Source organism: Petromyzon marinus, chromosome 16 (assembly GCF_048934315.1).
Source record: "Petromyzon marinus isolate PM22_M1 ecotype Great Lakes invasive population chromosome 16, UKy_Petmar_22M1.pri1.0, whole genome shotgun sequence".
In the NCBI taxonomy this organism is placed as follows: domain Eukaryota; kingdom Metazoa; phylum Chordata; class Hyperoartia; order Petromyzontiformes; family Petromyzontidae; genus Petromyzon; species Petromyzon marinus.
The window spans coordinates 16,164,612-16,236,700 of NC_133682.1; the positions used below are offsets into that span (position 1 = coordinate 16,164,612).

A 72,089-nucleotide genomic window follows, 5' to 3' on the forward strand; every position below is an offset into this window, starting at 1 on the left:
TCCAACATGAAGAATTGCTCCATCGACACAAACTCAAGGGAGTATCTTTCCCAGGATCACCTCAGATGGAGACAGAGTCTATTTCAAGAAGCCAAACATTTTAAAACTTAACAGCAGAAACAGAAAAAAGTGGGAATGGCGGAAACAACAGCCTGCAGCCCGACTAATGCAGTTCCACCCACCACTATTTCTGGACACGTGCCAGAGTTGCGGCAGAATCTGTCAATCCCAGATTTGTCTCTTCAGTCATCTTTGGACCCACAGAAAATCCAAATTTTCTCTGGAAGGCAATCTTCGATTGCGAGGTAAAGCCTATGATCACACTTGGGTCCCTGGTTCCATTGAAAAGGACGCAGTTGGGTTCATATTTTCACTACCACCACACCGTTCCGGGCCCTATCCACTGCTATTTGTGACTCAGTCTATGGGCCTCTGAGTCTATGAATTTGTATGTACAACGTTAGTTTATGGGTTTCTCTCGACAGGCAAGATATTGGTAATGCGAAGTCGTAATTTTCACAACCCCGATGTGTTATATGTATTTTTTGTTGTGACTGAAATGATGTACATTATATAAGCGATATAGTTTGAAGAGTTGCGATGATTAGAAGGCTCGTGTAGGGGCTAATGTTGACCAAACTGTCGATGATTTCCCTGCACTCAAGTATACAAACGGGATAATGTGGAGCGCCATCTGCAGTTGGAAATGATGCGTCGATAGCTCAAGGAGCTGGAGAAAGCCACGGCCACGTTCTCCACCAACACCACCACTGCCTCCAACGCCATTCTGGCAGCCACATGCAGTTCCGCTGCCACCACTAGGGATGCTGTTGGGAGATGCATCGACACCCCCACCCCGACTGCTTCTGGCATATTATTCACCCCCACCGCCATGGCGCTTGATGTTGGCAGATTCAGCGCTGCCACCCCTGCTGCTGCTGGCATCTCCAACACCGCCACCACCACCCCGGCTGTTGCCGGGAGATCCAACGCTGTCATCCCAGCCCAGCTTATGCTGGCAGATGCACCACTGCCTCCCCAGCTTTTGCTGGGAGATCCACCACCAACACCACCTGTGCCAAAGCCACCAGGTTTGGCAAATTGTGTAAATTTATTCGAGAACTTCACTGGTCGGCTACTGCTGGAAGATCCATCGCCGCTACCCCTACATCTGCAGGCCGATCCACCACCGACACCCCTCGATCTGTAGGCCGATCCACCACCGACACCCCTGCGTCTGCAGGCCGATCTACCGCCGCCACCCCAGCATCTGCAGGCCAATCCACCACCACCCCTACATCTGCAGGCCGATCCACCACCGACACCCCTCGATCTGTAGGCCGATCCACCACCGACACCCCTGCGTCTGCAGGCCGATCTACCGCCGCCACCCCAGCGTCTGCAGGCCAATCCACCACCACCCCTACGTCTGCAGGCCAATCCAACGCTGCCACCTGTGGGTCTGCAGGCTGATGCACCTTCACCACTCCTTCAATACCCGTTGAGAAATACAACTGAGATTCTTGCATTACGTATAGTCATTACACTTTCAGTGTTTTGCTTTCACCGGTGTTTGTCACGCCAAAACAAAGGTCACATGTTGCTTTCGGAAGGTTATAGCTGGGAGGGAGAGGACAAGTTTGGCAGAAAAGAACCAGAGCTTTGTATGAAGTGATAGGCCATGTTACTTTTATACAGCGCTAGGCAGCTGAAAAAAAGGATATGCCACTGAACTAATTCAGAGTAAGACCTCCGCTCTGAAATCGGAGCTGGTCATAAACAACTGCCCAGATATGGGAATACCTCCACTCTTTCCACAACTACCTATCATGCGGAGTTGAGGGGGTGGAGTCCTTGAAGACATACAAAATATCAAAGCAGGTCCTGCTTTGATTTATTTGGTAAGGCGAATGGTAAGGCCCTACCTCTTATTGGCACGATCCAGGTTCACCATCAGACTCTCCCACTCCTCGAAGTGAACAGCCATTACGAGATCACCAACATCATCAGCACACAGATCATCAGTTGTTCTCTCCTTCCAGATTAAGAAAAACCGTGGGGCATGTTACACGTTAACATTATTGATACATTACGATTCGTAGATCAAAGTAGATTTTAATACAATCAGTCCTCGCTTAGAATGCCCCGTAGAACACTGATTCGTTACAGTGATAGGTGTGGGGCCAAATGTTCTGGACTGACTTCTACCACCAAGCCAGCTTCACAAGATTTGCGCATTTCTCCGGTTTCCTTCTACGTGCCGAACCCTGATGCTTGAAATTGTCCAAACATCTTAATGCAGCACGGAGCTAATAATGAGTCTCGAGACTCAATGTGGCTCTCCTGGGTACATAAAGGATATTTCTAGATTTGATTACATTTATTCATATGATTCAGCCTAGCAGCTGCACTGCGATGTGCCAGCCTTGCCACTGTATCATGGTGGTAGTCGTGGTAAAACCTATTCGGAATATGTTCAGTACGCGTCGTAATTTTTGTATTTTAAAAGTGTTAATCAAACGAGTTGCAGTGACGTCATGGCCGAGTAAGCAGCAATGACCGCTCCAACCCCTACATTAGAACATTACCTTTTTCGACCCAACATAACCACTCGCTTTCCTGTTTGATAGTTTTCTTATTTTTTCTACCTGGCCTCAGGCACTTTATAGGGGGCCTTGGAAAGCTGGTTTTCTACTTTGGAGCTTCCTAGGGCGATCCACAGCCTCCTTAGGTGTAGGGTCCTCAGTAAGCAACTCGAGCCTGACCTCATGGCTAGGCCAAAGGGACCTTCCGCCTGTATCTTTGTGCTCCATAGAAGACAGATCCCCTGGGAAAAAAGCCATAGCTTTGTCTCCCCTCCCCTCCCCCCGTTCAAGTTGACACCAGAGATCCCGGTGGGAGGAACGAGAGCTCTTACAAGCCCTTTTGTAAAAAAAACACAAAGAGAATACTGCCCTTCTTCGGGTCCTCAACGAGATGTCGAGTAAGGTTTGCAGGAGGGTGAAGATTCAGGAGGCAGCCACATATGACCCTTCAGACTATGCTAGACGAGCAGAGCGGTGCAATGAAGACCTACGAAGCCAGGCTGCTGGAACCTGAGGAGGCTTACATCAGACTGGACTCTAAGGGACGGGAGTGACAAGTAAACCATACGGCCTCCCGGAGGGGGTCGAGGGCAACGCTCCTCAAGATGCTCTCTCCTACATTCGGCTACATCTGCTCGAAGCTCCGGCATTCCTCTCTACAACTGGGCCATCACCACCTACACGAGTCGGCGCTGCGCTGTGACCACGGCGTGCCTCCACGCGTGCCTGTCGACGGTCGTCCTCAAGACTGCCCGCATCGAACGCGAGCTCATCTCATTCGTATGGGAATGCTTGCTTCCCGCAGAGCAGACTCTTGTCCACAACCTCTCTCGCATAGCTGTAGCATAATAAATGCACATCCTATACCGTCGGTATACTTACCTGCAGTTGCGGGCACAAGCCCATAGGGGGTGCCACCCTGAGCTGGGGAAGGACAGAGAGAGCCAGGCCCCAGGTGAGGGGTTGGGGGGTTCTTCCAGAGCCCCCTGGAAGGTTCTAGAGAGGGGGCGGTACCGGGGGCGGAGAGCCCCCGAGAGGTGTATTAAAGGGGCACCTCTGGGACAGCTCGGGGCAGTGCTCCGAAGACGAAGAACAGAAGACCAGCCTAGCTAGGACCCTGGGACCCGACATCCTCATAAGGGTCGGGGCCGAGCGCGGACCAGTGGTCAGGACCCGCACCTTGGCTGGGTCGGGTCAGAGTAGCCTCCCTAGCTAGGACCCTGGGACCTCGAGCCCGACGTCCTTGTAAGGGCCGGGCCGAGCACGGACCAGTGGTCAGGGCCCGTACCTTGGCTGGGTCGGGTCAGTTAGCCTCCCCTAGGGCACAGATAGCCAGAGGGTTGAGAGCCAGGTTTGATCAGTGCGAGGGCACGCTAGCCCGGAAGCTGTACCTCCCTAGATAGTGGGAGTTAAGGGGAGTTCTGTTCCTAGTTACAAATAAACCGTGTTGCCTCTAAAGACGTCTCCAGTCTCCGTGGAACCCACTACATATATATGTATTTTTACATTTTGACCACTGTGCGATAAACACGTTGCCTGCGTGCGACGACGCTGGACGCTTTTCCCTCTTCCTTTTCCTCATCCCTTCACCACAGAATGCACACGGTAACGCGGTCATGCACGTCGGGGGGGGGGGGGTCAGACATTTGTGACGATGTGTGACGAGGGGGAGGGGGGGTTTGAGAAATGTGACGTCACATCAAAATGCGCAACTTTAAGTATATAATTGTTATAACACTGTTATTACACTCCTACATCAGTGCAGCGCCACGCACTACAATGACAATAGTTGAAGCATGTTTTATCTCAAAATGGAAATATGTTTTTTGGGGGGGGGGCAGAGCTTTGTAACGTCATATTTGAGGGGGGGGGGGTCTGACTTTTTGTGACGCCGAGTGACGAGGTCAAAAATTGCGTGACGTCATTTATGGACGGCCCCTCAAGTGAATGGCAAAATTGGTTTCGATTTACGTTGTTTCACTTACCGTCGTGTTTTTCAATGTACTAAATCGAGAACTTCAGTGCTTGGGGGATTTTGGAGCTGGCTCACCGCCTGGGCTGCTGCTGCCTTCCCACTCGGCTGTAGTTGCTCGAACCTCCGAGTCGTTCATAGCTCGTGGCTTCTAATATCGGAAGGAAGCGGTGATCGTCTTTGTTCGATGGCCAAGAGCTGCTGCTGCGAGGATGACCGGAGTTTGCGTGATGATCGTTTATGCTCCTGGACACGAGATCAGCAAGGTGTGATGTTTCATTTGTGGGAGTTGCACCGCCTGTACGCGATCAACCGTCGACGCGCCCACCCGGGCCGCACGTTTGCCGTGAGGCACCATGAGGGCCTCCCCGACGGCCAGGGCCTCCGCACGGTCGGAGTGGGCAGAGGCCGGCGTTCGACTGGTGGTTTGAAAAGAACATGGACAAACATTCGAGCTCACGCTTTTGCTTTGGCAACAATTTTCGTTAATTGGGCTCCGAGCGGCTTAACAAGCCTGGAAGCCGGCGCATTTAATCACCTCCGAGATCAAAATGTGGCAAATCGCATGCTAATCAGGAGCAAGTTGGCCCAGGGATTGAGAATCAAATTTGCATGTGAAACAGCGGTGCAGGACTCGATTCGAAGGCGAGTGAATACTGCGCGGTGGTGCATTGCAAGTGGACATTATTATCATCCAACAGTGACCAGCATGGTCAAGTATGGTCAAACTAAACCTGACATCCAACATCACGTGGCGAGATGTTCATCCAGCAGTGGAAAACGTAACTTAAAGTAACCAAAATAACAGAAGATGCATGGAAAATAAATCGGTCTAATTTTGTATATAAACGCATATAACTCATGTGTACATGCTTGTAATTATACGATTCAGCTAAAAAATGTTAAACACATTTACACAAAGTCGCAAAGACATCAACTCGCTTAAATCTTTACCACTACTTCAGGAGCTTAGATTTATTGCCCAAGTACTGTATATACGTGAGCAAAGTTATAACCATTTACGAAACAATTTGAAAACGTGTCAATATTTTGTCAGAAATTATCTTTGCACGTCTAAAGGACAAGAGAAGCTGTGACGAAATGCGCATTTGTAAACGATTAAACCTTAAAATTTTCTGACGCCGACATTTTTTCCAAAAACATTCCTTGTGTGATTGCACAGAGTTCGATGAGGGGTGGGGCACCTGTGTAAAAAAAACCTGAGGTGAAATTCTCCGTTAAACCGACGATTTAAACAGCAACAGCTCGGGGAATTTTATACTCTGTTCTATGCAGCTGACCGCTGCCCCTTCATACAGTAAATGGCATCCTCACAAGAATAAGTAACCTAACATCCCTTGCAGGGAATCCTCTCGCGATAAAAAATCTTCCATTTGCCATCCATCATGAGACCCCTGCGGGTGTCACCATGCACAATCATACTTCGAAGCTCTTGCTCGGATTCCCCAGAGCTTTGCCCTCTGAGTGGCCACTCTAATGGCCCACTCCGACAGGCCAAACCGGGCACAATTGTAGGTTTTCAACTATAATACACGTTTTATGGGTTAGATCGTTTAAATATATAAATGTGTTGTTAAACCCACCACCACCCGACAGCCAATTAGTAAGGTTTGTCACGTAAACAGAACATGTCAATTCGTTACTAGTACAGTCCACCAGTGTGTTGGAGAGCAAAGCCACACCATTTACAATCTAAGTACAACATTTCGCCAGCACTAACTAGCTTCATCAGGCGACAGCCATCACTTGTGAGCACTTCTTTTGCGAATTGGGAGGGGAATCAATGAATGCATTGACTATGGGTATCCATTGCCGATTGGGTTATTTATATGTTAATCAACACACATTATGCATGCGCATTAAGGGACGAGGATTCTCCACGAATCTGGCTGTCGCCTGATGAAGCTGGTTGTAAATACTGGTGAAACATTGTACTCAGATTGTAAATGTTGTGGCTTTGCTCTCCAAGACACCGGTGTGATGTTACTAGTACCGAATTGGCACGTTCTGTTAATGTGACAAACCTTTCGAATTGGCTGTGTCGGGTGGTGGCGGGTTTACCGACACATTTAAATATTTATTACGCGATCTAACCCAAAAAAACAGTGTTATGGATATTGTTCGCGAAAGCCTACGTATTAAACTGGTTTTCAACTGTTAGATCAGTGGTAGCCGATATGTGAATCGCGATCCATGGGTGGATGATCGCAAAATATTTTGATTGTGTATCTCGGGACAAATATGAATAAACACCTCTAATATAAAGCAATTCTTAGGAATAGGTTTTACCCTTTTAACTGGCACAAAAACTGACACCTTTATTCAAGGCATCATGTTTGCAAAAACCACAACACAAGCAGTCAGAATGCAAACAAAAAAGACAACTCTGATAATATGCACTGTCCTTGAATTTGATTGGTCCACACCCGAGACAGCTTTTCTTAGAACCTAGTCTCCATTGGTGTTGGACCAGAAGACGCCAAAAGGCGTACAACTCAAAAAGCAGCGCACCATCAGAGTATTGAGGGCTCGGGGTGAGCATTTACATTATGAGACCTCCTTTGCCAGAAACAAGATATAGGAATAGGTTTTACCCTTTTAACTGGCACGGAACATGTTGAGATATACCAGAATGGATCACAGTGCTTTGTGGGTTGGACACTGCTGTGTTAGTCAATAAACACCACCGATTCAGTAACCAATATTTTTGTGAAATCACCTTCATCACAAGGGGGTCAGTGTCTCGGCTGGCAAAGAAGTGGGGCATAAGATATCCTAAACCTTTCATACATCTTGATGCGTATACACCTTAATTGGCTGATTGTACTGGTTGGCAAGGTAAAAATTCTAAATAAAAAAAAATTGCGCTACCATTTGAACTGCTGCGACAGGAGAACAAAGAACCGGTGACCTCTGGATTGATAGTTCAGAGTGCAAACCGTCTGTTACTTCAAGGTAGCATTTCTCATAACCGCCACTGCTTTTTTTTCAATTGTTCACCTCTGCTTGCGAGCACAATGTACACTTAATTAACTCTGCAGATGTAAAACCCAGAGTGTGTGCCCACTCATGCACCTCCTCCGACATCTTGTTGACACCGCATCCACGATACACTAGTGCTGTCTGGGTTTCTTAGGCCGGGGAGAAGGCGAGCCCCATGGGGTGGACTCCGCAGGGTTGTAGCCTGGAATCTGTGACAGCGGACACACAAATGGCACAAACGTACAACAAAGATAGTCACCCAAATAAGCCTTTAACAGACTGTGCTGCTGTTAGGCGGCATGGCCCACGAGGGGGTAAGTGGCCAACACCTCTCCCCAGTGCTGATGTTTACACACTGCACCAGGTACTCATTTAAGAAAGAGTTAACCTTCGGAAGGCAAAACAGCAGTTCAGATAATCCTCACTGGTGTTGGCGGTGAGTGGGAATTGGGTTGCCGGGTTCATAGCGCAGCGTGCTAACCACTACACCAATGCTCTCACACACACACATGCGAGTATTTCCAACACAAGTGATACGTTATTATTACACTTATTAACACTGAAAAACTTCGCCAAGTCTGAAGACTTTTGAGGAACATGGGGAGAGAAGATGACAACTCCACACAGTAACACACTCTAGTTGGGAATCAAACCCAGTTTTCTTGCTGCAAGACGCAAGGGTTTACCAATGTGCCACCCTGCCGCCCATGGCGATACGTAAACTACCTTAATACTAGTTTCAACGCATTCTTATTTTTAGATATGGGAGGAAACCAGAGAACCCGGAGGAAACCCATGCAGAACAGACTCATGGAGTTTTGTTAAGAAATCTGATATCTACCAAGGCTCCCACACCCTGACTTAGCTTGGTATCTGGAGAACTCGCATTCATCAACAACAGCCCCAAACGATCATTTAAATAGGTCACGTTTCAGATAATGGCCCTTCTGGTGCAATGAACTAGTGCCATAATAAAAATCTATTTTATACAGCACCTTGCATACCGAAATATCTCAAAAAAGCACTGGACATTAAAAAAAAACTACTCAAGTATAGATACAAGCCAATAGAAATAAAGTAAAAGCCGATAATAACAATAATGACAGCGATACTGACACTTTACACAGCATGCAAAATGCAATAAAAGCTAATCATAATGATTCCCCTCACAGTAATAACCAATCAGAATCCAGGAAAAGCCAATTAATAACGACGTTTTCAAGCTGGATTTAAACACACGGACAGTCACAACTGATATAGGTAGGGATAGTGTCCCATAGTCTTTGGATATACAGTCTGTTCTATAATACGGTAGTTGCGTACCTCAAGAACACCGCGTTTTGGAAAAATCGTGATATAATAAATAATATATATTATATGGGGTAAAGCGCAGTCCGCAATAACGCGTGAGATGCGTAACACAGGCTGAACAAAGACTAAGGAACGTGGGTAGCATCTAGAAGCATCCAGCAGCATCCCGCCTTGTGTGATGCTACGCCGAGGCAGCCGTTACAACCGCTTATTCCTACTCGCGCGACGTAGTTCCATTCATTCAACCGAGTTAAATCCAGTTCGGATCCGCGTTATACAAAAAATGCGTTCCTTCATACATTCATCATCACGTTACATCCAATTTGCCAGTTACAGGAGGTATAGGACAACAGACTGCAGCTCAAAATGCTAGCTATACATATATTTTTTCCATCCAAGACCGGAGTTTATATTTTATTCCTGTGTTATAAGGGTATTACGTTCAGGGGCTAAATGCCAATGTATGGGTCTGATAGCCACGGGAGAGCCTCAGGAGAGAGTTTGTGTCATCTTGCCACCCCCGCCATTGAAGGAGCGCAGACTACAGTGGTGTAAAATGTGGTCCATAGTTTGGGTTGCATGGCCACAATCGTACAGTAGCTTGTTTTAATGCACTGCTATGTATCTGTATGAGTCTCTATGAATCTCTAGGAATCATAATGGGTCTCTCTGTATCTCCTATGTATCTCTGTGTCCCTATGGGTTTACTATACGGTCCCACAGTTTGGGTTGCATGGCAACAAGCGCTATGCTGTGGCTTGTGTCATTAATTTTCGGCCCGCTGACGTTCCGATGCGGCGAGCGTTTGTTTTTTGTGCACTACTGCTGGCGCAGCAAGCAGCAACAGCAGCATAGTCACAATACAAATCGGTGGTATTCCGAGGTTGCGCGTCGCGCCGCACGCTGAGTACCTCCAGGCGGACGAGGTGCATGCGGATCTGCTGGTGCTGCAGGTTGGACGAATCCAGCGACACGCGCACGCACACGCGGTCGAACATGTTCAGCGCGATGCCCTCCACGCACAGCGTGGGGCCCTACACAAAACAAAAAGACATATCTCCAATGTAGCCTTAACAGACTGTTGGGGCAAGTGCTGTTGGCGAGGAGCACAGATGAAGGCCGGCACGGCACACAAGGGGGTGGGTCGCCAGCGCCATGCCCGGCCGCCTTTGTCTCCCCAGTGGCGATGTTTACACACCGCACCAGGCATTCAATTGAGTTCTGAGTCAACCTAGGGGAGGCCCAGGACCGGTTCAGATAATCATCACTGGTGTTGACCGTGCGAAGGAATCGAACCCAAGTCGCCAGGATCGTAGCGCAGAGCGCTAACCGCTACACTACCGCTGACTGCTCTCTGCCAAGTGCCCTGCACACAAGCACGGATTGACGTAAACCCAACGTTATTATTCATACTATTACATGGGTCACTCAGAAAAGCCTCACTGAATCTTAAAACGTTTGCATTCAAGGTCACTGCTACGTCTTTGTAAAAGGAGGCGAACGATTGATATGTGCTCCCCAAATAAGTAATTTGCATGTAATTTGCCAACCTTGGACCATGATGCTGGCACACGAATAACGTTACAGGATCTTTTAACGTACACTGTTAAAACGGATAGCCTGTAAATATTTTACGCTTAATACACACCACAGTATTAACCGGAGTGGCCACCGAGTTTGAAACGCAAACCTCCACAACACACAGCGAATGCAATACCGCTTAGGCCACCTCACCGCGAGCTGAAAACCAGGCATGAGAAGCCGATGGCTGCAATGACCAAACCAACCGAGGGATCGTGATGTGCAGGCCAGCCAAGGAATTGTAAAGCCTTATTTGGCCATCATTAAGGAGTAGATGTAACCCCCCTTAGGTTATATGGAGTGTACAATTGCAGTTAAGAACATACCTAAAATATGGCTGCAAATGTTGACCCTTTTGAGCTTCTGGTCCAAATTAGGCTGTGTGCATTATCCACGCAGAGTGACAATGTAATGCGGCATGCAAGGCATGCTGGAAAGGACTGGATCCACTGGTCACAAATGTGCTTTTTGCCATCTAGAGATCACTTTTTGCATCAACTACTATTTCCCTCATTTGTTTTTATTCTACAAGTACTTTTCTGCCCTTCGAGTTTCTCATTGTTTACAGAAAGCATTAGATTTTCTCTATAATTCTTCCGGATCTGAGGGATTTTACTGTATTTTTAATGTGATGTCCTCTCCGTGACAATACGGGCTCCGTCATGGCAGTTATTTCCAAAGCATATTTAATTGTGACCGTTTTATATTTAAAACGCATTTACATCATTTAATTCAGTTTCAGTTTATTTTGGTATAGCCCTGTGAGCCATCCGGCTCTAATGTATCCACCGGTGTAACTTCCTCTGTAATAGTCCACACTGCCAAATGGCAAAAAAAACGGAGCTTCGTATCTCACTGCTTTCTTCCACCTTAAACCAAGTGTCTGTGTGTCTGATAGAAACCTAATCGTAGAGAGATGGTCAGGGGGCTTGGGTCCCAGTGCATTAAGCCAGTCCTGGGTTTAAATGCAGAATTCAGCCGTTCGGGAAATGCCAATGCCTCCCGGTTAAGTGAACACATGCCCTACCTCCTCGTCGAAGGTAACGTTGAGCTTGAGATCTTTGGAGTCAAAGAAAACCGTCCCCTCCAAGCCGTACTTGGGAATGAGCACAACCACGGCGTTCTTGCGCACAAACAGCACGAAGCCCTCTTCGCTCACCACTCCCTTGCTCTTGAAGAACAACTGAGACAACAACAACAGCAGCCAGTAATCACCGCTACGTGGGCAAGAGCAGACACACGCGCATCACTTACCAAGCCCATAATTACTTAACAAAATTTAAGGTATTTTTCCGCATCCCCCCGCTAATTTATTCCAGTTGTGCTATTGGCATCATGTCATGGGGATTATTTTGAGTTCAATCGTGAAGGTACAATGTCAATTGTATTGACTATAATCCTCCATCACCTGACAGAGCCAATCAAATAAAGTTGTCACATCATGGGCAAATGTGCCAAGTGACTAGGTTTTTCAGCAAACACAGAAGAATGCTGAAAAGCAATGTCAAGTGTAACCAACCAGTACAGCCACGGCACCACCACACGTAAGCGTGCGAATAGAAAACAATTGATTCTTACTACACGCACAATACGATGCCTGCTTTCGTGACCTTAAAAATGGTTTTCAAGAGACGAATGGACGCATTATCAGGTGCCTAAGCACACGTCGTGCAAGCTCCACGTGGCCCACACTTCCAACTCCCACCTGCGTGTGGAAAGCTACAGACGAGCGTTGGGCGTACTGCGCCATCTTGTGGCGGTAGTTGAGATTGTTGCAGAGCTGCTGCTGCTTCTGCTTGTCGGTGAGCGCCGGGTACGTGGGGTCGGCGCCCACGCACACGGCCAGCAGCCGGTACACAATCACATCCGAGTATCTGTAACGGTACAGGGAGACAACAACAACAATATTCACATTTGTCATAGCCTCTATTTAATATGAAGATTAAATTTACAGTAGATACAGGCTGCGGTATGGCCACGAGATGCCAACGGAGCAGCGGTATTAATCCACCAAGCACCGCGATTCATTCTGGTGGATCTCAGCGGGTTTCACGATCCACCAGAAAGCTACACAAACAATGACTCAGATGGATTTAACGCTGTGATAGAATACTGTACTCTGGCCATACGACGTTCTAGCACCATCTGCTGGTGGAAATTATCTTTGTTAAAGTATGAATTTAATTCTTTGTTGAGGATTTTTTTATTTGTCATCAGATGTAACGCAAATTGCTGCCTGCTCATATCTGTGTTCTTATTTAAGATCCACAACAAAATCGTTAGCGATCCATGGCAGAATTGCAATTCACTTTTGGCCGCCGCTGCAACACGGCAATGGATTCTTGATTCTGCACGTGGAACACTCACCCTCCTTGTAGGCGTTGGTGTTCTCCGGATCCTCTAGTTTTTCTCCAACACAAGCCAAACAACCATTTAAGGAATTGGCCAAACTGCCCGTTTATAGGACCTTTTAGAAAAATAAGTCAAAATCTGAATGTTAATCCTGGAGAAATCCGATTCGCGATAAAAGCTCTTTTTGACAGATGTCCAGTAGGTAGATGATTGGAGTGCTAACAATAGGAAAGGTAAACAAATCACTAAAAGTAAATAATAGAAAAAAGATATACAAGTTGTATGTTGAACTTCATTCGCACCGTAGGTAGCCAATCGTGCTAATCGGAGGTGTGCCATAATGACAAGTTAACATTGCATAAGTACATCAATTAATAAATAAATTCTGAAACTTGGGAAAGGCAGCACAGTCCCAGACCACACCAAGACAACAACATAGTCTCCTGAATAATCGCGAAGGTCGATTTCACGCGTGTGCCTGACGCCAGAGCACGTCACCGTCGAATGGGCGACGTGAAGTGGGTGTAGATGGCGGTGGCGAGCCCGTAGTGGTGGGTGTCGGGCTCCATGCCGGAGCAGAAGTAGATGGCCTGCATCATGCAGCGCGTGGCCAGGATGCGCAGCAGAGTGTTGAGGTATGGTGGCGCTCCCGGCACCGCCGCCCGGTCCAGGGACTCGGCCAACGCCTTAGCCGAGTCCACCTGGATCTCGATGTTCTGCCCAAAGAAATCAGGCACACCGGCGTTTGTGAGGTGACTATCCCGCACGTGGCTTGTAGTTCAGTGCTGGGGAAGCAGCAAGGGTTGTGGTGTATTGGAAAGAACACGTTATTCAGCGCACTTCCTGTAGGCATTCAGGTTTCCATAACCTGGCTTGCCAGGAGAAGGCAGTACAGCAAGTGGATTAATCTACATCTGGCACAGTGCCTGGCTGCCTTCCAGCGTTGTCTGTGGTTCGTCACAGCTTTTGAGTTGTTCTGCCTCTAAGGGCGAGTGGAAACTATACGGCTACATCTCAAGATAAAGGTAAAAGGTGCAGCCCTGCAACTGCTCGCTCAGGCCAATACTGACATCGTTTCAAGACACCTCAGCTTCACAGTAGGGGGGTAGCACATTCCCACCCATTTTGAGCATAATGTTCATTACAATAAGTCGACCTGATATTTAAACATTTCAGTGCTGGAATTTATCTAAAATTAAATACAGTACTACATTTATCGTGATGGTTTTTTGTTGCTTATTTCTGTGGAGTAGCTGGGAAACGAGCCGAGTCCTTCAACTCCCTACACTTGATAACACAGTATGTTCAATGCGGCTGCTGGATTTTGAAGCCAGGGTCCCAGCTGTAATCTCTGCGTCATAGGGTGACCCAGGTGACCCTTGCAAATGAGACTATTATGGTCTCTTGAGTTCTCACCCGGTTAAACCAAAAGACCTCAAACAAAAATTTGAGCCACCCGGCGACCTCTGAATTCCTTGCGAGGAGGATGATATTGAAGTTAGGTTAACAGCAATCTAGAGACAGTAGAACCCCTCTTAAAGACGGTAATTGGTTCCACGAACCCGAGCATTAAAGGATTTGGTCATTAAGCGAGTATAGGAAATACGTGTTAAAAGCTTAATTCGTTCCGATAGCATCGAAAGTTTTCCTTGTCCACCCAAAAAACGTACTTTATAATATTTAAACAATGGATATTAATACATAAAGATACTAACATTATAAACACATCATATTAAAATAAACACTGTGAATAAATGCATTAATTCATTTTGATTTAAAGCTTTCGTGACTGCAGGGATTCATATTCTTGGTTCTTTCGGTAAATTCACGTAGAAGGGAAACAATAAAATAATAAAAATATAAAACAATAAAATTCTCACGACGTTTCGACTGCAACACAAGCAATCATCATCAGGTGTGAAAACCACAACAAGAAAATGTGACAAAAGTGGCGGTTATTTTAACGTTAGCACCACGGAGAGAGATTTGATAAACCATATCGGGTCTTAATTGATTGATCACGCTTAAGGTGGCTGTCAGAACGCATCCATTATTTTTTGTCTCCCCCCTCCTCTTTTCTGAACATAGTTGGACTCGTCCATCTGAACAAACTGTCAAATCTCTCTCCATGGTGCTAACGTTAAAAATAACTGCCACTTTTTCAAATTTTCTTGTTGTGGGTTTCACACCTGATGATGATTGCTTGTGTTGCAGTCGAAACGTCGTGAGAATTGTATTGTTTTATATTTTTTTATTTTATTGTTTTCCTTCTACGTGGCATTAATTCATATTTATTGTACCTACAACAGCCCGTCGTTAACAGGGAAATGGTCGGTTAAGCCTACACATTGAGCTCTATGGAGGCCCGTTGTTAAGCGATTAGTTAACAAGGGTGGTCGTTAAAAGGGGTTCTAAGTCTACCATTGATTTCGCCGCCTTCACCAAGATGTCGTAGTTGGAAGGCGGAGGCGCCGGATGGCGTCGGAGCAGCGCACACTCAGGGAATTCGCCTACGACGCGCTCCGCCAAGGAGATGTTGGCGAGCAACATGAACTCCTCCACCATCGAGTTGGTCTCCCTGTGTACACGCACCAGTTTCCGCCACCACAACACATCAACCACAAGGGTCAAGAATCTTTATCTTAAATTATTTTGCCGATAATACATTTCCTACGTGATAAGCCACTTTGTTCAGCTATCGTTTGTGGTCAGGGTTTTACTTGGTAAGATAAAAATAGTTTAGTTGTATTTGTATATTTGTTTAAGTTATTTGTTTACCTTTCCAATACTTTGCAATCCTAACGTGTGCTTGTATTGTTTGTTGTTGTAACGTTGTGACCTGCCCCAACTGGACATCTGTGAAAAAAGAGCTTTATAGCTCATCGGATTCTTCCAGTAGAAATATATATTTTGATTCTGATAGAGAGATCTGCACAACAGTCGGATTGCAGTCATGGGAGGTGTCTTGTTGACGAGACTCACTTGGGTCGTGGGTTTCGCTGTCCATGTGGAATCGGACCTCAAGGGGATGCCAGAGTCAATGCCCTACGGGTGGAGAAGGGACAAGAGCGATTATCATGTCCAGCCAAAACACCACAGAATCTTAATATAAGACACTTCACAAACTCAGATATTTGAGTTGAACATGCTCAGCTCGTTAAGTCAATCCACTGCTGGATGAGGGCCGCCCCATGTCATGCGGGTCGTGGGGTGGTTTTACCGTACTTAACCGTGGTGGTCAGTACGCGTTGGCAAAGGTGGGGAGCACAGACATGGGAGCATTAAGTAGAGTAAAACAATTTATGTCACTGCATTGTCCTCTATTGCCCACAATGTAGCCCCGCAGCAGCCTGTAACACTCCAATCTAGAAGGATGTTATTAACCAGGTAAAACCTTAACTTCTTTATTGTTGCCTTCATTGTCGCATCTCCAGCTTCTTCAGCCTCTCACTCCCAGCCCCGATCACTTCCCACCCCCCCCCGGCATTTTGCCGTGCTCGCCCCTTTAATCCCTCTAGCAGCACCCCACTTCCCCTACCCCACACCCCCCTCTCTATCTCTCCCCCCTTGCTCCCCCCCACTCTCTTACCTATATAGCCTCTTGTTACAACAGCCCTTTTTTGCCCACTTCAGCAATTGTTTCTGGCTGTGGTTGTCCCACCTGAAGAAGGATGCTTGTGTTGCGCCCGAAACGTCGTGATTTAATTTAGTTGTTATTTTATTTTATAGTTTTACCTACGTGACTTTACTGAAAAAAAAACAAAGAGTATGAATCCTGTAACACTTGTTTGTGCATGATATTCACCCAAGCCTCATGCATCATGGGGTCAAAAAAGCAACAGGTGCAGCCTTGCAATTGCTTGCTCAAGCCACTGCTGGAAGAAGGGTGCTCCCATAAGAGGCGGCCCCTCTAGAGATACACCCTTTTACAGTCCCTCTCAATGTATTTTAGCCTACTCTTCCACGCTGGCCGGATGTCTTATAAGACACGGGAGTAACCACACTTTACCGCGCCACAGGCGACCTGCCGATCGACTAAATGTGGTGCACCCATTAATACTGCTCAGCGCTCCAGAGGCGGTGGAGGGGATGAGGATCTTGACAATGAGTTACCCGTTTTGAATGCGCCTCTGCTTGAGGATCTTGGCCAAGGAGTTGAGGCCACGCAAGCTGCTGGTGACCGGGTCCTTCCGCCCAGCGTCGTCCATCATTAGCTGAGCCTCTGCGTACATCAGAGACGCCTGCGGGGATACGATGAACACACCACGGGTGAACCATGGGGTCCTCGCAATTACACAATGCCCACGCCTGATCCAAGCCCAAGCCAGAACTCAACAGATGTCTACGTGACTCCCGATAACCACTGAGGGTTACGCTCACCCAAAGACAGCAAAATTTATATTTTTTGAATTCTCAAAGCTTGAATTTAACCAAATTTAGTGCAATGTAATTTGGTGGTCTTTTGTGCAGTGAGTTTAACACGTAGGCTTTCGTGACCAATATCATCCATAATACAGGTTTTTTGGGTTAGATTGTGTAAATACATAAATGTGTCGTTAAACTCGCCACCACCCGACACAGCCGACTAGTAAGGGTTGTCACATAAACAGAACGTGGCCAATTCGTCACTGGTACAACACACCCGTGTGCTGTACTCGTGACGAATTGGCATGTTTTGTTTACGTGACAACCCTTATTAGTTGGCTGTGTCGGGTGGGGGTGGGTTTAATGACACATTTACATATTTACACGATCTAACCTAAACAAAACCTGTGTTTTGTGCAGTGATTGTTGACTGGACAGAGACCATCAACTCACTACTTTCATGTCCTACCTCGCACCTCCGATTAGCACAGTTGGCTACGTACGGTGCGAAAGAAGTTCAACATATATACTACCACTTGTGAACCCGGTTCATCTCGCTACACTTGTGAACCCAGAGGTGCAAGCTCAACGCTCTGACCTCTCAGCCATCCGGAAACCTCAACTGCACTAACATAGCAAGGCACCGATACAATACACGTGAAAGCAAACGAGAGTTTTACAAAAACTGAACGTCTGTGGGGGGGGGGGGGGAATCACCTTGGAATTGATGCTCTTGGTAAAACGTGTGCTCACGATCTCAGCCTTTGGAGTCATCTCCCATATGCACGAGAACGCCAGCCTGCACGCGCACAGCACATGCACCGTCGCCATTCACCGTCGAGTGGCGGAGTCGTCGTCATTGGAGTGGTGCAGGGTGTTCACTCAGAAAAGCCTCGCAAAGACTCGAGACTCTTTTTCAGGAGGGTCTTGCCAAGTTTTTGGTAGTCGAGTCATTCTTTCAGCAGCGGGATGTTTGCCCAAAGACCGGTTTGGGTTGTTACAAATTACTCAACTGGAATATTAATGTAGCAACGATTGTTCTACTACAAAAGGTTTGCAGTACCCTACCGAAGTTATGAGATTCAGTGAGGCTTTTCTTGGTTAAGGATCATAGTAGTAATAACACGTTTATGTTAGCGATGAGAGGAAACCTGATAACCTGGAGTCAACCCATGCTAAATAGGGGGAGAACATACAAAATCTACATGGAAAGGCAACCAAGTCGGGCATCAATCCTCGGCCATTCTTGCTGTGAGACATGTGTTACCATTGTGCCATCCTGGTTTGGCTGCTTATGTATGTACACATGCTTGTGTGGATCTGTACAATGACACTTTGACAGTGCCACGCATCATGGGATTACATGTGCATCTGGCAACAACGCACGATAGCTGCTGAGTATGGGTTGCAATGTGCGCACTCGCGAGTTAACAGTTGTTGGTGCATCTCACCGGTCGACGTTGGATCTCAAGGAACACAGGTTTGAGCTCAATAACTCTGGCACCATATCAATCCTCTGCAGGCGCACAAACACATAAACACAACCACTTCTCTGTCAATAAACACAATCTGGCAAATACATATGCACCAACTCAACGAGTGTTTTGCAAGCAAACCCACACATGATTAAGTCACCTGCAGGTAACTGTTCAGCAAGGGGATGTTTTCGCGAATGCCAGTTAAGATTGTATGGGTTTTATTTATAGGAAATCTGATGAATCCAGAGGAAACCCATTCACTAACAGGGGGGAGAACAAACAAAACTACAAGCAAAAAGGCACAAGAGTTGAGTAATCAAACCCAGCGTCTCCTTGCTGCAAGGCACGAGTGTTACCACTGCGCCGATAGCCTGCCGCTCATGATGTCACGGTACATCATATGATAAGAAATCCGCAAAAATCAACTCGTTTAAAACATCATGAGAGATATTTAGCATTGTTGTTGCCCATTTTTTTATTCTAATTCATTTTTAAGTTATCGTTATTCATACGGGAAGTACTGAAAAGCACGCAAAAAAATGTGGTGAAAATGTCAAATACAATTACAGTTGTGGGGAAACTGGTACCGCGATGATCGTTACATCATAATATTTTACATCATGTCGTAAAGTTAAGAATGAAAAGATGAAATCGGCGGGTCGTAAAACACTTGATATTGTGGCAAGAAGAAATCCACATCTCACCTTCTCACACAGGTAAACTGTGGTACCACGCAGAGATGCCTCCTCATCCAAGGCATTCCCCGGCCGGATAAAGTAGCTCACATCGGCGATGTGTACCCCAACCTAGAACACACATTAATACACCGTCACCACCCTCACATGCATAGATGTGTAATGACAGGGTGATACCTGCCGGCCTGTAAGGGTAATTAAGGTTATAGCTGCATTACATAATGCATTATTATGAAGGGGCGTATCTGGGGTAAAGGTCAACGGCGGAGTCAGTCGAGAAGCTCCGGGAACCATCCCGAAGGGCCTAGAAGGTTCTAGAAAGGGGGCGTGGCCAGAGGTGGAGCTTGGCCACTCCAGGCAGATATAAAGAGCACCGAATCAGAGCTTCGGGGCTGTTAGCGTGGGGTCTGGGTCCTGGTTGCGTCGCTACCGTCGTCATCTCTTCGTCTCCGACCACGTGGCTGGTTCTTCTGCAAGAGCAGCTCTGTCTCCGCCGCTACGCTCGTCAACCAGCCAGCGTAGCTACGCAGGACGGAGATGGGCTGCGTGTTTGTACAGCCTAGGTGTAGCCGCGTTACGAAGTATATCGCCCTGTGTGCTTTTAATAAATAAGACGCCTTCTACTAGACGTCTGTCGGAAGTCGCTCACTCCACATGCATGCATAACCTCCACCATAGCCACTCCAACCAAAGCACAATAATGTGAAATGAAATGCACACCTATTACTACCTGATGCATTCATTGTGAACCAGGCATTCGGCCAGTGACGTGGACACTTAGGCCAGTGGGGTCTTAGCCATGGCTTGGCTCAGGCTTGGCTCTCGCGCAACATGCATTGAGATTATTTCTATTATTTTGGCTGCTATAAATGTCCAAATGATGGGCCACTTTGTTGAGCTATTCATTTGTGGCCAGGTCACTAATAAAAAATAAATCAATACCTCAGTGGGCTTTGCCTGGTAGGATGGGGATGGTTTCGTTGTATTTGTTTGTGTTTGGGTTATTTGTTTATCTTTCTTGTACTTTGGACTATTATGATGTTTTTGTACTGTTTGTTGTTGTAATGTTCTTACCCGCCTCTACTGGACATGTGAAAAATAGCTTTATAGCTCATCGGATTCCTCCAGTATAAATATTCTGATTCTAATTCTCAATAAGCCACATCAAAGCAACGCTTAAAACCCGAGCTGCCTCTAAGCATGGTTCCAGCCCTGAGCCTCCGTGTCCCTTGTGCGTCCTCGTATATCCCTGCATGCTCCCAGCCACGCTCAGAATTTCCGTGAGCTGAGCCTGAGCCAAGGCACAGCTGAGCCACTCATACTTCTTTGGAGGCAACGGAGCAGATCAAGCCAGAACCGAGCCATGTTGAAGTCAGTCCTGAGCCGAGCAGAGACCAAGAATACGGGCACTAAGGCAACAATGTTTGGAAACTTAATAACAGGAACATTGTCCACCCCTTTGTCAATCCACTGCAGGATGAGGGCTTCTCCATGCTGTAATGGGTCGCGATTGTCATTTGACCTTGCTTTATTACGATGGTCAATGCAGGTGGTGAAGGGGAGAACTTGGGCAGTTTTTTTAGATATCACTCTGTACCGGTGTTAACCATGACTGGAACTAAACCAGCTTGACAGGATAAATGTGCAGTGCACTTATCATTGTGCCACTAAACTCCCCTTGTCACCTCCGCTAGCATTGACAAAACCATGAAAGGAATAGGCACGAATTACCGCGACCGTGACCACGATTACCACCACCAAATGAATACCTCGGTGTTCCCATTGTCGAGCGGTTTGCAGTGTAGGGCATCGTCGATGTCTGTGCAGCCTGGAGGATCCACACTGCAGATGGACAACGCACGGAGGTCCTCCCTACCAGCCTGGTCTTTGTACGAGACACACACAGCACCAGGTTCAACAAAACACTGCCTTACAACAAACAAAACACAGGGTGAGCCATACATGGGTAAACCAACTTCATTCTAATGGCGCTCTATCTTCTCAATAGGCGACTGAATATTTTGAAAGTACAGTCCGTTCTCCTATAACTCTGCGTGTTTTCATATCGTGAATTAGATATAATGCGATGAATGCATTAGGGAACACATTTTTTTCATAACATGGATGCGAATTGGATAAAAGGCGATCGAGTGAACAGAACTGTGTTGTGCGAGGCAGAATAAGCAGTTGTACGGTTGCCTCGGTGTAGCATCACACAAGGCGGGATGCTTCTGGATGCTTCTAGATGCTACTCACGTACCCGAAGTCTTTGTTAAGCCTGCGTACGCATTTCACGTGTTATCGCGGACTGTGCTTTACCCTATATTATTTATTATGTGATTTTTCCACAATTCGGTGTTCTTCAGGAACGCAAGTACAGCGTTATAGGAGAAAGGTCTGTAGTCCCCTTGCTCCATTAATTTCTGTACTGGACCATCTCCACGGCCACTGCAGAGTCCTCCACATCCTGGCTCACCACTTTGATCCGCATCTCTCGAGGCCTGCCTCTCGGGTCTCCACCCTGGTGCTTCCATAAGTCCGTCGCCTTCCTTCCTCTGATGTGAATTTCCTCTCTTCTTACGATGATGTGTCCGAGCCATCGACTTTCTTTCAGGTCGACGGCTTTTCTATATACGGTCTGCGGTAAAGGTGTAGAGCCCCGTGGCTTCTCGTTCATGCCAGTGCAGCGGAAGGACCTAGATTGGAGGGAGAGCTCCAGAGAGGCCCTCTAGAAGGTATTCTACGCAGGCCAAACATCTTGAAACTATTGAGGTTTGACAGCACGATGATGATGATGGGGGGTGTTTTCGCATTTGTCTATTGTCGGGGGCCTATACGTCGGGGGCCACACATCATGGGCCACACCAAAGGCCACCCAGGGGCTACCAGTGGCCCGTGGGCCTTGTAATAAAGAACATTGAAGTAAAGGATTCTCACATGCCCGACCAAGCAGACCAACACACCGCAGGCGTAAGAACTGAACTCAATCGATGAATTGAAATATCGTCACACGTCTCATGCGTACCTCTGCTGTGATGCGGAACGTGGGAGGGGGCAGGCATGCAAGTACGGCCTGGCTGAAGGGCTGGTGTGGCACGTCGTGCTCCAGCAGCAGCACCTCTGTCTCCATCTCCTTATCCCCACATTCGCCCAGAGAGCGCACAAAATGGCCCTGCACAAGCACACCGACGATTAGCACGGTTGTCTACGTATGGTACGGAAGAAGTTCAACATGCATATGCACATACGTGGCCAATCGTCACCGGTATCCCTGTTCCACCGGTACATTGGAACCCAGACGGAGCAGAGCTCTCGAGGTGTCTGTGGTCACCCACTGGCTTTTTGCCGTGTCGAACCGGAACCAAACCGTGATATGCTGGCCCCACAAGGCATCCAAATCTATCCGGGGGCCGAGCAGGGCCAGGGGCGGGGCTAGCGACACGTTAATTGTGTGACGGCAGTCGGTGCACCACGGGCACGTGGCACCACAGCGTCATCTGCACGTGCCTAGACTTGTTCAAAGCATTGACCGTTCATGGCATGGATCCACTTTTGCAGTGGATAAACAACCTGCAGCCTACTAAACCGTGCCAGCCATGGTGCCGCTCGGTTGTGCAGTGGCAAATAGGTATGAAAATACAACCACAATGCCAACGTTGTACCTAACGTTCATGATGTAGAATATTAACCGGCATCTGTTTAAACAAAGATACAACCCAAATAATACATCTTAACAATATATTTAGCTTTTCACCAATTTTTTTTCTCATTGTGTTAATGGTATCACACAAGACAAGCAATCTATACCACCCTTCGTGGTCAAGGACGACCCACAGGAGCAGACATAACAGAGCTACTTCTAAGATCCAATGAAGTGAAATGCGGTCTAAATTGTAGGGGGGCAGTGCTTTTCCAACCACTCTGCCAATCAAAGTAATGTTCATCACATGGCAGTCAAACGGAGTAGTTTTCTCAGAGATGGAAATTAAACAATCGAAGTGCACGACCAAATTTAATATCGTTTTTGGTGCAGTTATTGGTGACTGGGCTGAGACTATCAACTTACAACACCGTAATAACCTAGGTTGAGTCACAGGTGAGTTTGCCATGCTTTCAAACAAAAAAACACAGTGGTGCCAGCTCATCCACCCTGACTTCCAATTCACCGTGTCACCGTTCGTGTTTTGGGTTCGACGGGTGTTGCATAAAGAGCCGCGTGGCCGTGCGTCAAGTGACAGAAGGATGAGCCCGACGATGCCGACCACGGGACGGACGGGTGAGGTGTCACGGCGTGCGGGGCGTCACGGTGCAGTCGTACGTTCGGGTAGCGGGAGTGTCACAGCCAGCCATCGATGGCCACCACGATGCGGTGGGCCTGCAGGGACGCTGCTTGTCTTGTCTCCACCCGCACTCGTGGCATGCGGCGGTCCGCGGGCGTGAACAGGTGGCGGGTGGCCTGCAACACGCACAAAGAGCCCCCAGTAAGGCATTCAACAAACTGTTTGGGCGAGTGCCGTCAGCACACACCTATTCAAGCTGGTACGGCAAACGACGGGGTGGGTACGGCCAGCACCATGCCCGACCACCTTTGTCTCCACAGCGCTGATGTTTACATGCCACATCAGAGACTCATTTATGGCCGAGTCGACCTAGGGAAGGGCCCAAGACAGGTTCAGACATTTGGCGCTGTTTATTGGTTATGAGCGATAAATATAATCCAACTCGGGTCCCAGGATTCGTAGCGCAGCGCGCTAACGGCTACATCACCACTCCCCACACGTACACACACACATGCAGATCAGCCCACCTCCTTGATTGGGCTGGGCATGAGCATGCCGCACAGCGGCCTCGAGTTCCGCTTGATGATGCCTACCACTTTGCCAGTGGGTCGACGCATCTTCCCACTTTCGGCTTTCAGCTGGAGACCAAACCAAAGGACAAACATCGTGTTGCGTAATATAAGCAAGAGCGACGACAGCAGCAGCAGCAGCTGGGATAGCACCGGGAGATGACAACGCAAACTCAAATGAGCACTCACCACAGTAGCGTCTCTCTCACACACTGAAATAATGAAATAACTATTTTTTTACCAGCTCACTGCGTAACACAATACAATTTGGCTTACAGGGGAAGGAGCAATCCAAAACAATAGCGCTTAACCTGCGGATGTGGTTTCATGCTGTGTCTCATCAATGTCAATAATGAGACTGACGCTTTGTTAAAATGACAAAAGATCACAGTGAGGAGTCCTCTGTAAATATTGATAAGTTAAAACAGTTCTGGCGATGGATAGAATCAACTGGAACACGCCCATCAGATACCACACGTTTAAAAAAGAAACGCGTAGGCTTTTGCGACCAATATTATCTACAACAAAGGTTACCCTCCCATCTAATTCACAATTTGATGCTTAATCTCTCGATTCTTTATGATTTCACTTGCAATTGTGATTGACATTTCCTCTTACCTGCTTAGCACATCAGTCACCCTATATGTGTTTAATGTTTACGTAACGTTTTTATAAGTATAACTGTGCAATGATCAGTCTATAAATAATCTGCCCAAGCCAACTTGCACTACATGCGATTTAATATCTAACACTTGTTTATGTTTGTGAAATATTGTCGACTTTTCATAAACCACGGTTGTTTTTGTGCCAATTTCAATTAACTTCATTGCTGTACTTTATTATGTTTTGCATTTTGTCACTGTGGTATGTATGCATGTAGAACGTATTTCACACCGTACACAGCCAACCATGCTAAAAAGAGGTGCGTGGCAAGGACTACAATCTAAATACAAAAAGCAGTACTAAAGAAATTAGTTTTCAATATATAGAGGCCACCCTGTGACCCAGGTCACTCTCGCAAATGATACGTGTCCTGATCTCTTGAGTTCTAATTAAGTTAATTAAAATAAACAGTAAAAAGGAGCTCAGACCGTGGAAGCGACGCCGTGTTGAGCCTGGATATGCATAACAGGTGGTATAGGCTCTGCGCCAAAATGGCAGGCAGCAGAGCGCAGTACAGCAAAATGAACTGTTGTCCTGTCCTTCTATGCTCCTGATCTATGCCCCCCCCCCCTTCACCAACCCGCACCGAAGTATGGTCAAATAACCCCTAAGTACATACAAAAATAGTACGAAATGATTAGCACTCCTGACTTGATTTTGAAGTAATGTAATGTAAAGTCATTTAATAAACGCAAAATCAAGCTAACAGCATCTCTAATGTGGATTGTTGTCTGGTCACACGGTGTTCATTATGTTTAAGGTCTCTCTTGAAGTGGTTGTCTTTGTTGTTATTCTTTGTTTAAACTATATTAAAACTATTTAAAAACTATAAACTAAATAACTTTACCAGGTAAGGACCCTGAGAGCTATATAGCTCTTTTTAAGTGACCTGGCCACAAATGATCGTTCAATGAAGTATCTTATCACATTTGAAATTGATAGCAGCCAAATACTCTAAGTGCATGTCAGATTGTAACTGTGGAGGGAAAAGCCGGAGGACCTGGAGAAAAATCCATGCGACCACGGGGAGAGAGACACGCACACTGCAGGTGTCTGGGTTTGATTTTGGTTCGGCAGTGTTGACGCTCCACTCACCACATCCTCCTCATTCTCTTCTGCAACGTCCCCTGCGACGCCCTCATCGTGCAGGACCAGCGAGGAGGGGGCAACCCAGCGCTCCTCGGGGAACATCTCCACGCACACGATGTCGTCGTGCATCGCGCGGTTTAAATGCTGCAGCCCCTGGATCAACACCTGCACGCAGACAAAAAAGATCCCCCGTATAGCCTTAACAGACCGCTGGGCCAAGTGCTGTTAGAGAGCAGCATATACAGTAAAACCTTGGATTGCGAGTAACTTGGTCTGCGAGTGTTTTACAAGACGAGCAAAATTTTTAATAATTATTAATTTTATAAACGAGCGAGGGTCTTGCAATACGAGCAGCTTTGTACTGCCGAGCGTCACGTGATCACAACTGATATACGAGTGCTTTGATATACGAGTGCTTTGGATTACAAACACGTTTCCGGAACGAATTATGCTCGCAATCCAAGGTTTTACTGTACAAGAGTTTTAATACCACGGATAAACAATTTAAAATGTAGGACTATTAGCCCATGAATCTTCTGAAACCAATGTTTTTCAGTAACATATGTTCAAGCAGGGCAATTTCTGGACTGGGTTTTTTTTCCAACAAAGGGCCAATGTACCTAATTGTTATTTAACGTTACATTTTGGAGGTGGAAAAAGACCATTCATTTTGTTAACAAAGTAGTCACAACCATCATTAGACCTCCTTTGCCAGTACCAAAATATAATAGGGTTTTTCCCCTTTTTTCTGGCAACAAAACTGAAACCTTTTACAAGGAATCATGGGTGCATTAACCACAATACTTGTGGTGAAAATGCAAACAAAAACACACTGATAATATTTGCAATATATGCGTACGCCTTTTGGCGTCCTCTGGTCTCGCATCAATTGGGTCGAGGCTCAAAAGAAAGCCGTCCCTGGTGTGGACCAATCAGTCTCAAGGACAATGCATATATTAGCATAGTGTGTTTTTTGTTTGCATTTTGACCACAAGTATTGTGGTTAATGCACACATGATTCCTTGTAAAAGGTTTCAGTTTTGTTGCCAGAAAAAAAGGGAAAAACCCTATTATTAAAGTAGTCACAATTAACGTATATACTGTGGTTGTGGTGGCGTAGCTATCGAGTGTGCAGGCAGTGCAACTGCACCAGGACCCACAGGCCGGGGGGCAGGAGCCAGGCTACGATACCTACGTAGGGTGCAAAAGACGTTCAACATACAAATATTTTAGCCCAGTAACTCTTAACCTTTACTACAGCCTTGCAGTGAAGGTTAAGAGCTACTGCTCATGCCAAGAACGCTATGCCACTGCTTCATTATAAATTTGTTTTAAAAACTCTCACAGATACGATCGAACAGCATTGTTCCTTCCAGATGCAGGCTTGTAAACGTGTACCTCTTTATCACTGTCACCGTCCCCTCGCACCCTCAGAGTCCCCTCCAGGTAATTCTCACGACTCGCAAGGAAGGTTCCCTGGACAAACCGGCCGGAGCGCACACCTTGCTGCAGCTGGGACAGCGGGAGATGTTCGGGGAAGATTACCCGGGACTCCACCACATCCTGCACACGTACACAGCACACGCACGGCACATGCACGCGTCAAAAACAATTTTGCAACCGCCATCACGTAACGAGACGAAGGATCCAGTCTGATTTATCTCAGAGCAGTACGGCCATCCGTCTTAGAGAACGTTCCACAAAAGCGGATATCATAGAGCTACCTCTTGAGTTTCACCCTTCCGTCTCTGCTTTTTGCTAAATATGCCACGTTATAAATCTAGGATTTATTTGATTCATAATAAAGGTTTTTGGGTTAGATCGCGTTATTTATAAATGTGTCGTAACCCTCCACCACCCAACATGGCCAATCAGCAAAAAAAGTGTCACGTTGACAAAAGACAAATAATTCACTACTTTAGCCCACCGGTGTGTTGAAGAGTGAATCCAATTGAGTACTCAAACTGTAAATGTTGTGGATTCACTCTTCAACACACCGGTGGGCTAAAGTAGTGAATTATTTGTCTTTTGTCAACGTGACACTTTTTTTTACTGATTGGCCGTGTCAGGTGGTGGAGGGTTACAAGACATTTATAAATAACGCGATCTAACCCAAAAACCTTTATTATGAAAAATATTGGTCGCGAAAGCCTACGTGTTAAACCGATTTATTTGATTTATTGACCATCGCTGGTGAGGATGAGACATTCTAAAAGGGAGCTGTTTAACACGTATTATTTTGCGACCAATATTATCCAAAATAAAGGTTTTTTGGGTAAGAGCACGTAAATGTGTGTAGTTAACCCGGTACAGCCAATTAGTAAGGTTTGTTACGTAAAACAAAACGTGTCAATTAGTTACTACTGCAGCACGCCAGTGTATTGGAGAGTAAACCCACAACACTTACAAATCGAGTATATCGTGTCCCTGGCGATTACAACCAGCGAAACGTCGTACTCAGCGCAAGGCAAGTGTCCCTTTCTTCAATGAGGCAGCTGGATGCAACGCGGAAGTGAGGGGTCGGAAAAGGGTACAGGCCCGCACCATAAATATGAGGGGGGGGCAGAGCTGATGCACGCATACGGAGTCTCACCTGCTCCGAGGCCAGTGCCAGACGGTCAATTAACTCAGGGTTGTCCAGCAAGCTGCGCACGTATTCCTCCACTGGGGGTACACAGACACACGCAGATAAACGCAGACATTATAATTGGCGACACGATTTACCGGACGATTTAGAGTGCCACCCAAAATGTAAATTTGTTACTTTTCAAGTCATGCCTGCTGGATTTATTGATTTTCCTGTTTAACTGAAGCACTTCTAGATTTGAAGCTTTTGTGACCACAAGGATTCATACTCTTTGGTTCTATTCGGTAAAGTCACATAGGTAAAAAATAAAACAACAAAAATCACGATGTTTCGGCCACAACACAAGTGGCCTTCTTCAGGTAAAGGAACAGAACTGTCGGGACGACAGCACTTCAATGACTGAAGCACTGTTTAACAAGAGGAACTACATTTACCACTGTTAAAGAGAGGGATCCTTAAATGGCATCACGGCCCCGAGCCGTGGTATTCATTTAATCGTGAAGCTGGGGGGCAAATCGTTCTTTCCGAGGCTCCCATCTACTCGGATATTATCATCGTATTGTTGTCATGCCATTGGAGTATTATAAAGCAGCCTTTGATAAAGTCGACCGCAGCAGATTGTTATAGGCTGTGGTGGGCAGCATATGGCGGTGAAGCAATGTCCATTGTTTTGTTCCGCGCTATCGTCGTCACCAACCCGCACTGACCAAAGTTGTGAGATACAGCAAGTCCTCGCTTAACACGGGGGTTGCGTTCCTGACAATTGCTAAGTGAAACTAATCTGCGTTCAGCGGGAGTAATTTTCCCATAACAAATAACGGTAAAGGTGGGGGTGCCGTTCCAGCCCGTAATTTAATTGTTTTTGATAGCACAGTACACTGTTTTACATGTTTATTTTAAAATGGGTTGTTTATATAGTATCTCTATCAATATGCTAAGTATGACACTCCTTTAATTAAATCTCAATTGAGAGATATGGTGAGTGAAAAATATAATGGAGCGAGATGACGCTCCGCGCACAAAGATCCTGCTGGAATAAAGACCGAGGAAGAGGAAGGTACACTGGGTACCACAGCATACATCAGTATTACAGCTTCTAGCATCATCCAACAACACTGCTAACACCGACGCCGCTCAGAAAAGTAGTCCGTGACCACACGCTATACTTGCAATGTAGCGAGCGCGGTTGAGCGTTAAAATCTAAACACTTTCCATAAAAAGGTAAAACCGTGTTAAAGCCAAAACGCGTAGTGTGAACGCGCATTCAACGGGGATCTACCGTACGGTCAAACAACCTTGCACAACCTCGCACAGAACGAGGCCCACACCCAGCAGTGGATTGAAAAAGAGGGCTGTTACATGTGAAAAGCAGTGTGACAAGATTTGAAGCTTTCGTGACTGCAAGGATTCATACTCTTTGGTTTTATTCTGTAAAGTCACGTAGATAAAATAAAACAAAATAAAAGAAAACAATTGAATCACGACGTTTCGGAGGCAACACAAGCTTCTGTCTTCAGGTGGAATAGTCAACACAGAATATCGGATGGCTCGGTCGTTACGGTCATTGGAAGGATCCCCCTTCTCCTGCTCCACGTACGTGTCTCTGAGACACACGACAATCAAGTTACGGCGCTGTTAGACAATCACACTAAGCGTTGCTGTGTAATCACTTCCACGCGAGTCACAGTAACAAAGTTGTGGAGTTGAAATGGTGCTTAAGAGGTCGACTAGGAAATGTGTACCTCTTTTGGGGCAGTAAAATGAGCACCGCTCTGCGAGAAGTGTAAATCATGTAGTTCCGTGAGTTGTTAGGCATGTCAGAGGTTTCCCTCCGAGTGCTGGAAACGCCTTTAGGAATCCAGTTTTAATGACAAGAAATGTATTTAATAATCATGAATTACATTTATAAAACGCCTTTCTGCTCGGTAACTCAAGCCACGGGGGCGTTCAGTCCCACGAGCCGAATCAGATGCACAGTTTATTATCTCAACTGTATGTAGCACAGTTGGCTAAGTACTGTGTGAAGGAAGTTCAACATACATACAATTCAAACCCCACCCACGGAGTGCCAAAATTCAATAAAAGGAGTGCAATTAATTTCAGCCCTGGCGATAAAATCAGCTACCAATCCTTGGCCATCTGGATAGGGGCAGCCTTATGCACAACGCCACTACGCCACCAACTCTGCTGGCCCTCATGGCACTGGGAAACAGTCCCAACGAGACTTTGCGCCACCAACTGCCACCGTGTGCCACAGTTCAGAAGTAAAGAGGCGTCAATTCATGTGCCGTGCACACTGGATTGGCGAGATGGCTAGGACCGGTTGGAGAGCTGCGCCTACCGATGGTGCTCATTGGTGAAGGCGTAGAAGTGTTTCTGCGGAGTGGAGATGATGTCGCGAAGTCTCTTGTAGACGGGAGCGGAGCGATGACGGATCTCCTGCAACACCGTCTGCAGAATCACCACGTTAAGCAGGCACGGGTCCTCCAGCAGGTCAATCTGAGAAGCAAGCACACACGCAAACGTACACACGAGGGGAGCATTCATTAGCGGGGCGGCGGTGGTGCACGCCTGTAATCCAACACCGTTGAGGCGAGGATTCATGGATCACGCAAATGTTGCGAAACTTCTTTCCCGTGAGCATGCAGGAAGTGCCATACCCTGGATATGCCAAAAGGCAGCAGAGCAAAATGTGGACTAATATTATCTGTCCCTTCTGTATGGGATAAAGTGTTGCCCCCCTACGTGAATAAACACGCATACATTGGCTGGAATATATTGGTATATAGAGCTTGGGCAATTGTTGGTGCTGGCTCACCGCTTGGCTGCAGTGACATTGTTCATGCAATTTGCATGAACGGCGCTCCAACTAAAACTAAACATTATTATATCATATGATCGTAATGTGGGTGTGTGTCTCAAGAGGTCTGAGCGCTGAGCTGGTACAGCTTTGCCTGTCAGTCGACACAACTCCCCACATTCGGCTTGCAGCTGAAGAAAACACTCAGCACTGCCATCCCCTGGTCACCTGACAGTCACACGTCTGTAGCTCAGGGCAAGCCCAGGCTTAAGTCTGCTTAGCATCGGAGATCAGATGAGAACTAAGGTGATAAAGTTGTAGCAGGGGTATAACGCATTGTGGTGGGTCCACACACTAATCATAATAATAATAGGTAACAGTAGAAATGAGTAACACTGGTCAGGTATAGTGGCTGCTGATATAGATGTGACCTTGGTAAATAAAGAAAAAAATACATTTTGATTTAAAGCTTTCGTGACTGCAGGGATTCATATTCTTGGTTCTTTCGGTAAAGTCACGTAGAAGCGATGATGATTGCTTGTGTTGCAGTCGAAACGTCGTGAGAATTGTATTGTTTTATATTTTTATTATTTCCCTTCTACGAGACTTTACCGAAAGAACCAAGAAAATAAAAAAGAGTTTAGTATTTTTTTATCATTGGTGTGGTCCCCTTATGCACCACAGGTCACACCTGATTGGGCTCTCACCTAGTTCAGGAGCAATGATTTTCCTACCTTACCAGTTGAGGTGAGGAAGGTGAAGTGAGAAGTAAAATTGCCCGACCTCACCTGGTAGAGGAGGACAAATCTGTCTCTCACCTGATTCAGGAACCCCTCATCCAAATGATGAAGTGGTGCTGGACACCTGTGAAAAAGAGCTTTATAGCTCATCGGATTGATCCAGGAAAAATATTCAGATTATGATGCTGCCATAATGTGACGGTTATCACACTGGGCTTGGCGACCCAAATGTCGCCGGTTCGTCCTCCAAGCGCGGCAGGTGATTGAACCGTTTTTTAAATCCCCCCTCACTGGCCCTGCCGTTGTCCACTCAGCACTGTCAATGGGTAGTCCATCGGCAGTTCGTGTGTGGTGGGGTAACATGTGGGTTACTCCCACCTCTTCCAAACGTCTGGCTCAACAACATATCCTCCAGAAGGGAGCTTGCAGTGGCGCGAGCCAATATATTTTCAGGGCTGCCTGCACCTTAACCTTCAATCTTTTAGAGTGAGATGGTGGTTTGAGTGAGATGGTGGTTTGAGTGAGATGGTAGTTTGAGTGAGTTTGGTGGTTTGAGTGAGTTGGTGGTTTGAGTGAGATGGTGGTTTGAGTGAGATGGTGGTGGTGGTGGTGGTTTGAGTGAGATGGTGGTTTGAGTGAGTTGGTGGTTTGAGTGAGTTTGTGGTTTGAGTGAGATGGTGGTTTGAGTGAGTTGGTGGTTTGAGTGAGTTGGTGGTTTGAGTGAGTTTGTGGTTTGAGTGAGATGGTGGTTTGAGTGAGATGGTGGTTTGAGTGAGATGGTGGTTTGAGTGAGTTGGTGGTTTGAGTGAGATGGTGGTGGTTTGAGTGAGTTGGTGGTTTGAGTGAGATGGTGGTGGTTTGAGTGAGTTGGTGGTTTGAGTGAGATGGTGGTTTGAGTGAGTTGGTGGTTTGAGTGAGATCGTGGTTTGAGTGAGATGGTGGTTTGAGTGAGATGGTGGTTTGAGTGAGTTGGTGGTTTGAGTGAGATGGTGGTGGTTTGAGTGAGATGGTGGTTTGAGTGAGTTGGTAGTTTGAGTGAGTGAGTTGGTGGTTTGAGTGAGTTGGTGGTTTGAGTGAGATGGTGGTTTGAGTGAGATGGTGGCTTGAGTGAGTTGGTGGTTTGAGTGAGTTGGTGGTTTGAGTGAGATGGTGGTGGTTTGAGTGAGATGGTGGTTTGAGTGAGTTGGTAGTTTGAGTGAGTGAGATGGTGGTTTGAGTGAGTTGATGGTTCGAGTGAGATGGTGGTTCGAGTGAGATGGTGGTTTGAGTGAGATGGTGGTTGAGTGAGTTGGTGGTTTGAGTGAGTTGGTGGTTTGAGTGAGATGGTGGTTGAGTGAGTTGGTGGTTTGAGTGAGAGTGAGTTGGTGGTTTGAGTGAGATTGAGTTGGTGGTTGAGTGCGTGAACGGGTGAGTGTGTGAGCATAAGATGTCCTAAACTATTCATACATAGTGACGCTTATACACCTCACCTGGCTGTTTGTACTGGTTGGCAAGGTAAAAATTGTAAATTTAAGAAAATTGCGCCACTGTTTCAAACGCTGCGATGGGAAAACGAACCAGTAACTTCTGGATTGCAAGTTCAGAGTGCAAACCGCCCGTTACTTCAGGGTAGCGTTTCTCATAACCGCCACTGATATTTTTTATTGTTCACCTCTGCTTGCGAGCACATTGTACACTTAACTAACTCTGCAGATGTGAAACCCAGAGTGTGTGCCCACTCATGCACCTCTTACCTCTTGTTGACACCGCATGCATGATGCACGAGTACTGTCTGGGTTTTTTAGGCCGGGGAGAAGGGGAGCCCCATGGGGTGGACTCCGGAGGGTTGTAGCCTGGAATCTGTGACAGCGGACACACAAGATGGCACAAGCGTACAACAAAGATGAAGATCACCCAAATAAGCCTTAACAGACTGTGCTGCTGTTAGGCGGCATGGCCCACGAGGAGGTGGGTGGCCAGCACCACGCGCATGCAGCCACCTCTGTCTCCCCAGTCCTCATGTCTACACACTGCACCAGGTACTCATTTAGGACAGAGTTTACCTAGGATAGGCACAACACCGGTTCAAATAAGGCAGACTGTCTAGCTCAGCAGCTGTCCCCCTCTCTTTTTTTCTTCCTGATGATGAAGGCTTGTGTTGCGATCGAAAGGTCGTAGTTTTTTGTTATTTTTGGTTATTTTATTTGAACCTATCTACGTGATGTTACCGAAAGACCCAAAGAATGTCTTCCTGTAGTCACAAAAGCTTTAAGTCAAGATGTATTATTACATTTGTTTACTGTGCAAAAACTCAAGACTTCTTCATGAGGGTCCTGCGAAGTTTTTGCCGTCACTGTGTAGTCCCAATTGAGTAATTTGCAGGTGATTTTTCAGTATTGGGATGTTTTGCCCAATGCCAGACTCGTTGTATTGGGTATTTTTTTTTACTATGGGAGGAAACTCGAGAACGCGAAGGAGACCCAGAAGAGGGGGAGAACATACAATCTTCACACACTCACACATTCACGCTAACTCACTCGCTCACACACTCACTCAAACACTCCATTGCACTTACGCACTCTGACGAACAGGGGGAGAGAAGATGACAACTCCACGCCGAAACGCGCGCTAGTCGGGAATCAAACCCAGCTTTCTTGCTGCAAGGCGCAAGGGTTACTTACCAATGTGCCACCATGCCGCCCATGGCGATTCGTAAACTACATCAATACCAGTTTCCATGGACTGGGGGTAGCTGCCCCTGTGCAGCCACAGCCTTGCAAGCGGGCTTTACCCTGCCAAGTGGGTTTGTGATGTTATTAGGCAGCTTCCCCGATGGAATAATTTGCGAGTAAATTTCTCAAATTTGGATAATTACACCACACAACACTTGGCCGACTCTCTTTTTCGAATCATGTACGTGTTCGCTCTAACAGTGTCTACTGCGAAGTAGACCGCGGTATTAACCAGAGCGGCCACCGACTTGATTTCAGTGTTAAATATTATAGACGGTACATTATACACTAAATACAACTTAAAAAATGACAATACTGCACGTATATACATCACTCCATTCAGAGTCTTCGAGATTGGATTGGTAAGTACGGTACAGTAAATAGGTTACATTTTACAGTAGGATATTTATTTTTTGTGTATTTGTATGTTTAATCATACCAATTTCACATAGTAAACTAATTTAAAAGACAAAAACATTCACAACATTTAAAAACATAATGTTATGCAAGAATGTGCAAAAAATTTGCTATTTCAAATTATTATGTAGTGAATATCCGGCGTTGTTAAAAAATGTGGCATCCCCTTCCCCCCCGTAGCCGCCGAATAATCGATGATCTACTATAGATACTCTATAGTTAGGGCATTTCTGAATCGTCCGGGCTTCCTTGTGCACCGCAGGCTGGGACGCGTCGTCGTCTGAGAGAGAAGCGATCGTGAGCGACTCTACTCCATCCGGGGTGGACAACCTCCCGAGCTTCTCGGAGCAGGTCGGGAGCGATATGGCCTTCCTCGCTCACAAGAACGTGAGTCGCGAGAGGAGTGAATCAGCAGTGAGCCTCTCTCCTCGGTTAAAAGAGTGGTGGAACATGATGAAAATACGTGATGATTTTAACCTGTCTCTGTGTCTCTCTGTATGTGTCTCCGTGCCTGTCTGTCTCTATCCCTACAGGGCCATGACCATCTTTAAGAACCTCCGGAAATTCACCTCTGTGTTTCAATTTGACCATGTGTGACTGCGCGTGTTTAACTGTCTTGATTTGAAGCCCTCGTCGAGGAGGCCGCTCTCCGATCTTACATTTACATGCTAATTTCTCACATTAACATCACTAGCCCCGCCCACTTCTTTATGACCCTAGGGCTACACCCATTTCAAACCTTTTAAAACAGTCTGCCTCAGCAGCAGATCATGCTTTCCCACCTGATGAGGGACGCTTGTGTTGCGCCCGAAACGTCGTGATTTATTTTATTTTATACCTACGTTACTTTACCGAAGAACCAAAGAGTATGTTTAACTGTGTCTCTGTGACTGTGCGTGTTTACCTGTGTCTCAGAAAGTGACTGTGTCTGTGGTGCACGTCTTTGTTGCCCTTAATGTCTGTCTGGGTGGCGAGTGGTTGCTGAGAGGTTAGTTCACTGCGGTACGAACCCAACGGCCAGAGTTCACTGCCCGCTCACGGCCAACACCAGTGACAATTATCTGAACCGGTCTTGGGCCTCCCCAGGTGGACTCAAGTGAGTACCTGGTGCGGTGTGTAAACATCTACACTGGGGAGACAAAGGCGGCCAGGCGTGGTGCTGGGCACCCACCCCGTCATGTACCGTGGCCGACCTTCACAGAAGTTGCCCCAAGTTTGTTGAAGGCCACACAGGGAATTTTTTTTTTAGTGCATCCACCGCGACCTGGCTGCGAGGAATTTGCTGGTAACGCATGGACACATCGCCAAGATTTGCGACTTTGGGCTGGCACGGGACGTCCAGACTGACCCCAACTACGTGGTGAAGGGCAATGTGAGTCCTTCACCTTACTTAGCATCATCAGCATCATTATCAGTATCGCCAATGTCATCACCATCATCGGGATAGAAGGCCCATCACTTTAATTGTACTCAATGTTTTTATTTTGTTTTGCACAGCCCCTAAGAAAAAAAGAGTGGGGGGTGCTGCCACACACGGTGGTGCAATGGCTCTCCCACCCTGGACTTGCAATCCAGAGGTCGGCAATTGGATTCAATCTCCCTGCTCTGCCGACAGTTCAAAATATGGGGCAATTTCACAAATTGCCTTCCTCCTCCCCCCCCCCCCCCCCCCCATGTGGTACACGGGGTAACTGGCCCAGAATAACAACCTGTGGTGGTGACCACCAGGCTAACTACACTAATTACAACATGACTAGCTACGACAGAACGGGACCACAGCTCGGGTCCCAGTCCATGTGTTGGAGACTCGGTAGAACGTAGACGTAGACAAAGGTTCTTCAGGATGAACAACAACGCCGGTCCCTCTGGGGGACCCAGCTTATATTCTCTGTGGCGTGGCTGGCTCCGCCCTTGGCCACGACCACCTTCTAGATTCATCGAGCAGCAGGATCTGGACCCCGACCACGTGACCACCCCTAGCCCCCACTTGGGGCCCTTTGTAGACTTAACCGGTCACGTGTCCTCTCGGGTCAACCAGAGTGCCATGGCATTTAGTAACCCGTTTCCTACGGCCGGCACTCCCACACCCTATCCTGTTGGATTGGCACTGCACGTCAAGCGTGATGCCATCCAGCGGGATCAATCTTCGCTGACCGAGCCCCTCTAGAGCCGGTACTACACCCACACCAGAGTGGTATCCGTGATGTCAATACACCGCACGCCGTGCCTCTCTAGGGCCGGCACTACACAGTGACATCCCGTGATGTCACTACACATTTAACCCTTCAGGGTAGTGGAGGGCTAGATGACGCTAATTTGGCAAGATGAATGTGGCCTGACGCAAAAAACGTATGACAGATCGCGATGCATCGGCCTGAACTGAATTTACTGAACGTATTGTTGTTGTGCTTGTGGCCATGCGGTCATGTCCATTAGGTGCCTCTGCCTGTAAAGTGGATGTCTCCAGAAAGCATGTTCCATGGGCTCTACAAGGTGCAGAGCGACGTGTGGTCATATGGTATGCTACTGTGAGAAATCTTATATTTTGCTGAGACAAACTTTCACTTGCCACAAACATTCAGGGCCCTGAGTACAGAAGATCCTCACAGCAGAAAACGATTGTAGTCTTATCTTACACTATGATTTTTAATTGCGTAAAGTTCAGATTTAAAGCTTTCGTGACTGCAGGGCTTCATCTTCTTGGTTCTTTCGGTAAAGTAACGTAGAATGGAAAAAAATAAAAAAAATAAACGTAATAAAAAATAAAATTTTCACGACGTTTCGGCCACAACACAAGTAGCCTTTCAAGTGAAGGAACAGAACTGTCGGGACGACAGCACTTCAATGACTGCTGCTAAGATTCGCAGTGTCGTTTAAACTAGGTGGGAGAGGTAAAGCACCTTGACAAAGGAGTTTACATATCAAACAGGATAATTTAGCATTGAAATAGCTGCGTTAAAGTGTTGGATCAGCAGGGTGTTAAAGTCAGAAATTAGTATGTAACTGGGAGATTAGCATGATGTTGATGTGAAGGATTAGCATGTGACTGGTCACGGAAAAAGCTATGTTAAAGTCAAAGTTTCCATCTCAACAGAGGCATTTAGTATATGGACGCTAAAGGACTGCAACTACCCAACTATCATACAATAAATCGATGTGAAAAAAACTAAGTAGAACCTTCATCAATATAATAAATGTAGTCAATATATTCTTCAATAAATTGAGCTATAAACATAAAGTAACTGGGTATACACTACACTATCTAATGAATACCATATAGTAAACTAATAAAAAAACTAAAATACAAACTACATCAATGTTATCAATAAACTCTATATACTCTCCATCAGCTGACCTACTAACAATAAGTCGTTATACATTACAATGCCATATGGCGAAAAAAATGTGTGGCGGTTTTTTCCTTCTTTCCAACGTTAGCACCACGGAGAGCGACGAGCCTCGTTCAGACGGACGAGTCCATCCATGCTCGGAACGGAGGAGGGGGGAGAAACAGCCACGATGTGCTGCTCTGTCCTGTGTTGCATTACAACCATGCCATAAACTAGACTACTATACATTGTAATGTTATACCTTCCAATCTAAACTACATTGTATAATATCGTATACACAGCCCAATGTAAGCTCTAACATTATGCATTATATTGATATGTCTCCAAATAAACTTTTTCCTACATTACACAACTATACACCGTAATATGCACTGCCATAGACAAACCCACCCTTGAATTATACAATGCGTTACTTTAGACTACCCTATACTTTAGACTGTAAAATATTAGACTTGTAATATTACACTATGTATTATTCTACCAACCCTACTGTATACCACACAGCTGTATATTCACTATAAAATTACAATACTATATATTGCCTTATGAATTATGTTAAACATTACAATGTTATACTATTTAGTATTATATAACATGCTATAAACCAGGGGTGTCCAAACTACGGCCCGCGGGCCAACTGCGGCCCGCCATCCATTTTTAATTGGCCCGTATCAAAGTTTAAAAATATAATGGACTATGGCCCACTGTATTGCATTTCTTAATTTAAGCACTAGATGGCGCTATTGTCTTGAACAAGGCAGCGTCTCCACAAAGCAAGCAATCGAAGAAAACATTTGCTCAGGGTCACCAGAAATGCCGGAACCGAAGAAACGCAAGGTTGCAAGCGAGTGCAGAAAATTTCAGACTCGGTGGAAAAATGAATTTTTTTTCATTGAAACCAAGGGGAAGTGTGTTTGTTTGATTTGTAATGAGAGTGTTGCCGTGATGAAAGAGTACAATGTACGACGGCATTATGAAACGAAACATCAGACCTTCACGTCCTACACTGGCGCCGAGCGGAGAGAGAAGGTAAAGCAAATGGCAAGCTAGCCTGCTAACGCAGCAGCAGGGTTTTTTTCCGTGCTAACAAAGCTCAAGAAAATGCAACAATAGCCAGCAATGAAGTAGCTCAACTCATTGCCCTACACGGGAAACCTTTCTCAGACGGTGAATTCATCAAACAGTGCCTCACTAAAGTCGTGGGAATGTGCCTGGAGAAAATGCAGGATTTTAACGATGTTAGTATGTCCAGAAATAAGGTTGTGCGGCGAATTGAAGACTTGTCGGCTAACTTAAAACAGCAAGTGTCAGATAAAGCTTGTGCTTTCGATTTTCACTCGATTGCATGTGATGAGAGCACAGATGCCACGGACACTGCACGGCTGTTAATTTTTTTGCGGGGAGTTGATGAGAATTTTTGCATTACGGAGGAACTGCTTGATCTTCGGAGTCTAAAGGGGACAACAACTGGGAAGGACATGTTTTGAAGCTGTGTCAGATTCAATTAACCAGGCTGGACTTAAATGGGACAAGCTGTGTGGAATTACAACGGATGGGGCTCCAGCAATGACAGGCGAGCGCAAAGGAATGGCTACTATGGTGAGTGCCAAGGTGCAGGAGAGCGGAGGTGAGACTGTTAAAATGCACTGTATCATCTACCAAGAAGCCCTCTGTGCCAAGATAATCCAGCTTGGCGATGTGATGAACACAGTTGTGAAAAATGTCAAAACAAATTATGGCCCGAGGGCTTTACCACAGAGAATTGCAAGCGTTCCTCTCTGATGTCGATGCTGAATACGGGGACCTACTCTACCATTCTCAAGTGCGCTGGCTCAGTCGCGGCTCCGTGTGCAGTGGTTTTATTCCCTGAGATCAAATATCGACAAGTTTTTGAAAGAAAAGGGCAGACCTCTCCATGAGATCAGTGACCCTTTATGGTTGGCAGGCCTGGCTTTTTTAGTTGATCTCACTGATCATCTCAACACCCCGAACAAGAGGCTACAAGGCAAAGAGCAGCTGGTAGCACAGCTGTATGTGCACATGAAAGCATTCCGTGCGAAGCTCCGTCTCTTCGAGTCACAACTGCGCAACTTCAATGTAGCGCACTTCCCCACGCTGACCGAAATCAATGCGCATTTCCAAATGCCAAGCTCTCTGCAAAAATGGGAGAATATGTGTCTGTGATCACATCTCTCATGACAGAATTCAGTCAGCGCTTCCAAGATTTTTCTGTCATTGAGAAGGAAATCACACTGTTTGCGGCTCCGTTTTCAATGGATGCAAAGGAAGTGGAGGAGAGTCTGCAATTAGAACTGATCGAAATTCAGTGTGATGATTCTCTGAAGAATCAGCATCAGCTTCTCTCCCTACCTGACTTCTACCGGAGTTTGGAAAAGGCCAAGTTTCCTCTGACGAGACGCCATGCAAAACGAATGATGAGTCTGTTCGGCTCAACATACATATGTGAGCAGACATTCTCTCTGTTAACGCTGAACAAAAGCAGGCTGAGAACCAGAACGACCGACAGCCATCTCTGTGACGTCCTTCGCATCTCAACCACCAAACTTACTCCTGACCTGCCAGCTATCCTTCAGACCAAAGCGCAGCATCACTGCTCCCACTGAGCGTAACATTATTCCCATTACAGGTGAGTTAAAATATACACACCGTTTTCATTGGTTAATAAGCCCAATTACTTCATAAATTCAGTCAATTAAAGTTGATGACATTTTTTTTTCAACAAACGTTAGTTGATGTGTTAACAAGCCCAATAATTTATTTGTGTAATAAGCTTGAAATATCCACATCCCCTATTTGTCTTCTTGTCTCTCCCTTCATATGGACAATGAAGGGGGATCAGCACCCTAAGAACAAATCTGAGGCTGTCACTGAGAGAATCACCTGCCAACCTTTTTGTAAAAAATAAAATTAAAATCTAATGAAGAGCTATGATGGAGGCTTTTTTTCTTCAAACATGTTCAATAATCAAACGTAATTTACCTGCATTTGATTGATTTTGACAATATTAGTGCATGAGAAGTGAGGCAGTATACCTCACGTCTAGTGAGTGGCCCAATCCTTCGTATATTTTTCTGTATGTGGCCCTCGGGAAAAAAAGTTTGGACACCCCTGCTATAAACCATACCATTGACCGTCGTGTGAAAGGTATTAAGAGGCAGTGGCAGCGAATGGACTGCAATCTGAAAGTCACCATAAAATACAATCAATTAAGTACCAAAATGGTTTATAACGTCTTTCCAATGGTTACTAAGCCAGAATCCATCTTCTCGGTTGAAATTGTTTCTGTGTTTGTATATGTGGATGGCCTCATGAACGAATCTCTCATGGTAGCCGGATGGCTTGCTGAGAACGTCCGTCTTGGAGAAGTCAATGTCATGTGAGCCCACTGAATTATAACAGTGATCTGCCACGGCTGAGGTGCTCGTCCTACCGTGTTTCAAGTCTGCTTTATGTTCACGGATGCGGTCCCAGATATGTCGTTTGGTTTCTCCAATGTAACTGCTACCACAGAGGCAACTTAGAATTGTAGATGCCCGGGTACTGTATGTCTGGAACCACATCTTTTACAGACGGGACCAGATCACGGATTTTATGTACTGTGTTGAATCGGACCTGGATCTTGTGTTTATTCAGGATTTTGGAGATTTTTTTGTGACCCCCGCAATTTAGGGTAAGGTGATGGTTTTGAATGGCTCCTCAAGAGGATCCTTCTTCATGGCTGGAGTGATGGCTTTGCGGATTGTGTAGTCGGAGTAACCATTATCCTTGAGAGCTTGGTGTACGTGCTTAAGTTCACTGGCAATGTGTTCCTGGTCGGAAATGCATTGGGCTCTATGGTATAGAGTCTTGATGAGGGAGTTCTTCTGGCATGGATGGTGGTGGGAATCCGGTTTTAAGTAAGCATTCGTATGCGTAGCTTTCCTGTCGACAGAGTGGCTCATTGAACCATCAGGTCTCCTTTTAATTAGGACATCCAAAAAGGGTAGCTTGCCATCTTTTTCGACCTCCATGGTGAATCTGATGGCTGGGTGTATGGAATTGATGTGGTCGAGGAATTGGTTTGTGTTATGGTCGAAACGTCGTGAGAATTTTTATTGTTTTATATATATTTTATTATTTTGTTGTTTCCCTTCAACGTGACTTTACCGAAAGAACTAAGATTATGAATTACTGCAGTCACGAAAGCTTTAAATCAAAATTTCATTGGAAAGACGTTATAAACAATTTCAGTTCTTAATTGATTGTATTTTATGGTGACATTCAGACTGCAGTCCATTCGCTGGCACTGCCTTTTCACACGACGGTCAATGGTATGGTTTATAGCATGTTATATAATAAATAGTATAACATTGTAATGTTTAACATAATTCATAAGGCAATATATAGTATCGTAATTGTATTGTGAATATACAGCAGTGTGGTATACAGTAGGGTTGGTAGAATAATACATAGTGTAATATTACAAGTCTAACATTTTATAGTCTAAAGTATAGGGTAGTGTAAAGTAACGCATTGTATAATTCAAGGGTGGGTTTGGCTATGGTAGTGTATATTACGGTGTATAGTCGTGTAATTTAGGAAAAAGTTTAGTTGAAGACATCAATATAATGCATAATGTTAGAACTTACATTAGGCTGTGTATACGATATTATACAATGCAGTTTAGATTGGAAGGTATAACGTTACAATGTATAGTAGTCTAGTTTATGGCATGGTTGTAACGCAACACAGGACAGAGCAGCACATCGTGGCTGTTTCTCCCCCCTCCTCCGTTCCGAGCATGGATGGACTCGTCCGTCTGAACGAGGCTCGTCGCTCTCCGTGGTGCTAACGTTGGAAAGAAGGAAAAAACCGCCACCCATTTTTTCGCCATATGGCATTGTAATGTATAATGACTTATTGTTAGTAGCTCAGCTGATTGGAGAGTATATAGAGTTTATTAATAACATTGATGTAGTTTATATTTTAGTTGTATTAATTCGTTTACTATATGGTATTCATTATATAGTGTAGTGTATACACAGTTACTTTATGTTTATAGCTCAACATATTGAAGAACATATTGAGTACATTTATTATATTGATGTAGTTTATACTTAGTTTTCTTTCACATCGGTTAATTGTATAATAGTTGGGTAGTTGCCGTCCTTTAGCGTCCATATACTAAATGCCTCTGTTGAGATGGAAATTTTGACTTTAACATAGCTATTTCCGTGACCAGTCGCATGCTAATCCCTCACATTAACATCATGCTAATCTCCCAGTTACATGCTAATTTCTGACTTTAACACCCTGCTGATCCAACACTTTAACACAGCTATTTCAATGCTAAATTATCCTGTTTGATATGTAAACTCCTTTGTCAAGGCGCTTTACCTCTCCCACCTAGCCTAAAAGACGCTGCGAATCTTAGCAGCGTTCATTGAAGCGCTCTGCTGATTGAAGAGCATATAGAGTTTATTGATAACATTGATGTAGTTTTTACTTAGTTTTTTTCACATCGGTTTATTGTATGATAGTTGGGTAGTTGCAGTCCTTTAGCATCCATATACTAAACGCCTCTGTTGAGATGTAAACTTTGACTTTAACACAGCTATTTCCGTGACCAGTCACATGCTAATCCCTCACATTAACATCATGCTAATCTCCCAGTTACATGCTTATTTCTGACTTTAACACCTTGCTGATCCAACACTTTAACACAGCGATTTCAATGCTAAATTCTCCTGTTTGATATGTAAACTCCTTTGTCAAGGCGCTTTACCTCTCCCACCTAGCTTAAAAGACGCTGCGAATCTTAGCAGCAGTTATTGAAGCGTTCCTTCACCTGAAGAAGGCTACTTGTGTTTTGGCAGAAACGTCGTGAGAATTTTATTTTTTAATATGTTTTATTTTTATTATTTTATTTCCATTCTACGTGACTTTACCAAAATATCCAAGAAGTTGCATAAAGTTGTTGCATGCTTGGGCTCCAGATGCCGAAATTACCTTTTAAAAAACGGCTACCAGTCTCATCAGATCTCAGAAGCTAAGCTTGCAGCGCCCAGCCCTGATGGTAACCCGGGGATACAAATTCATGTGGAGAAACAAATGTTCGCTTGTGACGACCAAGACTACGCCTGTCCTCCCAAGGACAGGCCTCACTGATTCCGAAGACTTTTATTTTCAGGAGGGTCCTGCCGAGTATTTTTGCAGTAGGGAGGCGATGTTGTGCTGTGCAGTGCCGGAGAGTAAGCTCATGCAGCCCGTCCACCCTGTGCTCTCTCCTCCCGTCGGGACGGGTCGGTCATAATAGCGTTCAGAAACACCCTCCACGTCACAAAACAGTTCAATTTCTCAATCCGCAGGTCAGCTCAAATCTGTATTGTGGGCGTTCCCTTGTACTCTACTGTGTACGTGGGGCTCTGGATCCAATCCCCTGATCACCATGGCATTCACTTAAATAATAATAAATTCTCCTGGCCACCCATAGAAAATTAGAGTGCACAATTATACGTGTGATTCATCACAGGCGAGCTCACACCGGCTACACTTGCAGCTTAGGGCCTCACATTAAGAGAGGGGGGGGGGGGATCTCTAAATACGAAACAAGAAATGGACACGAGGTTTCGAGTTTTAACATAATTGCTTAATAAATAAAGATCGGTGAGAAAAAAAGACTCTCCAAAGCAGTTATTTTCATTCTGCTGACAAAAATATAGAGGCATTCATAGAAGGGGCCTCTTAAGCTTGGCAATGGCATAGGGCCCCAGCAATGCCATCATCCGGCTCTGCTGCCGAGTGTCATCCCAATGAAGTAATTTGCAGGTAACGTTAGCATTGGGATGCTTGGCCAATACCCAGTTACATTGTGATTGTGTGTTTTCTAGCTATGTGAGCAAACTGGATAATTAATTAACCAAGGCCCTTCTTGTTGCGAGGGTCAAAGATCACCGGTGCACCACCCTGCCACCTGAAACGATAATAGTTCGCTTATAATTTTTTGGTTATTTTAGTGTGCACATTTACACGCGATAATCACATCTCATCTCAAGCATTTGAAAAGGGCACCCTCAGTGTCAACTGTTCTCTGTGTGACACACGGTTATTCAGCACCTAACCTGTAAGCAGGTCAGGTGCTGTTTGCTGCGAGCAATCCCAATTGAGTGAGTCGCAGTGAAGTTTTTTTACATGACAATTTTCGCCTGTGATGCTGACACAAGATGGCCATACTTTATTTTAAATAATGTCTTGGGCTCGTTTTTTTTTACGTTGAAATTTATTGAGTAAATCACGAGCCCGTTACAGTGCGCCACGGGACTGCACGTCATTCGAGTGGTGCATTCACAATGCAACCGGACCATTTATTAGTAGGGGCTGACGCGAAGGGGGGAGTGAGGCCCGCGCCCCCCCATAAACTCGGGGGGGGGGGCATTGTGACAGGCGTAGAGTTGTAGTTGTAATCTGCTCCACGTTTGTCTTGATAAAGGAGACCTGTGCAACCTGCTCGGTGTGTGACGTGCGTGCTCCTCGGTGTGTGACGTGCGTGCCGCTGGATGTGTGATGTGCGTGCTCCTTGGTGTGACATGCGTGCTCCTCGGTGTGACGTGTGTGCCGCTCGGTGTGTGATGTGTGTGAGTGTAGGAGAGGCCCCTTACCCTGGCGCATGGCAGTCGGTGACAAGTTCTACCGCTTGATCTGCGATGGCTACTGCATGCAGCCACCCCCCTGCTGTCCACCGCAAGTGTAAGCCGCCCCCCCATACCTCCCACACCGGGTTTTATCAAATGCTGGTCTGATGCGTTTCTATTGTCGATGCAGGTGGCTGACGGAGGAGAATGCGAAGTGTTTGTTCTGGGATATTCTTTGATTTTAATTGTAGTGATTCAATTAATTGATTGAACAATTGCTTAAGGGTGAATAATGTGATGTGTTATTGGCAGTGAGTTGTGCTGGCTGGTTCAGTGTCGTTGACATGGCCATTATGAACCCTCTTAGTCTGGAATGCCCTACTTCCAGCCGTACGTGCTGTTGCGACCCACAGACTCCTCACATACAGTGAGGGAAAAAAGTATTCGATCCCCTGCTGATTTGGTACGTTTTCCCACTGACAAAGAAATAATCAGTCTATAATTTTAATGGTAGGTTTATTTGAACAGTGAGAGACAGAATAACAACAAAAAAATCCAGAAAAACGCATGTCAAAAATGTTAAAATTTGATTTGCATTTTAATGAGGGAAATAAGTATTTGACCCCCTCTCAATCAGAAAGATTTCTGGCTCCCAGGTGTCTTTTATACAGGTAACGAGCTGAGATTAGGAGCACACTCTTAAAGGGAGTGCTCCTAATCTCAGCTTATTACCTGTACAAAAGACACCTGTCCACAGAAGCAATCAATCAATCAGATTCCAAACTCTCCACCATGGCCAAGACCAAAGAGCTCTCCAAGGATGTCAGGGACAGGATTGTAGACCTACACAAGGCTGGAATGGGCTACAAGACCATTGTCAAGCAGCTTGGTGAGAAGATGACGACAGTTGGTGCGATTATTCGCAAATGGAAGAAACACAAAAGAACTGTCAATCTCACCTCGTGGAGTTGCAATGATCATGAGAACCGTGAGGAATCAGCCCAGAACTACACGGGAGGATCTTGTCAATGATCTCAAGGCAGTTGGGACCATAGTCACCAAGAAAACAATTGGTAACACACTACGCCGTGAAGGACTGAAATCCTGCAGCGCCCGCAAGGTCCCCCTGCTCAAGAAAGCACATATACATGCCCATCTGAAGTTTGCCAATGAACATCTGAATGATTCAGAGGACAACTGGGTGAAAGTGTTGTGGTCAGATGAGACCAAAATGGAGCTCTTTGGCATCAACTCAACTCGCCGTGTTTGGAGGAGAAGGAATGCTGCCTATGACACCAAGAACACCATCCCCACCGTCAAACATAGAGGTGGAAACATTATGCTTTGGGGGTGTTTTTCTGCTAAGGGGACAGGACAACTTCACCGCATCAAAGGGACGATGGACGGGGCCATGTACCATTAAATCTTGGGTGAGAACCTCCTTCCCTCAGTTAGGGCATTGAAAATGGGTCGTGGATGGGTATTACAGCATGCCAATGACCCAAAACACACGGCCAAGGCAACAAAGGAGTGGCTCAAGAAGAAGCACATTAAGGTCCTGGAGTGGCCTAGCCAGTTTCCAGACCTTAATCCCATAGAAAATCTGTGGAGGGAGCTGAAGGTTCGAGTTGCCAAACGTCAGCCTCGAAACCTTAATGACTTGGAGAAGATCTGCAAAGAGGAGTGGGACAAAATACCTCCTGAGATGTGTGCAAACCTGGTGGCCAACTACTATAGTTGCGCTATCATTTATGGCCAGGTTATCATTTTTGGATCAGGTTGCTGCCCAAGAAGCACAATATAGCACAGTTGGCCTTGCCTGGTAAAATAAAAAAATATATTAATAGTTTTTAGTTCATTGTCAAAATAGCAGCTCAATAACTGCTCGAAAACATAAACACATGTATTAAAAATGTCAAAGCTCGATCACTACTCGATCAGAAAGACACATATGTTAAAAATGTCATGGCTTGATCACTGCTCGAACAAATAGACACATGCTCGATCACTACTCAATCAATGCTCAATCATATAGACACGTGTATTCTAAATGTCATAGCTCGACCACATAGACACCTGTATTAAAAATGTCATATCTGGATCACTGCTGAATTAATGATCAATCATTTCAACATACATATTAAAATGTCATTGCTTGATCACTATAGTCTTGGTTCTTTCGGTACTGACCCGTAAATGGTGGACACTGTACGTATACGTATAGGTGCCATAAGATGTGAGTCGTGGAGTTAGTTGGCAACATTGGACCCGAGCTCACTCTGCTTCATTATCTGTGGCGTCTAGGTGCTGTGGGTACGCGGTCTTGACAAGTAGTGACTTCAGTTCACCTTGAGGATCCGACGTACTCGCTGTGCACTTCAACATCGCATACGGGACCACACTTTGACAACATTGCCAAAAAACATCGTTGACAGTTAACTGACTTGGTAAACTTCGTTGACTACATTAACGAGGCTGAACACGTCAGTAACATAGTTAACAAAGTTGTTGACAAACGCGAACATTCACGACATCTCTTGTACTGTCAAGGCGATATCTTCCGTGAGTAAATCGCCCCTCGCATTCGTCCAGATGCGTGATGTAACAGGATAAAATTTACCTGTGACAAAATAATGATACAATATGTTCATGCTTAGGGAAGCCAATCAGGTACAATGGGAGGGCTGACAGCCAAAAAAATTCACCATTGGGCTTTTTTGATCCACAAATCGTCTTTTATATGATACGTAAATTGTCTTACAGGAATCACTTTACTGATAAAAAATCACCTTTGCTTAATCACTTATTGATCACGTACACACATTTATTCAACATGTCACATAGCTCTCTCAGTCCTCAAACAAATAGATATGTATCCAAAATATCATAGCTCAACACAATTGATCCGTACATGGTGGAAATCATGTGTACGTGCCACAAATTGTGAGTTGTGGAGTCAGTTAGCAACATTTGACCCGAGCTCACTCGGCTGCATCATCTGTGGCGTCTAGGTGCTGTGGGTACGCGGTCTCCCAAGCGACTCCAACAAGTGGTGACTTCGGTTCTCCGTGGGGGTTCGCGCCTTCTTGCCTTGCGGCTGAGCATCGCATCCGGGACCACACACCATCAACATCGCCAAGAACTATCGTTAACACAGTTAACTGACTTAGTAAACTTCGTTGACTAACATCAACGAGGTTTAACACGTCAGTAATATAGTGAACAAAGTCGTTGACAAAGTGAACATCCACGACATCTCTTTGTACCCTCAAGACCATGTCTCCCGTGAGTACATTTGCCCCTCGCATTCGTCGACACACATGCACATATGTTACACACACCCCCGTGTCGCCTTCACACAGACAAACACGCAAATGAATGTCACCCTAGATTCGTATGGACCGCTGGGGAAAGCGTTGTTAGTACGCTTCTATTAAGACTGAGGCAGCAAACGAGTGATCTTTTTAGTCTGCACCATACTGCCTTTCCCTCCCCAGTGTTGATGTTTATACACCGCACTGGGTCATCAGTGAAAGCTTAGTCGACCTTTCTCTATTCCCTCACCCCTGCGTGGCCCCCTACAGCCGCCCCCCCCCCCCTGCTCGGGTGGGATAGGGGTGGGGGCACGAGAGGGGATGTGGGATCCACGTGGGGGGGCAGAGGGCAAGTGGGGGGTGTCCCGTTGTGCTATTTTCCGTAGACCTGCAATACTTTGCAGTAATTGGTCGAAGCGGTATCCACACACGTGACGTTAGATATGGAGAGTGACACACGTGGGGAGGGGCACGGGGAGTGAGAAATAAGATGATGGTTACCATGGTGATCGTTATGGTGGTGATGATGAAGACGGTGATGATGGTGGTTGTAAGCTATGATGTGATTAGAGTCTCACATGCGCTGCTGTGATTTTGTTTCAGGGTGGAGAGAAGAGGAGAGAAGAGCAAGCCGACGGGAAGTGAGTACTGTAATTCAACACACAGACATACACACAGACACATGCACCTGTATACAAAGACAGATCCCCGTATAGCCTTAACAGACTATTGAGTCAAGTGCTGTTAGCGAGTTAGCACCTATGATGGGGTGGGTGGTCAGCACCGCATCCGGATGCCTTTGTCTCCCCAGTGTTGATGTTTATACGTTGCACGAGGTACTATTTTAAGTCTGAGTAGACGTAGGGGAGACACACGACCGGTTTGATTTATTAGTCACTGATGGTTGTGAATGGGAATCGAACTCAGGTCGATCCCCACAGACACTACTGCTACCAACCACTCATACAGACACTGCACATAGACACAAACAAAGACAGAAATCTTGTGTATAGCCTTGAAACACTGTAGGAGCAAGTGCTGTTAGTGAGCACCTATGACGGCCGGCACCGCATACGAGGGGTGGGTGGCCAGCACCACACTTGGCCATCTTTGTCTCCCAAGTGGCGATGTTTACACACCGTATCAGATACTTATTTGAGGCTGAGTGGACCTAGGGGAGGCCCCTAACCGGCTCAGATAACAACAACAGCCCTCATTCGCCACTAAGTGACGGAGACGTCACCATGGCGCCTGTGCCAGGCCGGGAACACTCTGAGGCCACTTTAAGTGTCGAAGGCTTGCCGACAGGAGATCAGCGGACAGACCCCAGTGCGATGGGTTGACTGAGATGACTGGCAGACGCACCACCTTTGCATCCTACTGTGCCAACTTGCTGCGTTTTAGTCATCCAGTGCACCGTCTGTTGTTGTGAGCGTCGCACCTCTCACCCTGCCCATATCCTTCACGAGCTTCCTCCATAGAGGCCGATCTTGACACCAGTGGTACCAGTCTGTGGCAAGTCCACTCAGCTCCGTAACCTCCTGTACTGCATCAGTCCATCTCTTCTCCAGGCCGTGCCACGCCCATTTAGCCCCCTCTATCTGGAAAAACAGAAGCTGCTTGGGCATGTGGTGGCTGAGCATGCGGGCTACATGACCCAAGCAATGCAGCCCTGCCCACCAGTGGAGCTCACTGATGGGAATGTGTCCAGATCTTTCAAGGATTTGTGAGCTCTTCACACATTCCAGCCTAGTTAAACCCAGGGTGGAACATAGGCAGGCCAGTCTGAAAGTTTAAAGCTGATTCAGACTTTTAATTTATTCTATCATTGGCCAAGAAGACCCAGCGCTTTGTGTCGAGTGACAGACCAGGTAGATACCCCACAGTTTTACGAAGCTGATGAAAATATGCCACTTGACCAATTCTAAGTGACACCTTTGCTGCCAAACCGGAATTTTTACATAAGCACACTACCCAGGTACGTAAATTTCTCCTCTCTACAACTACCCCATCACTAAAGAGTAGTTGAGGGGGCGGAGTATTAAATTACACAAAATACTCAGGCGGGTGCTTAGTTTTGGTGGGGCTGATGGTAAGGCCCCACCTCTTTATCACACGCTCCAGGCTTAGCAGCAGAACCTCCAACTATTTTTCAGTGTGAGCATCAACTTCCAAATGATCAGTGTACATAACATGGTTGACCAGTAGGGAGCCATCCCTTGCCCTCACCCAGGCATCAATCAGCCTCCCATTGTATCTGTAGCAAATAGAAAAAAATCCACCGGTACAGCTATAAAAAGCTTCTAGAACTATATGATCGAAGATGATGCTAAATAATGTGTCAGCCAGAATAGATCTCTGTCGCATCCCACTGTAAACAGGAAATTGCTCTGACTCCCAGGCATGCAACTTTATCCGGGCCTGTCCACCATCGTGAAGGTCCTTAATGATTGTGAGCAGAGGGTTAGGGACTCCAAAAACACGAATAACAGTCCAGAGCCCTGGCCTACTGATTGTATCATAGGTCTTGACCAAGTCGGCGCTGCAACACTACACATACTCTTTGGTTCTATTCGGTAAAGTCACGTAGGTAAAAAATAAAACAACAAAAATCACGACGTTTTGGCCACAACACAAGCGGCCTTCATCAGGTGAAGGGACCAGGCTGTCTCGAGGACAGCGCTGGAGTGAAACAGAGCCACGCTCAGACCGCGACCTTTAAGCTGTGTGCGAGGAAACAAGGTGCCTTGATAAATGAATTAGCATAAAAATTAGCATTTGATTGGCCGACTTAGCATGATGAACGGTGTAGAGGTGGTGTACATGCGGGTGCACATGCCGGTTGGCGCGGGGGGGGGGAAGGGGGAGTTTACCTATTGATGGTGTGAAAAGGGCATTTTTAAGAGCTGCGAAAGTTTGGGGTACCACTACTTGAAAAATATACTGTACCATTGAAGATTAGTTTAATGTTTGGTTCGATTTAAAACATCTTTCCAATGGTTGCTTAATTTGAAACCATCTTCTCGGTTGAAATTGTGTCTGTGTTTGTAGATCTGAATTGCCTCGTGAACAAATCTCTGATAAAAACCCGAGGGTTTGCAAAGAACCTTGGTATCGGAGAAAATTATATCGTGATCACCCACAGCGTTGTAACAGTGATCAGCTACGGCAGAATAATTCGTTCTGCCGTGTTTCAAATCTGATTTGTGCTCGCGAATTCGGTCAGAGAGATGTCGCTTTGTCTCCCCGATATAGCAATCACTGCAGGTACAACTCAATTTGTAAACCCCGGGGTACTGTAAGTCAGGAATGACATCCTTCACGGATGGGATCAGATCACGAATTTTGTGTACTGTATTGAACTGGACCTGGATCTTGTGTTTGTTTAGAATTTTGGAAATCTTTTTAGTAACGCCTGCTATATATGGTAGTGTGATGGTTTTGGTAACGCCTGCTATATATGGTAGTGTGATGGTTTTGACCGGAGTATCAAGTGGTTGTTTCTGTATGGAGGGAGAAATAGCTTGGCGGATGGTACGGTCAGAGTATCCATTCCTTTTGAGGGCCAGGTGTACATGTTTTAATTCACTGGTCAGGTGGTGTTGGTCCGAAATGCAATGACCCTATGGTATAACGTTTTGATGAGAGAATTATTTTGGGCTGGGTGGTGGTGGGAATCAGGTTTCAAGTAGGAATCTGTGTGGGTGGGTTTCGCGTAGACAGAATGCCCCAATGAGCCATCAGGTCTCCTCTCAAACAGAACATCTAAGAATGGGAGCTTGCCATCTTTCTCCACTTCCATGGTGAATTTAATGGCGGGATGTCTGGAATTGATGTGGTGTAGGAAAAGGTTCAGAGCTGGGAGGCCATGTGGCCAAATGACGAAAGTGTCATCCACATATCTCTTCCAGAGGGAAGGTCTGAGGGTGGAAGTCTGGATGGCATCTGATTCAAATTTCTCCATGAAAATATTGGCTATCACTGGTGACAAGGGGGATCCCATGGGGGTACCCTCATTTTGTTTGTAGAAGGAGCCATTCCAAGTAAAGTAGGTATTGTTGAGGCAGTGCCTAACCAGTGCAGGTGTATCGGGGTCTAGTCCATATTGGACCAAATTTTCAATTATTTCAATGGTATCAGGTACTGGAACCTTGGTGAACAAAGAGACCACATCGAAGCTGACAAGGATATCATCAGGGGACAGTACAACGTCTTTGACCATAGAGACCAATTGGGCTGAGTTAAGTACTGCTGAGGCGGTCTTGCCAGTGAAAGGCAGCAAGGTATCTGACAGAAAACGGGCTAGTCTATAGGTAGGGGAGTTGATCGTGGATACGATGGGTCGTAGTGGGGTGCCTTCTTTATGAATCTTGGGAAGACCATAGAATCTAGGGGGTCTTGCAGCAGAAGGTTTTAGGGAGGGACGTTTAGTTGGGTCGATTGGGGAGGTCGAACTTGTGATGATCTTGTTGGTTTTTATCGCTAGGCTATTGGTAGGGTCATTTTTAATTTTTGAGTAACTTCCATCGTTGAGCAGATTCTGGATGTTGTTGTTGTATGAATCTTTATCCATAATTACAGTAGCGTTGCCTTTATCGGCTGAGAGGATGACTATATCACTTCTGTTTTTAAATTCACGAGTTCAGAGCGTATGGATCCTTGCAGTCACGAAAACTTAAAATCTAGAACACTACACATGTAAGGTATGGATTTGTTACACTGTTCAACCACACACACAGAGACATTTTAATTAAAACAAGTCCCTGATTTGTAAAAAAAAGAATCAGAGTACCAGTCATCAAATAGGCAATTGACACTTGGTCCAAAGAATAGGTGATACTGTAATAGAAATACATGAATAGCTAAATTCAGAATTTAGGTTAATAAGGCATAACCCAGTGCACAATATGACATTCATGAAAAGACAAACAGTGCAACAAAGGAAATCAGCTTTCAGTCTGTATCAGACGGTCTCAGACGCTAGTGTTGAGAAGGTGACATGGCAGGCGTTTAGAAACCCGCTGTGCCGGCGGATGTAAAGTCGTTACACACAGTGTCTTTCGAACATTACAACAGTCAGGTGCTTGATGCAGCTGGTGACTTTCCAGATGTGGTGGGGTATTGACGATGTGTAGAACGATGCAATTGTACTTCTTTCTCGAATGTCAGGTGTTGTCGGGCTTTGACGATGTGTAGCACGATGGATTTCCTTCAGTATCCAACGTATAGAGGTGTCTTCACCATGATAATTAATCACAGGCTTGTTGGTTTACAGTCACGTTTTTCTAAACTCGTGTGATTCATGGCACGTGACCTTGCAGCACAGTTTTGAGCAATGCCTTTCCTTCTCCAAGAGGCACACATGCATCTTCTCTTTCCTGCAAGATTTCTTCTGCAAAAATCACTTTAAGTCTTCTTAATTTGACTTGCCATATGTATCGGCTCAATATAAATTGACAACTGCAAATCTTAAACTTTGCTTTTTAAATCTCCACTGTTTTACCACTATACCGTCTCCACTACCTCTGAGTGGTTACTCAGCATTTCAGCCATTCTCGTGCAAGGAATGACTTCTGTTGAGAGCAACCTCACATGCACGGGAGCACACGCTATCCAACCAACATAAACATCAGGGTTGCCCCTGGCTCTCTGGCCCCTCTGGGCACTCTCTGTCCTCCGGGCACCCCGGCCTTCCTCTTCTACTCTCCTCCCTTTATCTTCTCTAACGTAGCCCACTAATATACTAATTGTATGAATGGACCAGTGTATAAGAATTAATAGTGTATTTCTTATCCAATTCATGCTCTCTCTTATGAAACAATGGACATCTTATAAATTTAGCCAGACCTCCACAGCTTGGTCATCAATCCATCTTACTTTTTCGGAGATAACTGAAGTTTATCTATGTTTGGCCTGGAGTTTCTAGACCTCCAAACTTAATACGGCCTCCCAAGCCAGCCCATAAATCTAATGAAGTTCTTTGGAGGAGGAGGTGTCTCCGGCACATGAGTCAACCTCCAGACCTCCTTACAGTGTTATCATTGTTCCATCGGTCTCAAGTTAAGTTAGATTCCTGTCAATGGTGCCAAGTTTCTTTACCAAAATAACATACAGGAAATATGCCTTTTGGCATCCTCTGGTCTAACACCGTTTGAGACGAGGCTCAAAAGAAAGCTGTCCCTGGTGTGGACCAATCAGTTTCAAGGACAATGCATATATTATCAGAGTATGTTTTTTGTTTGCATTCTGACCACAAGCATCATGGTTAATGCAGACATGATTCCTTGTAAAAGGTTTCAGTTTGGTGTTTTAACATCTTAACACCTGTTTTGTTGCCAGAAAAAATAGGAAAAACCTATTATCATACAGGAAATACTCAAACACCCATTAACTAATCAATTGTGGTGCTGCTCTCTCCTCCCCATGTGACTCCCCAGACCGTCGCTCGAAGAGGCAGCACAAGAGGATGCTCTATGCCACAAAACTAGAAGCTGAGCGCCAGATTGGGGAGCTTGAGATGATCCTGCTAGATCATTGTGCACAGCAGCAGGACAAGTATCAGCGGGAGCCGCTGGAATTCCAGAACAACACCGAGCTGAAGAAGTTCATCATCCACCACCAGCAGCAGCAGCAGCAGCAGCAAAAGGCAGAAGAGCAGCAGCAGGCGGAAGTCAACACTAATAATGAGGATGTGCAGCAGACATGTCAGAATAGCAACAAGGTTGAGAACGAGATGGGAGAGATAGAGAAAGTGGGGGAGAGAAATGGTATGAAGAGAAAACGTGGGAGTAGGAAGAAACATAAGAACAAGAAGAAAGTTCTGGAGGAGACAGTGAAAGAAGAGGTGGCTGAGAGAGAGGGGAGTGAGGGAGAGCCCATGCAGGAAGTGGTGGAGGTTTGGGACGATTGAGGTAGAGATGATTGAGGTAGTGGCTTTGGAGGATGTGATGAATGAGGTAGAGTTGAATAAGGTAGAGGTATTAGAAGGAGATGGCAAGCGGGAATTAGCGAATGAGGCAGAGGTAGCGGTGACTGAGGTAGAAGCAGTGGCCAAGCAGGAAGTGGTGAAAGATATAGCGGCCAATGTCATAGAGGGGATTGAGAGAGATTCAAAACAGGTATTAGCAGAAGAGGTAGAGCCAAATGAGGTCGATCGGAATGAGAGAATGGCCAAACAGGAAGTGACGGAGAAAGTTGATAATGTTGTGGAGACAAAGAAAGAGGGAGAGGATGGTGTTCAGAAGAAACATAGGAATAGGAAACTACGAAGGATTGAGATGAAAGTTCGGGAAGTAAAAGAGATGAAGGAAAAGGAGATTGAGAGAGAGGGGAATGATGGAGAACCCAAGAAGGAAGTGGCGAGTCAGGTAGAGGCAAATGAGGTAGACGTAGCGGTGATTGAGGTAGATGCAGTGGCCACACAGGAATTTGTGAAAGAGGTAGTGGCCAATGTCATAGAATGGATTGAGAGAGATGCCAAGGAGGACTTAGCGAAAAAGGTAGAGGCAAGTGAGGTCGATGGGAATGAGGGAATGGCCAAACAGGAAGTGGCGGAGAAAGTTGAGAATGTTGTGGAGACAAAGAAAGAGGGAGAGAATTGTGTTCAGAGGAAACGTAGGAATAGGAAGCTAAGAAGGATTGAGATGAAAGTTCGGGAAGTAGAAGAGATGAAGGTAAACGAGATTGAGAGAGAGGGGAATGATGGAGAGCCCAAGAAGGAAGTGGCGAGTGAGGTAGAGGCGAACGAGGTAGAGGTAGCGGTGATTGAGTTATATGCAGTAGCCACACAGGAATTTGTGAAAAAGGTAGTGGCCAAATTCGTAGAAGGTATTAAGAGAGATGCCAAGGAGAACTTAGGGAAAGAGGTAGAGGCAAGTGAGGTAAATGGGAATGAGGGAATAGCCAAACAGGAAGTGGCTAAGAAAGTTGATAATGTTGTGGAGACAAAGAAAGAGGGAGAGGATGGTGTTCAGAGGAAACGTAGGAATAGGAAGCTACGAAGGACTGAGATGAAAGTTCGAGAAGTAGAAGAGATGAAGGAAAACGAGATTGAGGGAGAGGGGAATGATGGAGAGCCCAAGAAGGAAGTGGCGAGTGAGGTAGAGGTAGCGGTGATTGAGGTAGATGCAGTGGCCAAGCAGGAAGTGGTGAAAGAGTTAGTGGCCAATGTCGTAGAAGGAATTGAGAGAGATACAAAGCAGGAATTGGTGAAACAGGTCGAGGCAATTCAGGTCGACACGATAGAAGAAAAGGCCATGCAGGTCTTGATCAATGAGGTAGATACGAATGAGGTAAAGGCCAAACAGGAAATGGCAAAAAAAGTTGAGAACGTGGTGGAGGAGATAAAGCAGGAAGGGGCAAATGAGGTTGAAGCATATGAAGTAGATGCCATCCAGGAAGTGGCAAAAGAGGTAGAGGAGATTGAGGGAGAGGCCAAGCAGGAGGTGGTTATGGAGGTAGAGTCGAATGAGTTAGAGGCGAATGGCATAGAGGTGATTGAGGTAGAAGTAGAGGTAGGGGCTATTGAGGTGGAGGAGAGTGAGGCGATTTTGGTAGAGGCGAATGACGTAGAGGCAATAGAGGTAGAAGCAAAAGAAGTAGGAGCTATTGAGTTAGAGGCAAATGAGGTAGAGCTAAAGGAGGTCGACACGATTGAAGACGATACAAAGCAGGAAGTGGTGAATGAGGAAGGAAGATGTGAGCAACCTTGGAGGGCAGAGAGTGTTCAGGAAGAGAAGAAAGAGATTAAGCACATCCCATCTTCTAAGGGAGAGAGAAAGGACAGTTTCTGGCGTTGGACTTGGAGCTTCCTGTGCTGCACACGGCAGCTGGAGAAAGATGAGGAAGAGGAGAATGAACGAGGAGGAGACAGAGGGAAGGAGCACCAAGACCAGCAGCTGGGAAACAAAAAGAAAGAAAAATGGTGGAGACTCCGCAGAGGGATAAACTAGCGTGTTCTCCCAGACATAGACATTGAGATGTGGTTGGATGGACATGGATATTTATATATGTATATATATTTAAGTTGTAATAAAAACGTACTTATGTTTCTTGAACTCGACTTCTGGTACAAAATATGTATTACCGAAGCTATCAACAGACGGTTTGTACAGGATTAACTGCACTTATGGCCAATGTTATGTCGGGAAAACAGGACGAATGATCAGCACGGGACTAAAAAAACATCAGAGAAATATTAATTGCGCACGTTTCAACAAGAACACTCAATCCACTGCTGGATGAAGCCCTCTCCATGCTGCGATTCCTCACATCCCTGTGATGTGGCAATCCATTCAACTCCTGTAAGCAACCTATTTTTATTTGACCAGGTAAGGCCCACTGAGATATATAGCTCTTTTCCAGAAGCAGCCTGGCCACATATGAGGTGGCTTATGTGAAAATTCATAGCAGTCATTATCTCAACGTGACCATGGGGAGAACATGCAAACTCCAAATACGGGAGACCCTTGAATATCACGAGTTCATAGTTCGTGGTTTAGACCTATCGCCGGCAAGCTCTATGTATATCAATTTACCTATCATGGCGATTCGATTTGGTCTTTATTGGGTATACCGTACAAGGAAGTACTATATCATCGTGTGATATCGTGGTGGGGAGCGGGCGAGGGGATTATTTGTTTACTAGCCTTTTGCCCGTCCAAGCATGGGTGTATTGCAGTAAATCTGAAACTTGCAAGCGCAAAGCAGACCGCGAAGTGATATTCATTGCATCCATTTGTGTGCAATTTGTAAGGCCGCGGTGACAGACCTATTTCATTTAAAGGTTATAATCCCTTGTTCATCATGACGTTCTTTTTACTTAGATGTCTCAGTAGCGTTATGGAGATCGCGTTACGTGAGGGTTCTGCCTTTGTAGTGAGTTTATAAGTTTACGCTTAGGAGGGGAGAGGAGGCACCTTGCCCCCCCCCCCCCATGTGGAGTGATGTCACCCGCTAAATATTATCAATGGAGGGGGGTGTCCATTTGGAGGACGTCACCTGCTCATGATTAATAATGAGGGGGGGGGGTCCATGTAGAGGACGTAACCTGTTTATGATTATATTCTATGGGTCCTTTGGTAAAGCCACGTAGATAAAAAAATGATAAAAATATCACGACGTTTCGATCGCAACACAAGCAATCGTCTTCAGGTGAGAGAGAAAGTTCCTGAGACAAGGTCTTATATAGGCCTGATATAGGTGCATCAAGGTAGGTGGGTGGAGCTAGAGATGGTCCAACCACAGAGGCTGGGACAGTGGCCTTTGTATTGTGAGTTTAGCAAACTCCTCCGCCATCTCAGTTGAGTACTCTCTATTAACTTATTAAATATTTAAACTTGTTATATACAATAGAACCCCTCTTAACGACCACCCCATGTTAACGAGTAATCCCTTAACGACAGGCCTCCATAGAGCCCAATGTTTACTGTATAGTAGTGGCGTATAATAGTGGAGTGCCTCTGTAGAGCCCAATGTGTTCCCTTACCGATCATTCCCATTGCTAACGACGGGCTGCTGGTTTATTCTCCTTGACACGAGATCAGCAAGGTATCATGGTTCATGTGTGGCAGTTTCACCACCTGTACGCGATCACGACAGTCGACGCGGCTGACCGGGCCCCACGTTTGTGGTGAGGCACCACGGGGGCCAACGTTTTCATGGAGAAATTTGAAACGGATGCCATCCAGACTGCCACTCTACGCCCGACGTTATGGAAGAGTTACGTGGATGACACTTGTATCATCTGGCCACATGGCCGGCCTGCTCTAGACCAATTCCTCGACCACATTAATTCCATACACCCTGCCATCAGATTTACCATGGAAGTCGAAAAAGATGGCAAGCTACCCTTTGTGTATGTCCTTATTAAAAGGAGACTTGATGGTTCAATGAGCCACTCTGTCTACAGGAAAGCTACCCATATGGATGCTTACTTATAACCGGATTCCCACCACCATCCATCCCAGAAGAAATCCCTCATCAAGACTCTATACCATAGTGCCCAATGCATTTCCGACCAGGAACACATTGCCAGTGAACTCAAGCACGTACACCAAGCTCTCAAGGCTAATGGTTACTCCGACTACACACTCCGCAAAGCCATCACTCCAGCCATGAAGAAGAATCCTCTTGAGGAGCCATTCAAAACCATCACCTTACCCTACATTGCGGGGGTCACAAAAAAGATCTCCAAAATCCTGAATAAACACTAGATCCAGGTCCGATTCAACACAGTACATAAAATCCGTGATCTGGTTCCGTCTGTAAAAGATGTGGTTCCAGACATACAGTACCCGGGCGTCTACAAACTAAGTTGCCTCTGTGGTAGCAGTTACATTGGAGAAAACAAACGACATATCTCGGACCGCATCCGTGAACATAAAGCAGACTTGAAACATGCTAGGACGAACACCTCAGCCGTGGCAGGTCACTGTTATAATTCAGTGGGCTCACATGACATTGACTTCTCCAAGACGGACGTTCACTGCAAGCCATCCGTCTACCATGAGAGATTCGTTCATAAGGCCATCCACATATACAAACACAGAGACAATTTCAACCGAGAAGATGGATTTTGGCTTAGTAACCATTGGAAAGACGTTATAAACCATTTCGGTTCTTAATTGATTGTATTTTTGGTGACTTTCAGACCGCAGTTCATTCGCTGGCACTGCCTCTTAATACCTTTCACACGACGGTCAATGGTATGGTTTATAGCATGTTAAATAATAATAAATAGTATAACATTGTAATGTTTAACATAATGCATAAGGCAATATATAGTATCGTAATTGTATAGTGAATATACAGCAGTGTGGTATACAGTAGGGTTGGTAGAATAATACAGAGTGTAATATTACAAGTCTAACATTTTACAGTCTAAAGTATAGGGTAGTGTAAAGTAACGCATTGTATAATTCAAGGGTGGGTTTGTCTATGGTAGTGTATATTATGGTGAATAGTCGTGTAATGTTGGAAAATTTTAGTTGGAGACATATCAAAATCATGCATAATGTTAGAGCTTACATTGGGCTGTGTATACGATATTGTACAATGTAGTTTAGATTGGAAGGTATAACATTACAATGTATAGTAGTCTATCTTATTTGGTTCTTTCGGTAAAGTCACGTAGAATGAGAATAAAATAATAAATTGATAAATTGTCCTACCAGACAGTCTCGCCCCCTTCACCTGATGAAGGCCGCTTGTGTTGTGGCCGAAACGTCGTGAGAATATTATTGTGTTATTTTATTTTATCAATTTATTATTTTATTCTCATTCTACGTGACTTTACCGAAAGAACCAAAGAAGATGAATCATTGCAGTCACGAAAGCTTTAAATCGAAATATAGTAGTCTAGTTTATGGCATGGTTGTAATGCAACACAGGACAGAGCAGCACATCGTGGCTGTTTCTCCCCCCTCCTCCGTTCCGAGCATGGATGGACTCGTCCGTCTGAACGAGGCTCGTCGCTCTCCGTGGTGCTAACGTTGGAAAGAAGGAAAAAACCGCCACCCATTTTTTCGCCATATGGCATTGTAATGTATAATGACTTATTGTTAGTAGCTCAGCTGATTGGAGAGTATATAGAGTTTATTGATAACATTGATGTAGTTTATATTTTAGTTTTATTAATTCGTTTACTATATGGTATTCATTATATAGTGTAGTGTATACCCAGTTACTTTATGTTTATAGCTCAACTTATTGAAGAATATATTGAGTACATTTATTATATTGATGTAGTTTATACTCAGTTTTTTTTCACATCGGTTTCATTGTATAATAGTTGGGTTGTTGCAGTCCTTTAGCATCCATATACTAAATGTCTCTGTTGATATGTAAACTTTGACTTTAACATAGCTATTTCCGTGACCAGTCGCATGCTAATCCCTCACATTAACATCATGCTAATCTCCCAGTTACATGCTAATTTCTGAGTTTACCACCCTGCTGATCCAACACTTCAACACAGCTATTTCAATGCTAAATTCTCCTGTTTGATATGTAAACTCCTTTGTCAAGGCGCTTTACCTCTCCCACCTAGCTTAAAAGACCCTGCGAATTTTTGCAGCAGTTTTTGAAGCGCTGTCGTCCCGACAGTTCTGTTCCTTCACCTGAAGAAGGCTACTTGTGTTGTGGCCGAAACGTCGTGAGAATTTTATTTTTTATTATGTTTTATTTTTATTATTTTATTTCCATTCTACGTGACTTTACCGAAAGAACCAAGAAGTTGAATAAAGTTGTTGCATGCTTGGGCTCCAGATGCCGAAATTACCTTTTAAAAAACGGCTACCAGTCTCATCAGATCTCAGAAGCTAAGCTTGCAGCGCCCAGCCCTGATGGTAACCCGGGGATACAAATTAATGTGGAGAAACAAATGTTCGCTTGTGACGACCAAGACTACGCCTGCTCACACTTGGGGGGGGGGGGGGGGCTCTAAATACGAAACAAGAAATGGACACGAGGTTTCGAGTTTTAACATAATTGCTTAATAAATAAAGATCGGTGGGAAAAAAAGACTCTCCAATGCAGTTATTTTCATTCTGCTGACAAAAATATACAGGCATTCATAGAAGGGGCCTCTTAAGCTTGACAATGGCATAGGGCCCCAGCAATGCCATCATCCGGCTCTGCTGCCGAGTGTCATCCCAGTGAAGTAATTTGCAGGTAACTTTAGCAGTTTGCTAGCTACGTGAGCAAACTGGATAACCCATACAGAACAAAGGGGAGAACGTAGAAAACTCCGCAAAGTGCCAGTCGGATAATTAACCAAGCCCCTTCTTGTTGCGAGGGTCAAAGATCACCGTTGCACCACCCTGCCACCTGAAACGATAATAGTTCGCTTATATTTTTTTTTAAGTGTGCACAGTTACACGCGATAATCACATCTCATCTCAAGCATTTGAAAAGGGCACCCTCAGTGGTAACTGTTCTCTGTGTGACACACGGTTATTCAGCACCTAACCTGCAAGCAGGTCAGGTGCTGTTTGCTGCAAGCAATCCCAATTGAGTGATTCGGAGTGAAGTTTTTTTTTACATGCCAATTTTCGCCTGTGAAGCTGACACACGATGGCCATACTTTATTTTAAATAATGTCTTGGGATCGTTTTTATTTTTTTACATTGAATTTTAGTGAGTAAATCACGAGCCGGTTACAGTGCGCCACGGGACTGCACGTCATTCGAGTGGTGCATTCACAATGCAACCGGACCATTTATTAGGGGGGGCTGACGCGAAGGGGGGAGTGAGGCCCGCGGCCCCCCATAAACTGGGGGGGGGGGAGAGGGGGGCATTATAACAGGCGTAGAAGAGTTGTAGTTGTAATCTGCTCCACGTTTGTCTTGATAAAGGAGACCTGTGCAACCTGCCCGGTGTGTGACGTGCGTGCCGCTGGATGTGTGATGTGCGTGCTCCTTGGTGTGACGTGCGTGCTCCTCGGTGTGACGTGTGTGCCGCTCAGTGTGATGTGTGTGGGTGTAGGAGAGGCCCATTACCCTGGCGCATGGCAGTCGATGACAAGTTCTACCGCTTGATCTGCGATGGCTACTGCATCCAGCCACCCCCCTGCTGTCCACCGCAAGTGTAAGCCGCCCCCCCCCCATACCTCCGACGCCAGGTTTTATCCACTGCTGGACTGATGCGTTTCTATTGTCGATGCAGGTGGCTGACGGAGGAGAGTGCGAAGTGTTTGTTCTGGGAGATTCTTTGGTTTTAATTGTAGTGATTCAATAAATTGATTGAACAATTGCTTAAGAGTGAATTATGTGGATGTGTTATTGGCAGTGAGTTGTGCTGGCTGGTTCAGTGTCTTTGACATTGCCATCATGAACCCTCTTAGTCTGGAATGTCCTACTTCCAGCCGTACGTGATGTTGCGACCCACAGACTCCTCACATACAGTGAGGGAAAAAAGTATTTGATCCCATGCTGATTTTGTACGTTTGCCCACTGATGAAGAAATGATCAGTCTATAATTTTAATGGTAGGTTTATTTGAACAGTGAGAGACAGAATAACAACAAAATCCAGAAAAACGCATGTCAAAAATGTTATAAATTGAGTTGCATTTTAATCAGGGAAATAAGTATTTGATCCCTCTGCAAAACATGACTTAGTACTTGGTGGCAAAACCCTTGTTGGCAATCACAGAGGTCAGACGTTTCTTGTAGTTGGACCACCAGGTTTGCACACATCTCAGGAGGGATTTTGTCCCACTCCTCTTTGCAGATCTTCTCCAAGTCATTAAGGTTTCGAGGCTGACGTTTGGCAACTCGAACCTTCAGCTCCCTCCACAGATTTTCTATGGGATTAAGGTCTGGAGACTGGCTAGGCCACTCCAGGACCTTAATGTGCTTCTTCTTGAGCCACTCCCTTGTTGCCTTGGCCGTGTGTTTTGGGTCATTGTCATGCTGGAATACCCATCCACGACCCATTTTCAATGCCCTGGCTGAGGGAAGGAGGTTCTCACCCAAGATTTGACGGTACATGGCCCCGTCCATCGTCCTTTTGATGCGGTGAAGTTGTCCTGTCCCCTTGGCAGAAAAACACCCCCAAAGCATAATGTTTCCACCTCCATGTTTGACGGTGGGGATGGTGTTCTTGGGGTCATAGGCAGCATTCCTCCTCCTCCAAACACGGTGAGTTGAGTTGATGCCAAATAGCTCCATTTGGTCTCATCTGACCACAACACTTTCACCCAGTTGTCCTCTGAATCATTCAGATGTTCATTGGCAAACTTCAGGCGGGCATGTATATGAGCTTTCTTGAGCAGGGGGACCTTGCGGGCGCTGCAGGATTTCAGTCCTTCACGGCGTAGTGTGTTACCAATTGTTTTCTTGGTGACTATGGTCCCAGCTGCCTTGAGATCATTGACAAGGTCCTCCCGTGTAGTTCTGGGCTGATTCCTCACCGTTCTCATGATCATTGCAACTCCACGAGGTGAGATCTTGCATGGAGCCCCAGGCCGAGGGAGATTGACAGTTCTTTTGTGTTTCTTCCATTTGCGAATAATCACACTAACTGTTGTCACCTTCGCACCAAGCTGCTTGGCAATGGTCTTGTAGCCCATTCCAGCCTTGTGTAGGTCTACAATCTTGTCCCTGACATCCTTGGAGAGCTCTTTGGTCTTGGCCATGGTGGAGAGTTTGGAATCAGATTGATTGATTGCTTCTGTGGACAGGTGTTTTTTTATACAGGTAACAAGCTGAGATTAAGAGCACTCCCTTTAAGAGTGTGCTCAAAATCTCAGCTCATTACCTGTATAAAATACATCTGGGAGCCAGAAATCTTTCTTATTGAGAGGGGGTCGAATACTTGCTTCCCTCATTAAAATGCAAATCAATTTATAACATTTTTGACATGCGTTTTTCTGGATTTTGTTGTTGTTATTCTGTCTCTCACTATTCAAATAAACGTACCATTAAAATTATAGACTGATGATTTATTTGTCAGTGGGCAAACGTACAAATCAGCAGGGGGTCAAATACTTTTTTTCCCTCACTGTAGATCCCTGTCACACCCCACTGTAAACAGGAAATTGCTCTGACTCCCGGGAACGCAACTTTATCCGGGCCTGCCCACCATCGTGAAGGTCCTTAATGATTGTGAGCAGAGGGTAAGGAACTCTGAAAACACGAATAACAATCCAGAGCCCTGGCCTACTGATTGTATCATAGGCCTTGCCCAGGTCGGCGCTGCAACACTACACATGTAACGCATGGATTTGTTACACTGTTCAACTACACACACAGACACATTTTAAATAAAACAAGTCCCTCATTTGCAAAAAAATAATCAGAGTACCAGTCATCAAATAGGCAATTGACACTTGGTCCAAAGAATATGTGATACTATAATAGAAATACATGAATAGCTAAATTCAGAATTTAGGTTAATAAGGCATAACCCAGTGCACAATATGACATCTATGAAAAGACAAAGTGCAGCATCCAACGTATAGAGGTGTCTTCACCATGAATATTATTCACAAGCTTGTTGGTTTACAGTCACGTTTTTTAAACTCATGTGATTCATGGCACGTGACCTTGCAGCACAGTTTTGAGCAATGCCTTTCCTTCTCCAAGAGGCACACATGTATCCTCTCTTTCCTCCAAGATTTTTTTTAGCAACACACTTCAAGTCTTCTTTATTTCACTTGCCATATGGATCGGCTCAATATAATTTGACAACTGCAAATCTTAAACTTTGCTTCAGAAATCTCCACTGTTTTTCCACTATACCGTCTCCACTGCTTAACCACTATACCTCTGAGTGGTTACTCAGCGTTTCAGCCAATCTCGTGCAAGGAACGACTTCTGTTGAGAGCTACCTCACATGCACGGGAGCACATGCTATCCAGCCAACATAAACATCAGGGTTGCCCCTGGCTCTCTGGCCCCTCTGGGCACTCTCTGGGCTCCGGGCACCCCGGCCCTCCTATTCTCCTCTCCTCCCTTTATCTTCTCTAATGTAGCCCACTAATATACTAATTGTATGAATGGACCAGTGTATAAGAATTAATAGTGTATTTCTTATCCGATTCATGCTATCTCTTGTGAAACAATGGACATCTTATAAATTTAGGCAGACCTCCACAGCTTGGTCATCAATCCATCTTACTTTTTCGGAGATAACGGAAGTTTATTTATGTTTGGCCTGGAGTTTCAGACCTCGCAAACTTAATATGGCCTCCCCAACCAGCCAATAAATTTAATGAAGTTCGGAAATGGTTTAAAACATCTTTCCAATGGTTCTTAATTAATTGTATTTTACGGTTACCGTCAGACCGCAGCTCTTTCGCTGATATTGCCTCTTAATACCTCTCACACCACGGTTAATGGTATGGGTTATAACATGGAGTATAACAACGCATTATGGCTGTCTCTCTCCCTCTTCCGTTCCCGAGCATGGATTGAGTCGTCCGTCTGAACGAAGCTCGTTCGTTGTCCGTGGTGCTGGTCGTTGATGGGAAGAAACACCGCCATTTTTCGCAATATGGCATTGTGATATATAACGACTTATTGTTGGTGGCTCAGCTGATTGGAGAGTATATAGAGTTTATTGATAACAGTGAGGTAGTTTATATTTGGGTTTTCATTGGTTTTACTATATGGTATTAATACTGGAAGGAACGAAGTTGTAAACTGAGTGTACCAGCCTGCAATAGACAAAATTCCAATGTTCCTACCAGCCAACCCTGCAGGGACCTGTTTATATAGTGTAGTGTATACCCAGTTGCTTTGTGATTAATAGCTCAGCTTATTGAAGAACATGTCAAGTAAAATTATTATACAGATGTAATATAGACTTAGTTTTTTCTCCCATTGGTTTACTGTATGATAGTTGGGTAGTTGGAGGCCCTTTAGCATCCATATACTAAATGCCTCTGTTGATATGTAAACTTTGACTTTAACACAGCTATTTTTTGTCACAAGCTAATCCCTAGCTATTTCAATGCTAAATTCTCCTGCTTTCTAGGTCATTCACACCTATCACCGAGCTTAAAAGATGCCACGAATCTCAGCAGCACTCATTGAAGCACTGTCGTCCCGACAGTTCTGTTCTTTCACCTGAAGAAGGCCGATTTAAAGCTTTCGTGACTGCAATGATTCATCTTCTTTGGTTATTTCGGTAAAGTCACGTAGAATGAGAATAAAATAATAAATTGATAAAATAAAATAACACAATAATATTCTCACGACGTTTCGGCCACAACACAAGCGGCCTTCATCAGGTGAAGGGGCGAGACTGTCTGGTAGGACAGCGCTGGAGTGAAAGAGCCACGTTCAGATCACGGCCTTTAAGCTTAGAGTCTCGCCCCTTCACCTGATGAAGGCCGCTTGTGTTGTGGCCGAAACGTCGTGAGAATATTATTGTGTTATTTTATTTTATCAATTTATTATTTTATTCTCATTCTACGTGACTTTACCGAAAGAACCAAAGAAGCTGAAGAAGGCCGCTTGTGTTGTGGCCGAAACGTCGTGAGAATTTTATTGTCTTATTTTTATTTTATTATTTTATTCTCATTCTACGTGACTTTACCGAAAGAACCAAATAAGATAAACAGACACTTTAAACACCTTCATTTGGAAGTGCACGCTGAAGTTTACTATTTGCAAAACATAAACCAGGATCAATCCACTGCTGGATGAAGCCCTCTCCATGCTGCAATTCCTTGCGTCCCTGTGATGTGGCAATCCATTCAGCTCCTGTAAGCGACTTATTTTTATTTGACCAGGTAAGGCCCACTGAGATATATAGCTCTTTTCCAGAAGCAGCCTGGCCACATATGGTTGCTCAACGTAGTGGCTTTTGCGAATATTTATAGCAGTAATGATCTTAACGCATGTTTTTAGATGTGGAGAAAAAAACAGGAGGACCTGGAGAAAAGGATTCGTGACCATGGGGAGAACATGCACACTCCAAATACGGGAGACCCTTGAATATCACGAGTTCATAGTTCGTGGTTTAGACCTATCGCCGGCAAGCTCTATGTATATCAATTTACCTATCATGGGGATTAGTTTTGGTCTTTAGCGGGTATACTGTACAAGGAAGTACTATATCATTGTGTGATATTGTGGTGGGGAGCGGGCGAGGGGATTATTTGTTTACTAGCCTTTTACCCGTCCAAGGATGGGTGTATTGCAGTAAATCTATTGCAGTAAATCAGACCGCGAAATGATATTCATTGCATTCATTTGTGTGCAATTTGTAAGGCCGCGGTGACAGACCTATTTCATTTAAAGGTTATAATCCCTTGTTCATCATGACGTCCTTTTTACTTCGATGTCTCAATAGCGTTAGGGAGATCGCATGACGTGAGGGTTCTGCCTTTGTAGTGAGTTTCTAAGTTGACGCTGAGGAGGGGGGAGGAGGCACCTCGCCCCCCCCCCCATGTGGAGTGACGTCCCCCGAAATTTGCTGAGACAAGGTCTTATATAGGCCTGAGATGAGTGCATCAAGGTAGGTGGGTGGAGCTAGAGATGGTCCAACCACAGAGGCTGGGGCAGTGGCCTTTGTATTGTGAGATTAGCATGTCAATGGCTGTGGCAGTGGCCTTTGTATTGTGAGAGATTAGTCTATTCATGAGTATTAATGAGGGGGCCTGCTCGACGTGGAGTGACGTCACGCGCGGGACACAGACATCCTTGGCTCATTAAAGTAGTAAATTTGGCATTCAGTACAGCACATTTCTATTGTGATGTGTCTATTTTTGGTTGCGTGTATGTAAGCTCATTATTTAGGTCAAGCTTAAGTATTGAATATCACGCTTTTGGCTTTTGCTACACTTTCCAAAAATGTAACCACCTCGATATCCAAGGTACTCCTTATAAAGGCATCAGGGTCGGGATCAAACCCTCGGCCTCCTCCATACCAGGTGAGGTAGTTAACATCTCCTAGCCACCAAGCTGATTCAGTCTCTGTGGCAATGATTGTCCATGCTTTGCACAAGCAAATACTGTAGAAGCATAACTCGCTTTTTGTGTCTCCACATAAATCAGAATACGATGTTTAAATACATCAGCCTAATGGCTTTTCCCACCAACATTCCCCAGCAGCATTTGTTTTAAGCAATATAATTATACCGGCTTCCATTTGGGTTTCATCAATTAGGCTTGTTAAACTAATGGTGGTTGTTTTTCAAAAAAAAACGGCCATTTGCGTCAGTGCAACAGTCCAAATTTACCAGACTTTAAATAATACTTTGCAATTATCCAATTGGTTAAAACCACAGAGCAGCATTGCCCTTAATGTGAAACCATGGCACACTCTATCCATCTGTAAAACATATCACCTTCGTGAGAGCCTTGCATTGTAGGAATGGTGCAAATACATCTGGAAATGATTTCATCTAATTAGATCTGTGGAAGAGTCATTACTATAAATCTTGACTTAAAGCTTTCGTGACTGCAGGAATTCATATTATTTGGGTCTTTCGGTAAAGTCACGTAGATAGGTTCAAATTAATAAGAATAAAATAAACAAAAAAATCTGACGTTTTAATCACAACACAAGTGATCGTCATCAGGAAGAAGAAAGAGGGGGAAAGCTGCTGAGGCAGACTGTTTTAAAGGTTGAAAATGGGTGTAGCCCAAGGGTCATAAACGACGTGGCTAGTGATGTTAATGCGAGAAATTAGCACATTAATGTAAGATCAGAGAGCGGCCTCCATGACGAGGGCGCGGAGGTGGCTATGTTAATGTGAGAGATTGGCATGTTAATGTAAGATCGCAGAGCTGCCGCCACGTCGAGGTCAGCACGCGGAAGGGGCTATGTTGGTGTGAAATTTGTTTCACCTGTTAATGTAAGATCGGAGAGCCGAACCTACAGGGAAAATAAAAACAAACATCGGAAGGTGGCAGGATGAGAACAACACCAGTTATGACTTAAACTGGTGGATGACGTTCTTCCAATGATTGCTGAGTTTGTACCCATCCTCTCGGTTGAAATTGTGACTGTGTCTGTATATGTAGATGGCTTCATGAACGAATTTTTTTGATAGCCAGTGGGCTTACAAAGTACCTTCGTCTTAGAGAAATCAATTGGCGTGTGAGCCAACCGCATTAAAACAATGATCAGCCAAGGCTACCGTGTTGGTCCTACCGTGTTTCAAATCTTCCTTATGCTCATGAACACAGTCCGAGACATGTCGGTTAGTTTCCCCAATGTAACTACTGCCACAGACACGGCTTAGTTTGTAGACGCCAGGGTATTGTATATCAGGGACCCAGCGTATCCGCAGGTGGTGGATAGTGGAACGACCTTCTGTGAACTTTAGCTGCAAAATAAGCAGCGGCAACCCTGGCGGATAAGCAGTTGTGGACCAAGCAGTGACAGCACCACCAGGGTGTGGATAGGACTGAAAATGCCAATGGTTTTCCTCTTGAAAAGCGACATATACCCTTTAACGATGCTGCCACATGGCGAGTATAGGCCGCCATTATAATAGGCATGTTTGCCACCAGCCATGGGTTAACAAGTCCTCAACGGCAGAGCATGAAAAAGAAGATGTTAGCATCTCAACAGCTGTGAAGGCGGACCAAGACTGCAGCAGAACGATATCTCCAATCGTACTGGTCTCCTTGCCATTGGATTCATGGTCCCATTCTCTCAAGAACTGTGTGGAAGCTACTGTACAACAGCTTTTTGGCGTCATCTGGTCCAACACCATGTGAGACTAGGCTCTAAGGAACGCTGTCTCGGGTGTGGACCAATCAATTTCAAGGACAGTGCATACATTATCAGAGTTATGTTTTTTGTTTGCATTCCGACCGCAGGTATTGTGGTCAATGCAAACATGACTCCTTGTAAAAAACAGGTGTCAGTTTTGTTGCCAGATAACAGGGTAAACAAACAATTATTAGCTTCTCCACAATAAAATAAATCATGCACAGGCGTGTTTCATTAAAGGAACAACATCTTCTGGCCCATTCAATACAGTGTTTTTGGTGACCAGCTAGTGACGACGGGAGCATGATTGTGAAGTCTGGAAGCTTCTAGTGGCAGCTACAAGAAGGTCGTCTAACACTCAGCAGAAACAAGAGTGTGTTTCTGCAGCTGTACCTGCGACTAAGAAGTCCTTTCAAATGATC

The 72,089-nt window shown here is 45.4% G+C and overlaps 1 protein-coding gene and 1 long non-coding RNA gene across 2 annotated transcripts; both read right to left on the reverse strand.

Moving 5' to 3' along the window:
* Window positions 1-7,539: 7,539 nt before the first annotated feature.
* LOC142924692 (exosome complex exonuclease RRP44-like) lies at window positions 7,540-15,354 on the reverse strand. The gene is made up of 4 exons (XM_076067347.1): window positions 15,302-15,354; window positions 11,480-11,669; window positions 9,783-9,905; window positions 7,540-7,769 (listed from the first exon to the last, which is right to left on the reverse strand). The coding sequence occupies exons 1-4, from the start codon at window positions 15,352-15,354 to the stop codon at window positions 7,692-7,694; spliced, it is 444 nt and encodes a 147-aa protein (XP_075923462.1). The 3' UTR covers window positions 7,540-7,691.
* A 2,543-nt stretch (window positions 15,355-17,897) lies between these two features.
* On the reverse strand, window positions 17,898-19,568 carry LOC142924762 (uncharacterized). The gene is made up of 3 exons (XR_012941844.1): window positions 19,352-19,568; window positions 18,621-18,685; window positions 17,898-17,968 (listed from the first exon to the last, which is right to left on the reverse strand). It is a non-coding gene; the product is annotated as an uncharacterized LOC142924762 (long non-coding RNA).
* Window positions 19,569-72,089: the final 52,521 nt, after the last annotated feature.

What these genes read in the sequence shown, in the direction of transcription:
- LOC142924692 (XM_076067347.1), bottom strand. Translation starts at nt 15,354, where the DNA reads ATGTTGCTCGCCAACATCTCCTTGGCGGAGCGCGTCGTAGGCGAATTC. An exon ending in GTCGTAGGCGAATTCCCTGA is followed by an intron (nt 11,670 to 15,301) that starts GTGTGCGCTGCT and finishes TTGCCCACGTAG; the next exon opens with CGGTGATTACTGGCTGCTGT. An exon ending in ACGTTACCTTCGACGAGGAG is followed by an intron (nt 9,906 to 11,479) that starts GTAGGGCATGTG and finishes TGTTTTGTGTAG; the next exon opens with GGCCCCACGCTGTGCGTGGA.